The sequence below is a fragment of the Gymnoscopelus braueri genome (genome assembly GCF_963280865.1).
Source record: "Gymnoscopelus braueri genome assembly, chromosome: 15".
Taxonomy (NCBI): domain Eukaryota; kingdom Metazoa; phylum Chordata; class Actinopteri; order Myctophiformes; family Myctophidae; genus Gymnoscopelus; species Gymnoscopelus braueri.
Window position 1 is genome coordinate 43,229,621 of NC_137620.1, and position 72,089 is coordinate 43,301,709.

Below are 72,089 nucleotides of genomic sequence, written 5' to 3' on the forward strand. Positions count from 1 at the left end.
GGCTCCTCATAATATGGGTATAATAAAATTATTTCATTGCATTGTAGTGACTTGGTCTTGGACTCGAGTGGACTCGGTGGGGGTAGAGTCCCGAGTCCCTTAGTCCGAGTCCGAGTCAAGACCGAGTCAAATTATGGGCGAGACCGAGTCAAGACCGAGTCAAACTATGGGTGAGACCGAGACAAGACCGAGTAAATCAAAAAGCGGTCTCGAGACCGGTCTCGAGACCGAGACCGGTCTCGAGTACTACAGCCCTATTGATGTTGTTTCCATCACTGTCCAGCCAAGACATCTCAGGTTCAGGAAACCAGCACCCAGAATCACATCTCCAAGATAAGAGATCACCTTTTAGTTCAATTAAAGAGATCACTGGCTGAGACACAGACCCTGCAAAACACAAAGAGATTATCAATCAAACTATTTGATTATCAGACAGACAGACAGACAGGCAGACAGACAGACTGTATTACCCATTAGACTTTTCAAAAGTATTATCATTGCTTATTACTCCCTGCCAACAGTATAGTTACATTGCTTTAATTGTATTAGTTTTCCATCACAACCCCACATAATGTAACATGGTAACGTCATGATCTTCCCCCTTAGCCTTATATGCCCATATATGGAGATATCTATGTCTGTCTGTATGAGTCCCTTTTATGCCCATACATTGAGCTCCCTGATGTTATCAGTATATGCCCAAACATGAGAATACCGGTTCAGATCAGTGGTTCTGGACAACCAGTTCTCCATATAATATAATGTACAGATATTGTATATGCACATTTTATAAACTGCTGCTAAAAGATAGTCTATTGGGACCCATCTATAACAAGACCCTAACCCAGCTCTCTTTATATTACATCCAGTATTTTATCATTATTGTATATTTTTCATTCTATATTCTTAGTATTATTCTTTGTTCTTTTTTCTTTCTTTATTAAGTGTGCCTGTGTCACGGTCTGCCCCCCCACAGACCGTGTCTCCTCTTCGGCCACTCCCTCTTTCCATTCTTTCTCTCAGTCCTGGTTACACACCTGTCCCCACTCCCTCATCAGCCCAGCAGTGCCATGCCCATTACAAGCCTGTGAACACTTCTCCAATCAACCTGCTCCCTATAAAACTGGACTCATTGCACACACTCATTGTCAGTACATACTTTGTTGTTCATGTGATCTGCTGTGGAGTTTTCGTGTTCTTTGTTTTTGTGCTCCTGAAGAGTTTGAATCTGTGGACATCCTGATTACTGCTTGCAACTCCCGGCCATGAGTTTACTGGTTAGTTGTTTTGTGCTTCAGACAAGTTAGCATTTTCAGACTTGCTGTTTATTGCGTGCAACTACTGCTTTTGGTTGTAAGCTTAACTTATGCTTTAATAAATCTCTACTTCGAAACTATTCTGCTTGTGGCTCTGCATTTGGGTTCAGTCTTTCTGCAAACCGTGACAGTATGTACTGACCATAAAAATGAACCCAGCAGAGCTACAGCTTTTTAACAGAAAAATGGTTGAGTTTGAACATGTGGTGGCTCGTTTCATGTCATCTCCCCCAAACCTGCGTGCTGAACTCCAGAAGGAGATTACAGTACAGCAGCAGTGGTTTAAAGACAGGCAATGGTTTAGCCATTTTGTCCCCCACCTGGATGTTGTCTGTGGGAGGCTTAATAGCTTTGTTGAAACCAGCCCTGCACGCCGCCGCCCTGCTCGCCGCTGCCCTGTTTGCCGCTGCTCTACACGCCGCTGCCCTGCTCGCCGCCGCCCGGCACCCTGCTGCCCGGCACCCTGCTGCCCGGCACCCTGCTGCCCGGCACCCTCCTGCCCGGCACCCGGCTGCCCGGCATTCCGCCGCCCGGCACCCTGCTGCCCGGAACCCTGCTGCCCGGCACCCTGCTGCCCGGCACCCGGCTGCCCGGCACCCTGCTGCCCGGAACCCTGCTGCCCGGCACCCTGCTGCCCGGCACCCGGCTGCCCGGCACCCGGCTGCCCGGCACCCGGCTGCCTGGCACCCTGCTGCCCGGAACCCTGCTGCCCGGCACCCTGCTGCCCGGCACCCGGCTGCCCGGCACCCGGCTGCCCGGAACCCTGCTGCCCGGCACCCGGCTGCCCGGCACCCTGCTGCCCGGAACCCTGCTAACCGGCACCCTGCTGCCCGGAACCCTGCTGCCCGGCACCCTGCTGCCCGGCACCCGGCTGCCCGGCATTCCGCCGCCCTGCACCCTGCTGCCCGGCACCCGGCTGCCCGGCACCCTGCTGCCCGGAACCCTGCTGCCCGGCACCCTGCTGCCCGGCACCCGGCTGCCCGGCATTCCGCCGCCCTGCACCCTGCTGCCCGGCACCCTGCTGCCCGGCACCCTGCTGCCCGGCACCCTGCTGCCCGGCATTCCGCCGCCCTGCACCCTGCTGCCCGGCACCCTGATGCCCGGCATTCCGCCGCCCTGCACCCTGCTGCCCGGCACCCTGCTGCCCGGCACTCCGCCGCCCGGCACCGTGCTGCCCGGCACCGTGCTGCCCGTCACCGTGCTGCCCGGCACCCTGCTGCCCGGCATTCCGCCGCCCTGCACCCTGCTGCCCGGCACCCTGATGCCCGGCATTCCGCCGCCCTGCACCCTGCTGCCCGGCACCCTGCTGCCCGGCACTCCGCCGCCCGGCACCGTGCTGCCCGGCACCGTGCTGCCCGTCACCGTGCTGCCCGGCATTCCGCCGCCCGGCACCCTGCTGCCCGGCACTCCGCTGCCCGGGACCCTGCTGCCCGGCACCCCGCTGATCGGCACTCCGCTGCCCAGCACCCCGCTACTCAGCTCTCCCAGTATCTACAAGCCCTCTCCAGCTGCCTCCATTGGTGACCTGCCTGCGCCCTCTGCATCCTTGCCGGCTGTATCTGCTGCTGACCTGCCCGAGCTCTTGCAAGACATCTCCCTAGATGACCTGCCTGCGCCCTCTGCACCCTCAACAACCCTATCAGCCGATGACCTGCCAGAGCCCTTGTCAGTCATCTCCACTGGTGACCTGTGTCTGCCAGAAGTCATGGAAGCCCTGGTCCTTGGCTTTCAGCTGACAGGTGTGTCGGACGATGGCTCTCCAGCGTCTGCAGCATCTCCTGTGGCGTCGCATCCAGCATCTGCAGCCTCCGCTTTGGCATCGCCTCCAGCATCTGCAGCATCCACTGTGGCGTCGCCTCCAGCATGTGCAGCATCCACTGTGGCGTCGCCTCCAGCATCTGCGGCATCCCCTGGGGTCTCGTCTCCGAAGTCTGCAGCGTCGCCGGTGGTCCCGTCTCCGGAGTCTGCAGCGTCGCCGGTGGTCCCGTCTCCGGAGTCTGCAGCGTCGCCGGTGGTCCCGTCTCCGGAGTCTGCAGCGTCGCCGGTGGTCCCGTCTCCGGAGCCTGCAACGCCGTCTGGGGTCCCGTCGCCAGAGCCTGCAGCGCCATCTGGGGTCCCGTCTCCAGAGCCTGCAGTGCCATCTGGGGTCCTGCCTCCAGAGCCTCCAACGCCTTCTGGGGTCCCGCCTGCAGCGTCCTGTGTGGCTCCGTCTGGTCATCCTTCTCCTAAGTGGTCATGGGGTTCTCCAGGCCGTCCACCCGATGTTGCTTGTTCTGCCATATCCCAGTCTCCAGGCAGTCCGCCTGACGTTGCCTCGTCTCAGCCTCCAGGCTGTCCACCAGGCGATAACTCTGCTGCCTCGTCTCAGCATCTAGGCCGTCTGCCAGACGACAACTCTGCTGCCTCGTCTCAGCATCTAGGCCGTCTGCCAGACGACAACTCTGCTGCCTCGTCTCAGCATCTAGGCCGTCTGCCAGACGACAACTCTGCTGCCTCGTCTCAGCATCCAGGTCGTCCGCCAGACGACATCTCTGCTGCCTCGTCTCAGCATCCAGGTCGTCCGCCAGACGACACCTCTTCGACCTCGTCTCAACCGCCAGACGACACCTCTTCGACCTCGTCTCAGCATCCAGGTCGTCCGCCAGACGACACCTCTTCGACCTCGTCTCAACCGCCAGACGACACCTCTTCGACCTCGTCTCAGCATCCAGGTCGTCCGCCAGACGACATCTCTGCTGCCTCGTCTCAGCATCCAGGTCGTCCGCCAGACGACACCTCTTCGACCTCGTCTCAACCGCCAGACGACACCTCTTCGACCTCGTCTCAGCTTCCAGGTCGTCCATCAGACGACACCTCTTCGACCTCGTCTCAGCTTCCAGGTCGTCCGCCAGACGACACCTCTTCGACCTCGTCTCAGCCTCCAGGTCGTCCACCAGACGACACCTCTTCGACCTCGTCTCAGCCTCCAGGTCGTCCACCAGACGACACCTCTTCGGCCTCGCCTCAGCCTGCAGGCCGTCCACCTGATGTCACCAGCTCAGCCCCGGTCCGTCCTGGCCGTCCGCCTGACTTCACCAGCTCAGCCCCGGGCCGTCCGCCTGACCTCACCAGCTCAGCCCCAGGCCGTCCGCCTGACGTAAGCAGCTCAGCCCCGGGCCGTCCGCCTGACGTAAGCAGCTCAGCCCCGGGCCGTCCGCCTGACATAAGCAGCTCAGCCCCGGTCCATCTTGGCGTTCCACCTGATGTCCCCATTGCCTCTTCCCAGCATCCAGGCTGCCCACCTGAAGTCACCACTGCCTCTTCTCAGCGTCCAGGCCGCCCACCTGAGGTCACCTGCTCAGTCCCGGTTCAGTCTCCAGGCCGTCCGCCTGGGGTTCAGGTTTCCAGACCCCTCCTCCAGACCGGGCCAGCGTGGTGGGACGTCTGGAAGCCGTCCCTTGAGAGGGGGGTACTGTCACGGTCTGCCCCCCCACAGACCGTGTCTCCTCTTCGGCCACTCCCTCTTTCCATTCCTTCTCTCAGTCCTGGTTACACACCTGTCCCCACTCCCTCATCAGCCCAGCAGTGCCATGCCCATTACAAGCCTGTGAACACTTCTCCAATCAACCTGCTCCCTATAAAACTGGACTCATTGCACACACTCATTGTCAGTACATACTTTGTTGTTCATGTGATCTGCTGTGGAGTTTGTGTTCTTCGTTGTTGTGCTCCTGAAGAGTTTGAATCTGTGGACATCCTGATTACTGCTTGCAACTCCCGGCCATGAGTTTACTGGTTAGTTGTTTTGTGCTTCAGACAAGTTAGCATTTTCAGACTTGCTGTTTATTGCGTGCAACTACTGCTTTTGGTTGTAAGCTTAACTTATGCTTTAAAGGTTTAATGACATTCACTTTTACACCACATTCAAAGTCTTTGTCCTGGTCCTTCAAAAGTGTACAAAAGGTTTTAAGTGAAAATTCCATTCCAGTGATCCATGGGAGGTGTTTTTCTCTCACATTTCTAAAGCCTTTTCAACTGCAATGAAAAAAGAAATCTTTGCCTGCGGGTGTCGCTGGTGAGGGATTTTGCCTGTCAATCATCGCCTCTGCTCCGCCCCCCCCAAAGGAAAGGATAGGGGAGGGGAGGGGCGAGGAGGAGAGTGGGCGGGATTAATCGACTGTGACCTCACTGTCGAAGGGCCAAGCTCAGATTACTTTTCAGCCTAATTATTCAGAAAACCCCAGACCACAGAAAATCCACTGAATGTTCTAAGTTCAGGTTTTTTGGGTGTAATTGAGGTCATAAAACCCCAAATAAAACATTGAAAATAAAAAAAGTGAAAATGAATGTCATGATACCTTTAATACATCTCTACTTCGAAACTATTCTGCTTGTGGCTCTGCATTTGGGTTCAGTCTTTCTGCAAACCGTGACAGCCTGCAAACACTTATTGTAATCGTCCATACTAAAAAATATTTATTCTTTCCGCGATTTTCGCGGGAAGAATAGTAAATTCGCTCGCACGGTTGACAAACCCCCCCACAATATATACATCAAAACGTGCTTCTCATCAATCTCCCACCATGACCACCACAGGCTGAGATGAACCAATCACCTGATGTCCTTAAAACAAAACAAAATGGATTTAGAGTAGTGATATGAATTGTTCTCCAACGGTGCGTGTCCCCCCCCCCACCAAATTAACAATTCAGTTACATTTCTGCTGTGAAAATGTGTTGTTTATATAGTTTATTAAACATCTCATTCAATAACAAACTAGAAAAACTGCTCCTCGGAGCACAGATCTCCGCCAGGTCAGCTAGGTTTATGTGGGCCAGCAATGTTCGGATATTGCCAATCAGGATGGAATATGACAAATCTGAGGGATCCGTCTTGATCACTTGACTATAGAGATAATGTGTACCGATGTTTGGACGACATTTGTAGGAGTAATATAAAAACGTTTTTTTTTGCAAAAAGCGGCCTCCTGGTGGTGCTATAACAGGCCCATGTGTCCAGGGATGTCATTTTTTTTTTATTATTTACTGTTAAACAACATCTACAATTATGAATTGGAATTTAAAACACTAATTTAGTCTCCTTATTGATTACACACATCAATCAAAAGGCAATAATTTGGTGCAGGAAGCTACAAATACCAAACAATAATTCATAACAAGCCTTTACATTAAAGTGACATTAAAATGCCCGAAATGCCCCTATATATATGTTACAGTATGATTGGAGAACCAGGACGATTGAAGAAAGCGCGCTCGTTTTTACCACCCACCCAGCAATTCTGTAGAAGCAACACTAGAGGGAGCCACAAGCCAGGCTAGTGCACAAACATATATGGCCACGACCACACACACACAGTCACACACACACACACAAAAGCGCACACACACGCGCACACGCTCGTGCTTTTTTTGGTTTATTGAAAGCAGGACTGTTAAGATACTTTTATTGTGTTCTGGCTTTTGTTTTACTTTCTCCCTGACACACACACACACACACACACACACACACACACACACACACACAGTGATCCATGAAAATAACTATTCTGTCCCTATCGGTTTACAACTCGAACGGCGCTGTGTCGACTCAGCAGAGCATCGGCCGGTCAGCGCGGGCACTCGCGCCTGGAGGCGCGAGGGCGCGCCTCCTCGGCCTCAAGCTCTGCTGAGTCGGCGTGCCTCCGTCATGGACAAGCGTGTGCGTGTGAACGCGTGTTCAGCGTTCCCCTAGCGTAGCTTCCTGGTTGCTATGTGGGAGGGAACAACAAAAGACAGGTCTGCGTCGGCGTCGCATCAAAGCCCCGCCTCGTGGCGCCGCGTTCAGGACGGTTTATTACGCGAGGCTCGCGAGGAGGAGGCTCCTCCTCCTCCTCCTCGCGAGCCTCGCGTAATTAACCCCCACCTCGCAGCGCCGCGTCCTCCTTCTCCTCCTCCTCGCGCGCCTCGCTAATAAACCCTGTCTCGAAAAGCCCCGCCTCGCCCCGAAGCCCCGTGCCTAAAAACGAGCGCTCTGTCTTCAATCGTACTGGTTCTCCAATCGTACTGTGACATATACACCCGCATATCTGGTGCATGCCCCAGGCAGTGCATCTGTCTGCCTGACTATGTATCTGTGTGTTGTATGCGAAGGGTGCTAGGACCCTGGGGATGCCGCTCGCTCGCTCGCGCGCGCGTGCGCGCGTGCGCGCGTGTGTGTGTGTGTGTGCATGCTTGTGAGATTTCCTCATTTACGTGCGAGGAGAAGTGTGCGCTGTGGTGGCCGTGCCGTGGAAGAAAACGAAATATGCCCTGGCCTTTCTAAAAAGAAAATACTTTGTTCTTAAAACAAACAGTGGGAAGATAAGCTGTGTCCATGAGTGGAGATGTGTCAGAGTCTTCTGAATCTGCACCTTGTGTCAAACGGACTCTGTCTGACTCTGTAGCACCAGGTTAGAACTCCCTACAAAGCTCTGGACCAGAGTTACTGTATATCAGAGGGAGGTTTCATAACATGCTGGCGACACGAAATAAAGGTGCATCTAACATTGCTCTACCGAAAATAAGTTGCTGCATGTGAGGTTACGTTAGTATATAGCGTATAGTTAGTTAGACACGGACTGAGCTGCAACAGCATGGACTGCCAGCTGAACAGTGCAATGTTTAATGATCCAAATACTGCAAAGAAAATCCAAGGCTGCTGAGATGCTAACAGCCCCGACACTGTGCTGGATATTCTGAAAGACCTGCAGCAGGTGAGCAAGTAAATGCACCCCCCTGTGTGTGTGTGTGTGTGTGTGTGTGTGTGTGTGTGTGTGTGTGTGTGTGTGTGTGTGTGTGTGTGTGTGTGTGTGTGTGTGTGTGTGTGTGTGTGTGTGTGTGTGTGTGTGTGTGTGTGTGTGTGTGTGTGTGTGTGTGTGTGTGTGTGTGTTTGTCAGCTGATTGATGGGAAAATAGCACTGGGAAAATGGTTGGTTGAAGGATAACATTAAGTCTAATAATGATGTACAGTGCATGTTCACATCACGTATACTTTACATTACTTAATACCATTAATATAACATTATAGCCATTATAGTCAACAAAATAGCCAATTGTACATCAAAATGCCCAGATGTCCCTAGTGCCCACCTGTATCCGATTTGAACATGCTTGTTGTAGAACATTTCACATTTAAGGCCTCATTTGAACAATTGCTATAAAAGCTGTGGATGTCATTAGGGCATAAACAATAAGGTGAAGGCAGGGTACATTTTGGAGGTTCAAATCATGTACAGCCTACTTATTTCATAGCCTTTTCCAAAGCATACTTTTGTTATTTACTTTTTCACATTTTGCAAACAATTGCCAATGTCAAACTGCAAAATATACATACATACATACACAAGGGTGTATGGCTGAAGCTTGCATTTACTAGTATTTAGCACATACTGTAGCAGTGACATATGGTACTTTTTTGCCTTGAATATTCTTGAAAGGCAAAGAGTGACATGGTTTGTTTTTTTGCCTTGAAAACAATGCAATCAGACAGTATGGCATACTGTCTGATTGGGGAAATGTTTTTATTTTAATAGGACGTGTGTGTGTGTGTGTGTGTGTGTGTGTGTGTGTGTGTGTGTGTGTGTGTGTGTGTGTGTGTGTGTGTGTGTGTGTGTGTGTGTGTGTGTGTGTGTGTGTGTGTGTGTGTGTGTGTGTGTGTGTGTGAAATATGTTGTGTTATTGTGTATAAATACAGGGTGGTGTACCACTAGACACTATTAACCCATTCTATCCAGGAACACATCTGTGTCACTTTAGATTTCTTCAAGCTCATAGCGCGGCACCAAGTGCCACGCTATGAGCTTGGAGATCTGCTATTTTTGAATAGCCTAAAGTATAAAATAATGGTTATAGTTAAAAATGTAATATGACACAGTATGCAGTCCTGGTCTTAAAGGGTTAAATCTGCTCCACACACACACACACACACACACACACACACACACACACACACACACACACACACACACACACACACACACACACACACACACACACACACACACACACACACACACACACACACACACACACACACACGTGTGGAAAAAGCACTCAAATGTTTTACTTAAGTAAAAGTATCAATACTGCAATGTAGAAGTACTCTGTTATAAGTAAATGTCCAGAATTAAAAATATACTTGAGTAAAAGTACAAAAGTATTGGTATCAAAATGTACTTAAAGTACCAAAAGTAAAAGTACTAAAATGTTTGAAAATTGCAGATCTACAAGCTCACAACACGTCGCGGTGCAACACGTTGTGAGCTTGTAGATCTGCTATTTTCAAATATCCTAGGTGTAAAATAGTGGGTAGGGGTAAAAGGTCCTTGTTGAATTAATAACAGCTATCAGGAAGAAATGGTTTATTATTAGTAATATATTATCAGGAACCCTCACACTACCACAACAAAGTTAAAAGTAATAACATATCAGCTTAATGAAAACTATTTAGTCATTCTATTTTATTGTTGTTTTTCATCCATGTTTTGAACAGTAAATCTTACCAACAAGGAGCTGGATCTCACTGTAGCGTTGGTGCAGGTCTGGAACAGAACACCTGTATGTTCCCTTATCTGAGAGCTTCACCCTGGTCAGCTTCAGTGAGATGTTACCATGAGACAACTGCTCAGGAAACAGAGACGTCCTCTGTTTGTATGATGAGATCTGACGCTCAGAATTCACACGTCCATCTTGGAGAAGGTGCACGTATGATGACCACCCCCCCAGGTCAGGTCTCCACCACCTCACCGTCTCCTTCTCCATGTTGCCAGGAGGTTCAATGTGACAAGGAAGGATGACATCATCTCCCACCATGGCCATCATGGTGGGAGCTTAAAACAAAACAACATGGATTTAATGTAGAGATATTAATGTGTAATGTTTAGTTTATATTCAGATAGATGTGTGTGTGTGTGTGTGTGTGTGTGTGTGTGTGTGTGTGTGTGTGTGTGTGTGTGTGTGTGTGTGTGTGTGTGTGTGTGTGTGTGTGTGTGTGTGTGTGTGTGTGTGTGTGTGTGTGTGTTAAATATGTTGTGTTATTGTGTATAAATACAGGGTGGTGTACCACTATACACTATTAACCCATTCCATCCAGGAACACATCTGTGTCACTTTAGATTTCTTCAAGCTCATAGAGCGGCACTGTAAAATGACACAGTATGCGTTCCAGGTCTTAAAGGGTTAAATCTGCTCGCTACAGGACACACACACACACACACACACACACACACACACACACACACACACACACACACACACACACACACACACACACACACACACACACACACACACACGTGTATAACCTCATATTCACCTCTTATAATAAACGTTATCAGTCCACACTCCCCTGTATGTAACAGTGTAAATAACTTTTATTTCTAATACATCTGTCATGTTTAACTTTAAGGTCTTAAACTTCTTTACTGAATACATGTAGAAAAGTGTTTCACAACCTTTTGTCTGCCAGGGCATACCTATATCCAGTGGTGTAAGTACATTTACTCAAGTAATGTAATTAAGTAAATTGTTGAGGTATTTTTACTTTACTGGAGAATTCCCAATTTTCAGTACTTTTACTTCTACTCCACTACGTCTCAGAGGTAAATGTCATAATTTTACTCCACTACAATAATTTGAAGACTTTTTCTTTTAGTTATTAGTTACTTTGTAGATTTTGATTATTATTACAAAATATACAGTAATCACTTCAGCCCTATATACATTTCGGCAATTTGAAAATAGCCGATCTACAAGCTCACAATGTGTCGCGATGCAACACATTGTGAGCTTGTAGATCTGCTATTTTCAAAAGATTTTTTATACAGTTGAGAAACAAAGACAAATATTGTACTTTTATTGAAAATACGAGTTACTTTGTAGATTTTGATTATTATAAAAAAACATACATTTACCACTTCAGCCCTATTTAAACTTATCTATTTGAACATAGCAGATCTACAAGCTCAAAACATGTCACATCATAATGTGTCGTGAGCTTGTATATCTGTTATTTTCAAAATATTTTGTATTACATTTTACACACATGAAAACTTGTACACATAATGAGTACTTTTACTTTTGGTACTCTAAGTACATTTTGATACCAATACTTTTGTACTTTTACTCAAGTACATTTTGAATATTAGGACTTTTACTTGTAACAGAGTATAGAAGATACAAAAGTATTGGCATCAAAATGTACTTAAAGTAAAAGTACTCATTATGCAGAAGGTCCCATTTCTCAAGTTTTCTAGAGTATATAAAATGTATAAAAATCCTTTGAAAATAGCCGATCTACAAGCTCACAACGCATCGCGATGCGACGCTTGCAAGCTTGTAGATCGGCTATTTTCAAATGGACAAAGTTTAAGGACTGAAGTTGTGTGTATGTTTTGTAAGCTAAATCTACAAAGTAACTAGTAACTAAAGTGGTCAAGTAATAGTAGAAGTAAAGTAGAAGTAAAAATATTGGAATTTGGAAATACTCAAGTAAAGTGCAAATACCTCAAATGGTACGTAAGTACTGCAATTGAGTACATGTATTTAGTTACTTTGCACCACTGCAGTTAGGCTACTGCTAAGAGCAAGTGTCAACAGCCATTGATCAGCTGTGAGGAGAGAGATCTAACCTACACTGTATGTAACATTTATCTGAACAAACATCACTTACTGCACCGTTAATGTAAATACATTTGTGTTGGAGTCACATCTTGCTGGCTGGGACTTGGGGGTTGTTTTGACCCAAACCCACTTTATGTTTAGGATCCTCTCTAAAACTTTGGACCAGATTAAGTACAAGCAAAGTGTTGCTGCAGAAACCTTCTGTCTCCATGTTTACGTTATGTTCTTATTTCTTTATTACAGGTCTGTAACACTGAGAGTTTACAAATTAAATGAAACTAACATGTTCAAAGTCTGTCAGTAAAAGAAAGGTGGACACTGAAAAGGGGCAATGGACTGAACAATATGCATTCATCCTATGCCAAGAGGCATGTAGCTCTGGTGGAGAGGCAGTGAACACATTTGAACTGGAGCCAAACAAAAAGACACATTGACTCTCTGATTCCAGCAGCCAGTAGAACTTAAATACTGACTGATGATGATGATGATAAAAACCTGGGACACCAGGTGTCATGACACCCCCTGTGGAGGTGTCGTGGGCCTATCAACGAAACACCAATGAAGGAGGGTGCCCACCTGAAGACCCCAGTGAAGCGTTTACCCCTACATCTAAGGGATTGTACTATCTAGTATGAGCTCAACATGGGGCGTAGCTGCATTGGGAACTCCTTCTATGGTTATGGCTGAGTCATGGTGACATGAGTGTGATGTCAGAGGTTCTCCCTTTAGTACATTTTAATATAGGATAGGATGACAACACACACACAAACATCATTATTAATTGCAATAAACTTCATATTTACCTGAACAAATAACACCAGCATCTTCATAGTGATCACAGTTGTGCTTTCCAATCCCCCCATGGCTGCACTGTGAAAGCTGTGACTCACTGCCTGAACACCTGACATCATCCAACCAGATGTTTCCATCACCCTGTCCGAAGTTGGCTCCCCCTGGTGCTGACATAGCTGTTCCACAGCCTAACTGTCTACACACAACCTGGGCATCCTTCAGATCCCACTCATCATCACACACCGTCCCCCAGCTGCCACGGTAGTACATCTCCACTCTGCCTGAACAGGAGTCTGAACCACCGACCAGCCTCACTGAATAATCAACTGAATGAGAAGAAAAACATTAAAACATGACAATGATCATCCTGAAAGAAAGCTTACCTACATGCAGGAGTGTCCTCATGATAAAGATTTGACATGACACTTAGACTGTACAACATGTATGATGAATGATAGTGTATATATATATATATATATATATATATATATATATATATATATATATATATATATATATATATATATATATATATATATATATATATATATATATATATATATATATATATATATATATATATATATATCACATGGAAATAATACATTGGATTTAAGGGTTAAGGATCATTTCAATTTAAATACATAGCTTTTGATAAAGATTTTTGAAATTACAGTCTGTACCACGTGCTGTTTACATTTCTGACTAATAAAGTATTCAATCAATCAATCAATCAGGAAAGAGACGAGAGGAGAAAACAGTCCAAATAACTGGGGCACTGACGGACAGACGGACTCACAGGGGTGAAAACATAATCCCTCTCCTTCAGCCTGCCCTAAAATGTTGATGTCCTCACAAGTGTAGTAATACACTTCTGAGGACAGGATAATAGTGTGTGTGTGTGTGTGTGTGTGTGTGTGTGTGTGTGTGTGTGTGTGTGTGTGTGTGCGTGCGTGCGTGCGTGCGTGCGTGCGTGCGTGCGTGCGTGCGTGCGTGCGTGCGTGCGTGCGTGCGTGCGTGCGTGCGTGCGTGCGTGCGTGCGTGCGTGCGTGCGTGCGTGCGTGCGTGTGTGTGTGTGTGCATATGTTGTGTTTCTGTTATTGTCTCTACCAGGCCTGATGGCCGAGACTATGTTTTGCACCCTGTCTGTCCGTCCGTCAGTCTGTGTACAGTATGTGTCCGTCCGTCCTTCTGTCTGGATGCCAGAGCAGAACCTCTGCCGCAAATCTTTCACATGGGCCTGTTATAGCGCCACCAGGAGGCTGCTTTTTGCAACAAAAAAAATTGACAGTACTGCTAGAGAGTTTGTCCAAACATCACACAAATCGGTACACAGTGTCTCTATAGTCATTCAATGAAACGAGTCTTTCAGATTTTTCATATTCCATCCTGATTGGCTAAGATTGGCTTCCAAAGTTTGCAGGCGTGCTCCGTTTTTGACAAAATGCCTCAAATCATGAACACAGCGTGCGATTTCGGAGAAATTTTGAAGGCACATTCCCAGTAGGCCGATGAAGATATGGCACTTGAACATTTTCAAATCAGCCTCATGGTGGCGCTATAACAGGCCAATTTGTGTTTTTACCTGTAACTGCACCGATCTGTGTAAAACTTTGTATGCGCCCCAGAGGCCAAGGAAAAACCTTTCATCTGCCTTTTATAGCGCCACCAGGAGGCCCACTTACGTAAAACAAATGTTTTTTATATAACTTTTTGTTATTATTTTTTTTTATTAGAGAACTACTGATGTAGAAAGCATTACATTTGTGCTTAATGGGTTAAACATAGGTCTCTGTCAGGTGGAAACCTTGTAAGTCCAAAACTGTTATTTTACAGGAAAGTGGATCCAATGTATTTATTATTTCATCTTGTTGATACTTTTCATTGGTTCAGTGTTTATAAAACCCACAGACTCACTTAAACACTTTTCACTGAATTTATTTTTGTAAAATGGTTAAAAAAAGAAATTGCTACTTTTGTGTGACACCGTAGTTTGAGAAAGAAGGGCATTAATCTACCAAGAAACATGGAGATTTGAGGTTTCTGCCCGACAACGATATCATTTACACCATGAATATGCAAATACAGGAAAAATTATCTCTATAGTCATGTGATCAAGACGGATCCGTCCGATTTTTCATATTCCATCCTGATTGGTGAATTCAGAACATTGCTGACCCACAATAACCTGACCTGGTGGAGACCTGTGCTCAGAGGAACACTTTTTCTAGTTGTGCATTGAGGCAGGTTGGTGTCTAACTTGGCCAGTAATATATATTATGAAGTGTTTAGTTACATTCATGTATTACTTCATAACATTACATGTACATGTATGTAGACGTTTGTGTGGTAATTACACCACTGCTGTGTTTTACATAAAACTATACATGATGAAACATAATGAAGAATAAACCAATAAGAACTACACTACCTCAAACTACAGGCAAACATGCTACAATATATCAATACATTGAATCAGTGTTAATTACAATAGGATTAAACACATTATTTATAACCTCATAGTCACCTCCTATACTAAACGTGAGCAGTCCCCACTTCCCTGTCTGTAACAGTGTAAATAACTTTTAGATTTAGTAAATCTGTCATGTTTAACTTTAAAGTCTTACCTGGTACAGATGTTACAGATGTGGTGAACCAGCTGGTCCAAGTTACCAGGAAAATGAGTAAATAAATCCTCATGGTTGATTTTACACAAACTGTGACTTAGAAGGAAAAACAAGAGAGCGAGTGAGACGTATGATTTCTGCTGCGTCACTTCTGACTGAAGAACACATTAATCTGATCCAACCTGTTTAAATGTGTTTACTGAATACCATGTAGAGCTGTGTTTCACAACCTTTTGTCTGCCAGGGCACACCTTTTATAGTGGCGTAAAGTAACTAAGTACATTTACTCAAGTAATGTCATTAAGTACAATTCTTAGGTATATTTACTTCACTAGAGTATTCCCAATTTTCTGTACTTTTACTTCTACTCCACTACACGTCAGAGGCAAATATTGTACTTTTACTCCACTACAATTATTTGAAAACTTAAGTTACTAGTTACTTTGTAGATTTGGATTATTATTACAAAACTTACATTAACCACTTCAGCCCTATACACATTTCGGCCATTTGAAAATAGCAGATCTACAAGCTCACAATGTGTCGCGATGCAACGCATTGTGAGCTTGTAGATCTGCTATTTTCAAGTGATTTTTTACACATTTGAAAACTTGTGAATGCGACATTCTGCATAATGAGTACTTTGTACTTTTGGTACTTTAAGTATATTTGATACCAATTACTTTTACTCAAGTACATTTTCTCTCTCTCTCTCTCGGATACGTTTCCGTATCCGGTCTGTGACCAGAATGAAAGGTGTTTGAAGTGTTCTGTGTGAACAACACGTTCTACCACCAGTAGTGGAAAGTAACTAGTACATTTACTCAAGTTCTGTACTTAAGTACAATTTCTTCTGTACTTTTACTTTACTGAAGTATTTCCAATTTTCCATACCTTTACCACTACATTTCAAAGACAAATATTGTACTTTTACTCCACTACAATTATTTGAAAACTTTAGTTACTTTTATAGATTTGTATTATTATTACTAAGCATACATTTACCACTTCAGCACTATTTAAACTTTGTTTATTTGAAAATGGCAGATCTACAAGCTTGTAGATCTGCCATTTTCAAAAGATGTTTTAATACTTTTTACGCATATTCTAATGTCATTCTGCATAATGAGGGACTTTTATCAGGACTTTTACTTATTACAGTACAAGTACAAAAAGAAAGAGTACTTTTTCCACTAAACTAAAGTCATGTTTCTGTATTGTTTACTTTCTACCACTACACTAGAGGTCAGTGTTGGATCATATTTATGTACCTGAACCATCCACAAGTCAATCCACAGTAAATGGAGACTCAAATGTGTGTGTGTGTGTGTGTGTGTGTGTGTGTGTGTGTGTGTGTGTGTGTGTGTGTGTGTGTGTGTGTGTGTGTGTGTGTGTGTGTGTGTGTGTGTGTGTGTGTGTGTGTGTGCGCGTGTGCGCGTGTGTGCGTGTGTGTGTGTGTGTGTGTGAATAATATTTATAAAACGTTTTAGCCAGCTTACTTACATATCAGAAATAACTGAATGCATTCTACAACATCAAATGCATGATAACTAAGAGTTATAATTAAGATAATAATAATTTGTGTTAATATTATTATTATTATTATTATTATTATTATTATTATTATTATTATTATTATTATTATTATTATTATTATTATTATTATTGTAAAACACACATGAACAACTTAAGCCATATTTGATACCTTGGCTATTTAGGTATATTTTGATGCCAATACCTTTGCAATTTTACTCAAGTAAAATGTTGAGTATTTCTATATTGTGTATTGTAATATAGATATTGAGGATTGTCTTCAGACTCCACCTCAGCCTGTAGGACTTGACCTACAGACTTGAAAACAACTAAGTACATTTACTCATGCACTGTACAATTTTGAGGTATTTCCAATCTTCAATACTTTTACTTCTACTCCACTACATCTCAGAGGCAAATATTGTACTTTTTACTCCACTACAATTATTTGAAAACTTTAGTTACTAGTTACTTTGTAGATTTAGATTATTATATTATAAAACAGACATTAACAACTTTAGTCCTATTTTAAATTGTTTAAACAGGTTGTGAGCTTGTAGATCTGCTATTTTCAAACATTTTAGAACGCTACACAACAGTGTGAATGCAAAGTTGCATGGGATTATGTTTTAGGTTATGTTTCACTTTGGACACAAGGGGGCAGTGTTCACCATTCGTTTGCTTATAGCCATGCAGGATTTTAGCTGTCAATGCAAATGGGGAAATATCAGAGTAAAATATTTATTTTGAGGACACTATCAACCCTACAGAATAGTGTTTGATTAATCTCTCTGGTTAATAACAATAGAGGTCCACTGCTCTTGAAAATAACTATGGCATGAAAAGTACATCTTATTATAAATATGTTTTATTGGATCAAATTAAGCTTGTTCAAGCTCACATTCAAACTATCAAAAATACTGTATATAGTTGCTGTTATGCAGCTAACCTTTATCTCCATATTTCATCTTTATATGATTGTTTTAAAAAACATGGCAAAAAATGTAATATTTGTTTGTATAATGACACGTCCAAAATAAGGACACCAGGTTGAAATTCAGCACTATTTGTGGTGGGAAAGAGATTAATATTTGAAATTGTCACCCTATGACCGGAAAGAATAATAGACAGAAGTTTGTGTTCCTCTGGATTGATTTCCACTGTATATTAATTCATATTTCAACTAGAGCAGCAACTAGCAGCAGCAACTAGCAGCAGCAACTAGCCACCTCCCTTCCAAAACCACTCCTAGCCAGGGCTCCCTCACTAAAGTGAAAACACACACAATGTTGACTGTTGTGTAAAGTTGGACAAAAACAGGCTAATACAGGAAGTTCATTTGGGTTATGTTGAGCTTTTATTTTAATTTTAAATCACTCTCTCTTTGAGATCTGCTTCCGGGAGGCATGTGTTCTTGGAGCGTACACACATGAGAAGATGTAGTCACACAGGACTCCAGCTGATATTTGTATAGTTCCGACTGGAACTACAGTATTGTAACGATCCCAGGAAGTGGAGGCTGAGACGTAATCCACCGTTTAGGTTCCTTCTTTATTATATCTCTCATAGAGTACAATCAGGCTCAACGTAGCCACACACGTTAATCTCAAGAGGCAGAGACACACACACAACAACGTCACGTCCCTTCCTGTACTAGTCCCGGAAGGACCCTCCCATTGGCTGACAACCCTTAAAGTGCCATACACACACACACAGAGTCCGCAGCGGGCCGCTACACTACCCCCCCTTACAAAAGTCCTCGTCCCCGAGGACAGGCCCGTAAGGAAATAAAACACAGCCCACAGGCAACAAGATCAACAACCTGAGGTAGCATAGCAGCGTGAACCAACAAGAACCCCAAAAACACAATCCCCCACCCCAAATACAGTGTACATGTTTTTGTTTTTTTTTCCTTTTCCTCACAGTTTACATTGTCCATATCAGTCCTGTGCCCCAAAGGACACCACATAGTCTCTCAGGTGCCTCGGAGGCCTTGTCCGCCTCGGAGGCCGAGACCCCGTAGGGGTCGGGGGCAGGGGAACAGGGGCGGTCGGTGGGACAGAACCTGGGGAGGGGGCAGAGGGGACATGGGGCAACGGTGAACGGCCGGGGGACACGGACGTGGGGTCCCCTTGTGGTGTGAGCGGGGAACCAGGGGGGGGTTGGGCAGCCGGGGAAGGGGGAGAGGCTGCCTGTGCATCTGTGCCGGGGGCCGGAGGGCCTCCCCTGTAGGGGGCCAGTCTGTCTCTGTGGAGCGCCACCTTCCTTCCCCGGGGGGGCATCTGCACACGGTACACTACCTCTCCCATCCTCTCCAGCACCTTGCAGGGCCCCGTCCATTTGCTGTCAAGTTTGGGGCTACGCCCCTTCTTCCTGATCGGGTTGTAGACCCAGACCAACTCGCCTGGTGTGAAGTCCCGTCCCCGAGACTTCACGTCGTAGTTGCGCTTCTGCTTCACGGCGGCCTCCTGCAGCTGTTCCCGGGCGAAGTGATGGGCTGAATCCAGGCGGTCTTGCAGCTTCCTGGCATACTCCGGCCCTGCAGGGACCGCCGGGGCATCAGGTGGGCGACCGAAGATCAGCTCGGCCGGGGTGCGCAGCTCTCATCCCAGCATGAGGAGAGCCGGTGTGCACTCTGTGGATTCCTGCACCGCAGAACGACACGCCATAAGCACCAGGGGCAGGTGTTTGTCCCAGTCTCGCTGGTGCCGGGAGGTGACAATGGCCAGTTGATCTCCCATGTTCCGGTGGAACCTCTCCACTAACCCGTCACTTTGAGGGTGCAACGGGGTAGTGCAGGTCTTGTGTATGCCCAGGCGTTCGCACACGGCAGCGAACAACCGGGATTCAAAATTTGTCCCCCGGTCACTGTGGACGGATTCCATTACTCCAAACCGACTTATCATGCCCCCCACCAGGGCATCAGCGATCGTCTCCGCTTCTTGGTTTGGGATGGCATATGCCTCGGGCCACTTAGTGAAATAGTCAATAGCGGAGAGGACGTAGCAGTTGCCCCCGTCAGAGCGTGGGTACGGCCCCGTAATGTCAATCCCCACCCTCTCCATGGGGCACCCCACAGGGAACTGTTGTGCTTGCGAGCGCCCAGTGGGGCCTTTGCGAGCGACACAGAGGTCACATCGGCGACAGAAGTCTGCAACGTCCCTCTTTTGCCGCCCCCAGTAGAAACTCTGTCGCAGACGACGAAGTGTTTTGGTGACCCCAAAGTGTCCAGACCCACCCGCCCCGTGCATGGCTTTCAGCACTGCATCCTGCAGACCCTTAGGGACCACCACCTGCCACTGCTCCTCCCCGGTGGCTGCTGTCTTGAACGCCCGCTGCAGCACCCCACGGGACAGCCACAGTGAATCAAACATGGTCCACAGACCCTTTGTCGCCTTGGAGAAGGGCGCCACCACCTCCCATGGTGGACGCTGCTGGGCCTCCACCCACTGTAAGACAGGGTGTAGATCTGGATCGCTCTCTTGCTCGTGCCGCCATTCAGCGTTTGTCACTGTCTGTAGCTCCCTGCAGACGACCTCTTCGACCCGTCTGACGGCCGCGCACTCCTCCCCCTCCGCACGCCGTTCCAGCTCCCGCGCCTCTCTCCGCTCGCAATAGCGGCATCCCTTCGCCGCACACGGCCGACGCGAGAGGGCGTCTGCGTTGGAGTGGCGAGCCCCAGGCCGGTGCTCAATCTTGAACTCGTACTCCTGTAGCTCCTCCAGCCACCTGGCGACCTGCCCCTCTGGCTCCCGGAAAGTCATTAACCACTGGAGGGCTGAGTGGTCAGTCCTTGTAACGAAGGGGAGGCCGCACAGGTAGTACTTGAAGTGTCGGATAGAAAGTACTACTGCCAGGAGCTCCCGGCGGGTGACACAGTAGTTCCGTTCAGCTTTATTAAGCTTCTGGCTGAAGTATGCCACCACTCTCTCTCCCTCCGGCCACGGCTGTGAGAGAACACCCCCCACCCCCACACCACTAGCGTCAGTGTCCAGTATGAAGGGCAGTGCGGGGTCGGGCGGGGCGAGGACCGGAGCCTCGCACAAGGCTTTTTTCAGGCCGAGAAATGCCTCCTGGCACGCCTCGGACCACACATAGTCTCTGTCTTTCTCTAACAGTCGGTATAGGGGCGACGCTATGGTGGCAAAACCTCGCACATGTCTCCTGTAGTACGAGGCCAGGCCGATGAAACTCTTCAACTGACCCTGGTCACGGGGGGTGGGCCACTCCTCCACAGCCCGCACCTTCTCGTCCATGGGGCCGATACCCTCCGCGCCCAGCTCGTGCCCCAAGAAAGTCACTTTCCTCCTCAGGAAGTGACACTTCTCCGGGTGCAATGTCAGACCTGCCTCCCTCACTCTCTCCAGAACTCGCCTCAGGGACCTCAGGGCTGCCTCGAAGGAGCGGCCATGCACCAGGATGTCGTCCAGGTATACCAGGCACTCCTGGCGAGGGATACCAGCCAGCACTTTGTCCATTAGCCGGGCGAAAGTAGCGGGGGCGTTACAAAGCCCGAAGCTGAGGACCTTGAACTGCCACAGACCCCGGCCAGTGCAGAAAGCCGATTTGGGGCGGGATTCAGGGGAGATGGCCACCTGGTAGTAGCCGCTTTTAAGATCCAATGTGGTGAACCACGAGGACCCCGTGACTAAGTCCAAGGATTCGTCGATGCGAGGGAGGGGGTACGAGTCCGTCGTGGTCACGTCGTTCAGCCGTCTGTAGTCCACACAGAATCGCCAGTCTCCATTCTTCTTTGCCACCATGACCACAGGCGACACCCAGGGGCTGTCGGACGGCTCAATGAAGTCTGCCTGCAGCAGGTCATCTAAGGCCTTGTCACATGCCTGCTGACGAGCGAGAGGGACGTTTACTGCTGGGGCTGACCCACCCCAGCAGTAAACATCACAGTCTCCCCCCTTGCTGGGGGAGGGGGGGCGGGGTAGGAGGGGGGGTAACCTGGCCACATGAACGGGTGAGTAGGGACGGGGAAGGCAAGGGGAAGGTTCACCGGGGCAGCGAACCGTGGGATATGAGCAAAAGCACGGGGTCGGGGTAGGGGAAGGAGCCGTGGAGGGCGGGGACGGCGAGGGGCAGCTTCAGTGTCTGGACAGACCGGGCAGGGGGCAGAGGGCCGGTAGCTAGAGGGCCCATGGCAACTGTAGGACCCCCCGGAAAGTTAAGTGTACCCCTCCCCATGTCCAACAGGCACCCCGTGTCCTAGAGGAAGTCCAGCCCCAGGATGCAGCAGTCCTGCACGTCCGCCACCCATACCAGATGGCGAAAGCGTCTGCCCCCCACGCATAACCACAGCAGCCCCTTCCCCACCATGGGAGCCAGCTGGCCCGTGACCGTGCGGAGCTGCACCGCTGTAGGCTGCAGTGGTGTGCCGCTGGGCAGAACGTCCGGTCTCACCAGCGTCACTGATGACCCGGTGTCTACCAGGCCCACAGTAGGCACCCCCTGGACGGAGACAGCGACGTGGCAGGAGCCCCCACCACCGGAGCTCCCACGGACCCACCCCACCACGACAGGTGGAGTACCGCTGTCATCTACTTCAGGCTGATGAGGATGAGAAGGCGGCATGGTGCTGTCATCTACTTCTGGCTGATGAAGATGAGAAGGCGGCATGGTGTTGTCATATACTTCTGGCTGATGAAGATGAGAAGGCTGCATGATGCTGTCATCTACTTCTGGGGGGAATGGAGTCTCCCCCTCCCGGCTGTGCTGTCGGGCTCCCCCCGCTGGATGACGGGCCTGGACTGGCGACGTTGGGGCGGCGGTGAGAAGAGGGGTCCGCATATCCCCGTTTATGCGGACCCCGAGGTGTTTCCCTGAACCTGGCGAGCAGCAGGGCAGTTCCTGCGTATGTGCCCGGGCTGGCCGCACCCCCAGCAGACCTGCGGCCCGTATGGCTGTCCGCGTGGTCCCTGCAGAGTCACCGCCCTCAGTAGCTCGGTCATCTCTGTCGCCCACGCTGGCGCCTCCTCCCTGGCGGGGCATCCCGACGCCGACCTCACCGCATGGGGGCTCACCTCGTGTCCACCGCTGGCAGCAGCGCTCCGCAGGCTCTCCCTCTCTGTAGCTGCCTCCAACGCCTCGAGCAGTGACTTCGGGTGCTGAAGCTGCACCTGCATGCGCAGGTCAGGGGGAGAGATGGCCCCGACGAACAGGTCAGTAGACAGCTCATTCCGTGCCTCGGCAGGCATGTGACCGTATGCCCGCCGCACCTGGCTCTCAATGTCATTAGCAAGCCCTCGGAGCGACTCACCAGGCTTCCTGCATTTCCCTCTCAGCTCATTTTTCAGGAGCGCTGGCTGAGACCACGTTCCAAACCGCCTCTTAAGCGCCCCCACCAGGGCATCGTAGCATCGTCGCTGCTCAGGGTCCAGCAACAGGAGGCATGAAAGAGCATCTCCCTCCAGACACAAAGCCAACTGCAGTGCTTTGTCCCTCACTGTCCACCTTCTAGCATCTGCTAACAGTTCGAATTGGGCATGGAATGCTTCCCAATCTGAGCTCCCAGTGTATTTGGGCGTCTTCACCGAGCCAGCAGACAGTGGCGCGTCTGCGTTGCCATGGTAACCGCTGGACACGGTAAAATTGGCGGGAGACACGTCTACCCTGCCGGCCCCCGCAGCGTGTAGTTTTACTTCAGACACCAGTGTAACGATCCCAGGAAGTGGAGGCTGAGACGTAATCCACCGTTTAGGTTCCTTCTTTATTATATCTCTCATAGAGTACAATCAGGCTCAACGTAGCCACACACGTTAATCTCAAGAGGCAGAGACACACACACAACAACGTCACGTCCCTTCCTGTACTAGTCCCGGAAGGACCCTCCCATTGGCTGACAACCCTTAAAGTGCCATACACACACACACAGAGTCCGCAGCGGGCCGCTACAGTATACAGGAAACACTGTAGTCCAAGTAGTCTATAGGAGGAACTGCGGTTCACCCTGTGTCAAAGAGTAAACATTCCAAATTCAAAATAAAACCATAGAAGCACTGCAAAATCATCTTTATTTTGTCCTCGACTTCATGAAAACAGGATTTGGGTTCAAAATCAGGGAAGTGGCCATTTAAGTCTGTCTGTGATTTTCATAAATGTTTAACTGATGAAAAGCATTAAAGAGAGACTAAATAAACAAAACAAAACGATACAGCAAATGTACTTAGGACTTTTATATTCACTATTCAATATTCAATATTATTTTTAACCACTTAAACCCCAGCATCCGTATTGTGGTTACAGAAAATAGCAGATCGACAAGTTCACAACGCGTGAGCTTGTCGATCTGCTATTTTCAGCGAAAGCTTTCCCCACAATTACCCAAAACCAAAAAAGACACTAGTATTGAGCCCTGAGGGACTCTGGTTACCCTTATGGAGTTTAAGTGGTTACATGATATGCGTGTCTGCCGTAATTTTTAAATGTATTTACCAGGGAATCGGTTTCTGAAATATAATCATTAGTCTACTTTGCATGCATAATATTATGTCACATTCTGAGAAATGATGATTGAATTATCTGTAATGCGTTGTATGTCGGGCTAAATCAAGCCTCCTTGGCACGCCTGCAGCTGGTACAAAATTCTGCGGCACGCCTCCTGACAGGAACCAGTAGGCGTGAGCACATTACGCCAGTGCTGGCCTCACTCCACTGGCTACCTGTTCGCTTCAGAATTGATTTTAAAATGTTATTGTTTGTTTTTAAATCCCTGAATGGCTTGGCACCACAGTACCTCTCTGACCTCATAAAGGTCTATCTATACACAAATCCACGGAGCGCTGCACTGCGCGCAGCCATTGCTGCGGTGTCAACGCTCCGCGGACGCGACACCGCAGCAATGGCCGCCTACAGGCAGCTACAGGCAGCGCGTCTGTGGATTCGTCTATACCCCCCAAGGTCACTGCGGTCTGCCGGCCAGCTAAATCTCGAGGTCACAGTAAAGACCAACTTAAAGACCAGAGGCGACCAAGCCTTTGCTGCCATAGCCCCCACACTATGGAATGCGCTCCCCCCCCCCCCCCATGTTAAAAGGGCCCCCACCATTGAGACTTTTAAATCTCGGCTTAAGACACACCTTTATACCTTTGCATTTTAACCCCGCTTGAGAGTTTCGGTGGTCTATGTCTTATTTGTTTTCTGTGTGTTTTTTTGCTGGCGTTTTCTGTGTTTTTTAGCATGTTTTAACAGTGTATTTTGCATGATTTTCTGTACAGCACTTTGTAAACCCTGGTTGTGAAATGTGCTATGTAAATAAAGTGGATTGGATTGGATCTGTCTTTAAAAACACATTTTTTTCCCCAGATGTTTTGGTTTTGTAGGTCTAGACTTCACTGGACATAGAAAACAGGATTGGGCAGCATTTTCTTCTAGGGGGCCAAACTGACTTTGATAAAGTGAGTGAAGGGCCACACATTGGATTTTTGAATTGAAACTTGAAACACATAGTGGTGAATTATGTTAAAACTCCATGAATTTGATAGACACGATACTCATTTATAATAGGGTCAAGTATTTATTATTATTATTTTTTACAACTGTGCTGTCTGTATCACTCACTTTATCAAACTTATTCCCCATTTTGCATGGCGTCTTATGACTTATCTTATTATGATTATTTTTGGGGGTCACGGCCTGAACAGGTTGAGAACCACTGGGTTATAGATAAACAACAGCCTAATGACTGACTTAGTGACTATTAATTCTCCACTACATCTCAGAGGCAATTAAGGGGTATTTGAGTGATGGGATGAAGTTTTAAGATAGTCAAAGCTCAATGACCCCAGTACCTAGGACCCTAATGGAAACAAGACCGCAAGGACTTTTGTGGTGTTATCCTTTTAGACAAAGTGTTGTTTTTACATTTCTGTCATTTTTTTCTTTTTTAAAGGGTAAGTACTACAGTAAAGTAAAAATAACTCTGAATTGTACTTAAAGGGATACTTCACTTTCGGGCCGGGGAAACATTTAAAAAATATATTAAAAATAAATGAAAAAAGTAATGGAAAATTCATGGCCCCCTCACGCATTAGAGTGTCCTACTAATGTGTGAGGGGGCCTTTATTTTGCCATAACTTCTTTCATTTTTTTAAAATATTTTTTTTTAATGTTTATTTTATGTGAAAGTGAAGTATCCCTTTAAGTACAGTACTTGAGTACATGTACTTAGTTAGTTTACACCACTGGTCTATTGTACTATTGAGGAAGTTATGTGAACTTGAAAACTGTTGTTCTATTTTGCTGAAGAAGTTGTAATAAACTGACTGAAGAAAAGAGACAGTTCATTCACCATTGTGCAACGGGAAAAAAAGTAATAAATGATACAAAGTCCAGTTGTAATCCAAAGTTAATGAGTTATTAAACCCATGATATGTCATGTCAATGATGTCATTCATTATGAATGGAAGCCTCTGATGGAAAGTAATTACATGTATATAGAACATGTATTGAAGATTACTGGCAACATTGTTTAAGTGTACAATTAGTAAAACATAGAAAATGGATAAAAGAAAACTCAGCATTATATTTACACTATGTATAATATTTAATTATTATTATTGTTCAGTGAACAATGTAGCATAGACAAAAGTTTGACTTTTCTCACACACACACACACACACACACACACACACACACACACACTCACAATAAGACTAAAACACTGCTATAGAGGTTGCAGCCACAGTGCGCACATTTATTTTGAAGAAAAAAAAAGTCTGTGTAAATGAAGTAAAGTTAATGCAAAGAATTATGATTACCTGACAGTCTCAAACTCCTTTATATGAATTGAAACATTTTGTTCATCTTGCCAGATAAGGTGTGAGCTTGTAGATCGAATATTAAAGAAATTAGGGAAGCTTTTCCCCCTCTTTTGTCTTTAACATGAGAGGTTTTAAGTAAGTAACTGTTTGAAGGACTCCAAAGTTCCAACTGGGGACCCCCAAAATAATATTTGAACTGAGGACCACCCACCCTGACAAGCACTTGGAATTGCAGGAGTTGAGGCATTATATTTAGTTTGACTTCATAAATATTGTGAAAATAGCAGATCTAGAGCTTGTAGATCGGCTATTTTCACATTTTCTGTCTCTTTGTCAGGTAATTTTGGCCAATTTTTGACCATAATTTTATAGTATAGTTTGTTGATTACTTTTAACGCAGTAATGCCATGTTTTCGTTTTCATTTTAGACGTATATGAAATGTGCAGATACCCTGTATACACTATACATACTGTATGTTGGTTTGTTTACTGTTGAGTGAGAAAACAATGTTGCACATTAAACAAAATGTCATCATTTGGGGACCCCCTGGGGGTCCCGACCCACAGTTTGAAAACCACTACATTAAGTATAACCAATCTACACAGACTGACTGATTGATTGATTGATGTACTTTTATTTAGTAAGACATGAGAATCACAGTACATGGAAGTACAAATTCACAATACATGGTCTACTAAACTGGAAGGCTCATTAAGCACTTGGCTTGTTTAAGATGAGAACCCCATGCACACAAATCATGATGACACATAAGAGACAGACAGATATACACACTATGTCATACAATCAGCTTTCAGGTTACTGTTATGAAGAGAGAAAAAAATATATACAAAAGAAGAGAGGGCTCTGTAGTAATATCAACAAGATAACAGGGCATACTGTATAATGATTGTCTGCAGCAGGCTTATTAAAGAAATGCAATGAGCGGAACACAATGGATTGATCGATCATGATGGTGTAGTATACTGTACACATCATTCTTACACATGCTTTATCTAGAAGAGAAAATCTATAATCAAATGAAGAAAATAAAGTTTTCAACTGAATATCATCATCAGTATTCTTAACATGTCTACCATGTCTTACACAGCTCTGCTGTATCTCCAAAGCACCAAAGCATTATCCCTGGATAGAGAGATTGTGTGAACGTGGTTTGAACTGTGTGTAGGAGGGTCATTGTGTCAGAAACACTGTAGAAGGACAGAGTACCTGCCTTGTGGTCCAGGTACACCCCCAATCTGGAGGAGAGAGGCCCTGACACTTTAGTCTCAACATTGTTGTGTTTGAAACTGTAGTTTTTACCCATGCACTGTAAACGCCAGGATTTATCATTGTTTCCAAAGAGGGTTTGTCTGCTGATGTCTTTATAACAAACTGCTATATCAACCCGTCCACCACTCCACTCTACTTCCCAGTAACAACGCTCAGACAGACCCTCTGTACACAACACCTGATAGTAAGTAAATCTCTCTGCATGATGAGGGTAAGGTTGTTGATGTGTAAAAGTCACCTTCCTCTTCTCCTCTGACAGGGAGAGCATTCTGTGTATTGTGTTCATGTCCAGAGACAGAGGAGAGGAATCTGTGAGAACACACGACAAAAGAAAAATCAAACCTCATGAACCTTATTGTGTTTAGAGTTAGTCTCTCAGATCAAACTCATTAGAGCTTTAAATAACAACATATCAGAATGAAACTTCAACGTTCAGAACCTGCATCAACATGGACTCACATTGTAAAAAGTCCTTTCTGGTCTGAGGCTCCGCTGGATGTAAAACATCAACTGGAGACACAAGAAAACAGTAAAGGTCATCATGATATTGTAAAGGATTTCAATGTCAACACAAAGGGTCAAATCCAATAGACTTTACTGCTGACTTCAGGCATGTAAAACATACAGCATGAGCCTACAGGAGGTCACAACATACGACTGACGTAAAAGACAACAACAGACCTGCTTTACGGCAGTGTCATAACGTAGCTCTTTTAAAGGCACAGTCACATATATAGCATATATGACAGACATCATACTGAAGAATGGATTAAACTGAAGTTCCAAGGGTTTTGTCAAAAAGTTGAAGCTATTATAGCTTGATAGTAATTGCTATTATATAGTGTTTGTTCAGTAACAGCTGTCTCTCCAGCTCTTCAGTAAAACAGAAAATACATTTTCAGGTGGGTTACACATTTCATCCAATCAGGAGAGATAACTCATCAAGATCATTTATTAAGAACAAAATAATAATATGATAATAATGATGATAAAAATAATAAATGGTAAATGGTGCATTTATATACTGTAGCGGGTGACATGAAACACAGGTCACACTCATTTATTGCCTCCCATACTACAGGCTTTAGTAGCCTTCCCAGACATACTTCCACCTGTACAAACTGTTTCAACACTTAGAAATGTACTGTACAGTATAGGGGCCGGTTAAAACACAATAAAGACATTTAAATCTGACCCTAACCTCTCCTTTGAGAAATATTCTTGCTTAAATTCTTCAATGTTTCTGTCCAATCTGACAGACAGCCAACCTGTGTACCATCAGTCTGCTCCAGTTCAAATATCTCCAGTTGCCTTCTGACTTCATCAATCCATGTTTACTATGATGGCTGGTTAGAAAAACAAGAAACAAATTTAAATCTCACCTCTCTTTGATATCTCTGGCCAAGTTGTCTTCAGGATGTTGTCTAGTTCGTCTCTCAGACCAGACACCACATCAATCACATCTGTGAAGGACCTCACAGGACAGATGACCACACTGGGTGAGACTGGAGATCCACTGGAACTGGAGAGAGACTGGAAACTCTGGAGAGAAACAAGTAAACCAGTATAGACAGGGATAGAATATCATTAAACCAAGAAATCAATAAATTGGTACATTGACCACACAAATAATAAATAGCAGATCTATAGGCAGATCTGCTATTTTCAAATCATCAAAGATCAAAACCATCCCAACCACAGACTGTTTTAGATGGAAAACGGCCTACGCAGTCTCACTTTTTATTCTCTTTTTGCTCTTTTTGCACTCTTTCTTTAAATCTTTTTACGTTTTCTATCATTATTCTATTGTTATGACTTATGCTGCTGCATTGTCTGAAGGAAACCGAACCGGAATAAAATGTACTCTTATGTACCTGTACACAAAATGTAACAATAAAGTACAACCTTGAACCTTGATTCTAATGCTTAGATATTTAAAATTAGGTCTTATATATTTTGCTGTTTTAGATATTTGACTTGTTAGTAAGTACATTCTGTTTAGTTAGGCTTAAACTATGGTATTCTTAAATCAACTCTTTAAGTAGTAATTGTTTGTGTGTGTTTATTTCTGTATTGTGTAATGTTTGTATTGTTGTTGTTTATGTGGGGACTACTGAAATTAGCTTTTAGCTAAATCTGGCATGTTTACATGAGATCATGATTAGCTGATCATTTCACTTTCATGTATGGAATGTTCATTAATGTGCATTGTCCCGTCAAAAGAAAGAAAGAAAGAGAAAGAAAGAAAGAAAGAAAGAAAGAAAGAAAGAAAGAAACTCTTGGTTATTAGTTGTCATGTTTCTGTAGAACTTTGTGGGGAATAAATTCAGTCACAACATAAGAATTGGTGGCCATTCTAGAAGTTCCAAAATATGATGGATTCTTTACTGTCACTGTTCTTTACTGTCATTCTGGGTAATTTAGTGCAGTGGTTCCCCAGGGGGTTTCAGGGGTCCCCAGCAAAATGTGTTAATATAGCCTTAAAATTAGTTTAACCAACCATAATCCTATATACATCAGCCATTTGAAAATAGCCGTTCTACAAGTTCACAACACATCGAACAAATCACGACACGTTGTGAGCTTGTAGATCTGCTCATTACAAAAAATCTTAGGAGAATTGACATTTTGCACAACACAAATATTATGGGTTGTATTTTCAAATGGGGGTCCACAGCCAAATACATATTAACTGGGGGTCCTTGACATGAAAAGGTTTGAGAACCACTGCTTTAGTAGCCTCGATCTCCAGGCTTTTATTGCTTAGTTTTGCTAAAAAATAAAAGCCTGGCCCAACCATAGCCTGTACTGGGTATGAGGAAGTGTTTCATTTCCCAACCAACCAGAGTGCAGTGGGCGTCGCTCGTAATGTTGTGTTAACGGGGCGGGGGTTGACGGACAGATCGGTGAACCAATGGGATCAGCCGCAATCTCTCGCCGGCTCTATACACCCGCCCCTCTATACACGAAATCAGGAGCGTTGGGGCAGACTACTGCTTTAGTGCTTCTGATGACACAAGGCACTGTCTCATCACAGTAAACACAAGAACAAGAACTATTATCATAATATCAGCTCACGTTCAGGGCCTCCATGACCTGCCTCAGGTCTTTCAGCTCCTTCTTTTTCTCCTGGATCTTCTGCTGGACTTCCTCCTGAATTGTCACCAGCTCTTTCTGCAAGAAACAGGAAGAGACAGTTTGGCTTGTAAACAAAGCACATTTTCAAGTCGGGATACCAATTCTATCCAGTGGTGTAAAGTAACTAAGTACATTTACTCAAGTACTGTACTTAAGTACAATTTTGAGATGTTTTTACTTTATTTGAGTATTTCCAGTTTTCAGTACTTTTACTTCTAATCTACTACATCTCAGAGGGAAATATTGTACTTTTACTCCACTACAATTATGTGAAAACTTTAGTTCCTAGTCACTTTGTAGATTTAAGTAAAACATTTGATTACTTTTTCCACCACTGATTCTATCCAATCAGGAGAAAGAGAACTCATATAGGATACAGGGTAAAAACTAGTGAGATTTGAGACAGTTTAGTTTGGATCCAATCATCTTAAATTAACTTTGTAACTTCCTCAAAATACACTTTTGAAGGGGCAAGATTAATGGACATTAAATACCATTCATGAAAAGTTATAAATCGCCTCTGCTTTTCATTGGATCCAAAATGAGTACTAATGTACTTCATCCTTTAATACTTTTTATTACACCCTGATTTGTGCTTTTTATGTCTCTGACATGGTCATTTAGTTCTGCTTCTATCTTGAAAACATGCTCTATCTTATGATTTGTCTTCAAGTGATGGTGGTCCTACCTGTTTCTCGGCCTTCTCTGCATCACCTGACACCGTGTCATGGCCCTTATGTTCATACATGAGGCACAGATTGCAGATAGACTGGTGGTCTGTGCGGCAGAACACCTCCTTCAGCTTGCCATGACTGGAGCACATCTTCTCCTGCAGTTTGTTGGTGGCTGGGACCAGCTTGTGCTTCTTCAACACAGGAACATTGTAGTGAGGCTGGAGGTGAGTCTCACAGCAAGATACCAGACACACCAGACAAGACATGAGAGCTTTGTGAGGTCTGGTTCCGGTGCAGAAATCACAGGCCACGTCTGCTGGACCGGCGTACAGCAGAGCAGCAGAGGCAGAAGACTGCTGACCTCCTGTACTGCTCAGCTTCATCACATTCTGGAAGTAAAGAGAAAGAGGTAACACAAACAACAACACAACGACAAATTATTGGCATGAGATATACACACACACAACTATAAAACATATCAGAAATATAAACATTTATCGCTGTGTAAACACGCTCTCAATTCTTACCGTCAGTCCCTCGGCGCTCATAATGGAAAATGACAAACACAGCAATAACACCCTGGTCACAAGTAACACTGATGCATGCAGAACACACTCCTGTTCAGCAAGCATCCACTCTATTTATATGGGTTGGTCTGCCCATGTGGGTGAAACCTTCGGGTGAATCATGTGATTTGTGTATTGTCTTAAATGTGGAAACACAGGCTTTAGCACTATTCTGTAACAATGGCCACTGTACCCCAGCTCCTTATCTGACCTAATCAATCAACCCTCTCAACACCCTCATGTGACTCTCATGTGACATGTGCAAAGTCCCCTGATTTCAACACAGTAGGTCAGAGCTGTAGTTTTCAGAATTGTATATATTTGTACTTATTATTATGACTAAATATCCTTCTGAAAATATGATACAGGAAGGTGCTTGAAGGCCACATGTGCAGGTAACATGTCAATACAAACGCCACATCATAATAATAGATTATTCTACAGACACGCTGTGAACTTGTAGATCGGCTATTTACGACATGCCCAGAAAGGGGACGCTAGGGTTCATGTGGTTAATATAATGTTTCTGAGGGCAAATGTTAGACTTTCCCTTCTCCTTCCTTTTCGTCTTTCTCTTCACTTATAGATTATATGTGAAACTTCACTCAGTTCCCAATTTCTTTTCCACAAGTCAACGCACACGCACGCAGGCACACACACACACACACACACACACACAATATGAATTAATCAGATATCGGTCTTGTCCTCTCAGTCCTCAGACTGTTTTAACATCTATCTTTCGTTCGTTCGTGTAGGGCTACACAGGCAATTGGGACATCAGCCAAGAAGTGGTATCATCATCCAGTTCAATGAGGCCGCTGACTCCATGTGGTGATTTGAAGATTGGGCATTCATCGATAATATGTTCAACAGTCTGTGGTTTTCCGCATTCACAGAGATCAGTGACAGACACTCCAATCATATGCAGGTAGATTTGGGTCTTTGCTACTCCAGACCGAAGTCTGTTGAGGTTGACCCAGGCATTCCGTGGTAGGTCACACCCAGGTGGGTTGGTTGAAGGAGAGTTGATGAACTTCCTCAACGTGGATGTTGACTTGGACCATTGCTTGTTCCAGCAGTCAAGGATCCATCCAGGGTGTGGAGGGCTCGTGGTAAGGAGTCTCCTAGCTTCGGTGGAGAAGTGTTTGCGTTTGAGTCTCTGGTGGCCATATTCAGCAGGCGGGGGAATCAGGCTTGTTGGCTCATCTGCACACTTGCAGGCCAGCTTCAAGGTCAGGAAGTTTCGACGGAGCTCTGGAGGTGGAATGCCAGACAGTATGGGGAGTAACTCGACAGGGGTTGATGGTAAGGCACCACTAATTAGCCTCATGGCGGTGTTCAGCACAACATCAATAGAGGCTGTATGGCTGCTGTGACTCCATGCAGGGGCGGCATACTCAGCCGTAGAGTATGCCAGGGCAAGGGTAGAGGTGCGCAGGGTGGTGAAGTTTGCACCCCACCCAGTGCCAGCCAGTCTCTTCAGGAGGTTTACACGGGCAGCGGTCTTGGCAGCAACTTGTTGAATGTGTGGCTTGAAAGTGAGGCTACGGTCAAGTGTGACACCAAGGTATTTGGGGTTGGGGTCATGCCTGACGTTGGTGCCATCGAGTGTAATGTTCAGCATGGTATTGGCACATCTATTGGCAAGATGGAACACAGAGCATACTGTCTTGGGCAGGCTTAGCTTGAGGTGCCATTTGTGGAAGTACCCGCTCAGTAGTGAGAGATCTTTTCCTAGGGCATTCTCAACCACACTAAAAGCTTTGTCACCAAATCCAATGGCTGAGTCGTCGGCATATGTGTATTGCGAGCACTCTCCAACAGGCATGTCAGCGGTGTAGATGTTAAAAAGTGTTGGGGCAAGAACAGAGCCTTGGGGGAGCCCGTTCCTCAGTCTCTTTTTCTTACTGCGTTGGCCATTTGAAGTTTCCAGTACAAAGGTACGGTCCTGTATAAGCAGCATGATGAACTTCACGAGCTTAACATCGGGCAGAGTCTTCAGGAGCTTGAGGTAGAGGCCCCTGTGCCAGACTGTGTCATACGCCGCAGTGAGATCGATGAAGACTGATCCAAACTTTTCTTTCCTCTGGAAGGCGCTTTCGATGTCATGAACTAGCCGGGTCACTTGATCTGTTGTTGATCGACCCTTACGGAAACCAGCTTGGGTGTGGGGAAGGTTCTCTTCAATTATGTTGTTTATTCTTGATAGAATGACCCTCTCAAGCAGTTTGTAAAGATGTGACAGAAGTGATATTGGGCGGTAGTTCTTTGGTTCATCTGGTGTCTTATTTGGCTTGAGTATGGCCAGCACCTTAGCCTGCTTCCATTTGGATGGTATGGTCAGGTTTTCCAAGCAGTTGGAGAGGAAAAGTTGGACCCAGGTCAATGCCTCATGGCTCATGTTCTTGAGGAACTCTGTGTGGATGTTGTCGTTACCAGGAGCCTTATTTTCCTTAAGGGATTTCAAGGCTGCAACGATTTCTTCTGACAAAATGGGCTGGGAAAGGGGGCTGGGCTGAGGAACTGTTCTGGTGAGTTTCCTGATATCTGCAACTACTTCTCTGGTGAAGGCTTTTGCCTCAGATGAGCGGTCTTTCCATCTGCCGTTATCAGCAAGTACAGAGGCTATTGCATTTGCTGCTATGGGGCATGGTCTAGCTGGGCAGCTTCGCCCAGTTAACCGGTTGATTGTATTCCAGGCCTTACGACTAGAATGTGTGAAGTTGATGTTGTTAACTTCCTCCTCCCATCTAACCCTTCTCTTCTGCCCGAGAAGGTCCAGCAGTTGGTCACCATAGAGAGAGCGTTGGTCAATGTCGGTGGCATTCAGGTAGTCCTTGTACAGTTTCTCACAGTCTTTATCCCAGCAAGGTACATGTGGGTCCCTGCGGCCTCTTGGGATGGAGAGCTTAGCAGCCTTGTTGAGCAGGATGCAAAAGGCGTTGTAAGCTCCATTCACATTGGATGATGGGTCAGGTAGGCTTGCTGTTAATTTCCTGGTGAGTTCTGAAAACTTTGGCCAGTTAGCCTTCCTGAAATTCCATCTTCTTCTGTTGAGGCTAGAGATGGCTAACTTGATGTCACTGGAGATGATGATGGGCGAGTGACCAGATCTAGGGAACTTCTGTAGAACCATTCTGTTGCAGCGTCTGCTGATGTTGTTGGAGACAAAGGACAGATCGGGGCATGTCCAGGTGCCGTGTCTACCAGAATAAAAGGTTCTGGGGTCCTTGTTGTCGAAAAGCAGATGAAGGTTGTTACTTTCTGCCCAGTCGCTAGCAACAGAGCCATTTCTGTCAGTGTTCGAGTACCCCCATTTGATGTTTCTACAGTTAAAGTCACCGCAGACAAATGAGTTCACAGGGATGGTGGGGAGGAAGGATATATCCAACTCAGCAGGTGGTGGTTTGTAGATGTTGCAAAAGGTGGTGCCCAGAGCTTCCATGGTACACCATTCAATGGCAGAGTTGGCTGGAGATTGCTGGAGGGCTCTTGCATTTATTCCCTGTTTGGTGTAACAGGCAATGCCATGTTTGTTGTGACCTATGAAGCTGATGAGGTCGAAACCATCGATGAGTAGCTTATCTTCGGTGACACAGTGGGTCTCTTGTAGCAGCAGTATGTTCGCCTGATGTTGGTTGGCAATGTGCTGGATGAGATCACGCTTTGGCCGTGTCAGGCCCTCGACGTTCAGCTGCAGTAAACGCACTTCGGTTTTAGCCATAAGGCTCGTCTTGACAGACGCGTGACGCCTAGTGGGTACTGAACTGTTGGGAACGGAGAGCTGCTGGTGTAAATTCTGTGTAGTACTAGTATGACTGGTTTTGTTGGATTCTTCGGGATCTTCAGATCGGGATCGTCAGGGTCGTCAGAATCCGTAGCAGGGCCACCACGTGCAGGTACCAGTCTTGACCCCAATCTATCTTCTATCTTCACATCCTGTATAAAACGTCATCTAAACATGGAGACAACTTTCACAGAGAGACAGAAACAGAAACATTCTTCAAATCAGACTAAAACACACTGTTAGAGGTTGCAGACTGACATTTATTTTGAAGTCAGTGTGAATTAAAAGTTAATGAAAAAATTATGATTACCTGACTGTCTCAAACAACTATATGAATTGAAACATAATTTTGTCATTTTGCCTCATCAGTTGTGAGCTTGTCTATAGAAATTACTAAAGCTTTTCCCCCCCCTTTTGTTTTTAACATGGCTTCATAAGTGTGTAACTGTTTGAAGGACTCTTCAAACAGTTTCTATTGTATTTACAAAATGGGGTAAAAAAAAAAAAATGTGTTTTTATAAATGATTAAATCGATTCACTGTTGACACACAATACCCGATTGACACATTGAGGAGGAAGACATTACACCAGTGGTTCTCAAACTTTTCAGGCAGAGACCCAAAATACTCGTATTTGAACTGGGGACCAGCCACCCTGACAAGCACTTGGAATTGCCAGAGTTGAGGCATTACATTTAGTTTGACTTCAAAATAATATAATATATATATAATATTGTGAAAACAGCAGATCTACAAGCTCACAGTGAGCTTGTAGATCTGCTATTTTCGCAATGTCTGTCTCAATTTGTCAGGTAATATTTGGCCAATGTTTGACCATTTTCTATAGTATAGTTTGTTAATTACTTTTGACACAGTAATGTCTCATTTAAGAGGTATTCAATAGGTCTTAAAAAGTCCTTAAAGTGTCACTTTAGAAATGTGCAGATACTCTGTTTTCACTATACATACATGTATGTACTGTGTGTTTGTGTTTGTAGGTTTGTTTACTGTTGAGTGAGAAAACAATGTTGCACATTAAGCAAAATATCATTTGGGGACCCCCTGGAGGTCCAGACCCACAGTTTGAGAACCACTACATTTAGTATAACCAATCTACACAGACTGACAGAGGGCTCTGTAGTAATATCAACAAGATAACAGGGCATACTGTATAATGATTGTCTGCAGCAGGCTTATTAAAGAAATGCAATGAGCGGAACACAATGGATTGATTGATCATGATTGATTGATTGATTGATTGATTGATGTACTTTATTTAGTAAGACATGAGAACAACAGTACATGGAAGTACAAAATTCACAATACAAGGTCTACTAAACTGGAAGGCTCATAAAGCACTAAGCTTGTTTAAAATGCGATCCCCACGCACACAAATCATGATGACATATAAGAGACATAGATATACACACTACTATACATAACGTCGTACAATCAGCTTACAGGTTACTGGTATGAAAAGTAAAAAATATGTACAAGAGAAAAAAAGGAGGGGGGGGGGGTAAAAAGAAGCCGTTGAAAAACGATTCATGTGCACATTAAAACTAAATAAATTAAGCATTTAAACGAAGCTAGACAGCACAAATTATGTTTCTGTGTAACAAAAACAGTTTTGAACTGTTTTAATAACATTAAGAATGTATCTAAACGGATAAATGCTGTTCACTGGAGTGCATAGCCTTTACAAATTGGACGCTGGACAGGAGACAGCTCTTCATATCAGCACTTTTGACATACTCACACGTTCAGGGAGACCTCCTCTACCACATTACACTCTCAGCTAAGCTGGAGAGGTGTAATTATTATTTTTTTAAGTGTGGCGGGCCGTCCAGTGAGGTCAGAGGTCAGACAAGTGCCTCTGGCCAGAAACGGCTAATTATTGTTAGTCTGCAGATCTCAGCAAAAGGTTTGCATTCAATTATGGATATTACTTACTTCCAATTACAACAATCAGTTTTTGCTTACAATTGACCACTGATGCATTCAGGCTACAGTCACAATTTAACACAAAAAATGTGCCATCCCGCACAGCGAAATCTGTTGCTGTGTGGGATGGCATTTTCTTTTTAACTTCAGCTTATCTGTGAACAAAGTATTATGTTTAAGTGGTATATAAACCAGTTGACAATAAATGCCTAATAGTGTGTAGCAGCATAGAATAGCTACATTGTTTTGAGTGTTATAAAGGGTTAAATCTTAGAACTTATGCCACTTCTGAGACAAAATGCAATATTAATTTTGTATAGGTTACGTCTGGGTTGGAGTATCTGCGGCAAAATATTACGTTTCAGAATTGTCACACTATGACTTAGTGAGGCTAGTGTTTGCCGAAAGGCATAGTTTGAAACCACTGGTAAAATAGCAAAACTGCCAAAAATCGCCAAACAGAACCCTCGATGTTGCAGAATGGAAGTGGATTTTATTCACCTTCTTACATCTCAGGAAAATCATGAACAAAAATAATGACGCACAACAAACTCTATATACACACACTGGACAGATTGGCCCTGGGTCTACTCCTCAACAGTCCTTCACTGACTGCCAAGCAGTGGCAGGTCCCCCTACTTATATAGGCTAGGCCCCGCCCATTGGACCGTACCAAACCTGAATTGAATCCTCAATTTAACCAGTTAATTGTAATGTCCAGAGACATTACAATTCATATCCACACTTTAGAGTGTCACATATTACTCAAAGAATTACCCACATAATCATAATTAATATTAGAGTACCCATCTTCCCACTTTACCAATTTTAAACCAACCCACAGTTGGTATGGTTCAGCATGGGTGGAATGAGCATGCTTGATTGCATGAAATCCTCAATAGTGGTGTTTCTACCTGTGGCATATCTGATCATAACATGATCTTCTGCACCAGAAAGAAACGTAAACCTAAGACCGGTTACCACAAATCAGTCACGATCAGAGACCTCAAAAACTATAAGAGTGAGGACTTAGATCACAGGCTAGAGGAACTGGACTGGTCCGACGTACTAAACAGCACACAGGTAGACGAATCTTGGCTTGGTTTCAAAACCAAATTCATTCAAATTTTGGACAGTGTGGCTCCCATGAAAACCATCAGGGTCAAAACCCGCTCGGTAGCATGGATGAATTCGGACATCCTTACTGCCATGAAAGTCAGAAACAAAAAGTGTTCTGAGCTTCATAAAGGTAGGATCAAACTCGCCAAGTGTTTTAACAAAGGTCTCGAATCACACGTAGCTAAACTTGAAAAAGAAAGAAACAAGCTAAGAAACAAGGTTAATGGCATGCTCCTATTAGCAGAAAAAAGCTTCCTCGATGACAAAATTGAGGAAAATAAAAGCAAACCACGAGAGCTTTGGAAGCTATTCAACAACCTACTAGGCTGCAGCAAGAAATTGAAAACCAGGTTTACAAACATAAGCCTCAAGGTGAATGACACTCCAAACATGAAGTGAGTAAAATCCTCAACATATTCTTCACGACCATAACCTCAGATTTGGTTGAAAAACTACCCCCTCACTCTGGGTGCTATGGTGAAGAGTATGTTGATTCATTTTACGAAAAACAGGGTGTACGCAAAGATGATTTTAAACTCTCCCCTGTGAAAACAGAAGAGGTGTTTAAAAAATGGAGTGCTCTTCATCAACACAAAGCCACAGGCCTCGACAATATCCCCGCCAAATTTCTAAAAGACTCAGCCGCCTCCATTGCTCCAATCATTACCCACATAATAAACCTCTCCATCATACAGGGACGGGTCCCTAACGATTTAAAAAAAGCAAGGGTGACCCCTCTGTACAAAAAAGGAAACAAATTAGACCCTGGCAACTACCGCCCTATTTCTTTTCTTAGCTCCATCTCGAAAGTCATGGAAAAAATAGTCTATGAACAGGTCGATAAGTATCTTGCCGAAAAAAATCTAATCTACAAATTCCAATCTGGTTTCAGAACAAACCACTCCACTGACACATGCCTTCTCTATTTGAACGACTCTATCAAACAAGATGTCGACAAGGGCAAATATTGCGGCTTGGTCATGGTGGACCTCCAGAAGGCCTTTGACACCGTTAATCACCCAATTATGATCAATAAGCTCAAAGCAATAGGTTTTGATGATACGTCAGTCGTCAGTGAACTGGATGAGATCCTACTTGGAAGGGAGGGAGCAAGTGGTGGAAGTAAACGGCACCCAGTCCCCCCCCCCTCCCTGTGACTTGTGGTGTCCCACAAGGAAGTATACTAGGACCTTTACTGTTCCTGATATATGTGAATGACATGTCATCAGCCTGCGACTGCAAACTGTTCCTGTTCGCAGATGACTCGGCCCTGCTAGTCTCGGACAGGGACAGGCTGCAGGTTGAGAAAACTCTCAGCTCCGAACTCAACAAGATCTGCATCTGGCTCTCTGACAACAAACTTTCATTACACCTGGGTAAAACTGAATCCATCCTCTTTGGGTCCAGTCCTAACCTTAGCAAGGCAGAGAGTTTCACGATCAAAGTGGGTGATGATGTCATCAAAAGAAAGGATGAAATGACCTACATAGGCTCCATCTTGGAGGCAAACCTCTCTGGTAACAAAAACGCAGAAAAGGTGATCAAAAATGTCAACCAAACAACACGCTATTTGTGGAGGATTGATCGTCTAGTCAGTAAGAATACTCTGAAGATTCTTGCAGGGGCCCTCATTCAAGGTCATTATGATTATGCATCCACTTCATGGTATCACAACACCTCCAAGGCCTTAAAAACAAAGCTCCAAACATCCCAAAACAAACTTGTAAGGCTACTTCTTGGCCTCAATCACAAAACCCATCTAACCCCTGCTCATTTTGCTAGGATTGGATGGCTTAGGGTTGAGGACAGAGTACAGCAACTTGCTATGGGCCTGGTCTTCAAGATACACCACAACATTGGGATCCCCCTGTATTTGTCAAAATACTTCCAAAATGTTAATGAAGTCCATGATCATAACACCAGAGGAAGCTCCACAAATCATGTTCAACCCAGATTTGGCTCAACTAAGGGAATGAACTCGTTCTCATGCTATTCATCAAAAATGTGGAATGCCCTACCAAAAGGAGTAAAGGAGTGTAAAACCCTACTCACTTTCAAAACTGCCCTAAAGATTCACCTTCAGGAGGCTGCAATTCGAAAATGGCCCCTGTCTAAGTCTTAACCTACCCCCCCCCTTCATTTTCCTCTTTTGTATATATATATATATTTTTTTCTCTCTTCATACCAGTAACCTGAAAGCTGATTGTATGACATTCTGTATAGTAGTGTGTATATCTGTCTGCCTCTTATATGACATCATGATTTGTGTGCATGGGGTTCTCATCTTAAACAAGCTTAGTGCTTAATGAGAGTTCCAGTTTAGTAGACCTTGTATTGTGAATTTGTACTTCCATGTACTGTTATGTACTGTCATGTACTATTCTCATGTCTTACTAAATAAACTACATCAATCAATCAATGCTCCCTACACTGGAGTCAATGCAATCAAACAATCAACCATCAAACAATATATCAATACAATCAAACACATTATCATTCTCTGCAACTTAAACAATACAGAATAATTCAATAACACAGGAATTTACTAAAGTATGTTATATGTATCATCAGTGGCAGGGTGTCCTCTTAAAAATATGATTGCATTAGGCACAATACTGACTAACAGCTCAGAATGTCAAGCGGAAACCGGAAGGTCCCAGGTTCAACCCACAAGACGGGGTCTAACAGCATGGCTTGTCATGTCACTGTGACGCAGTGTTCATTTTGACACCAAATTTTGATTTAATTTAAATCTTTTGAATTTCTTTTAGTTTTAGTCATATTTTAGTCATCTGAAATGTTTGTTTTTGTCTAGTTTTAGTCAACTAAATATCATAAGATTTTAGTCGACTAAATCTACAGTTGATTTTACACACACACACACACACACACACACACACACACACACACACACACACACACACACACACACACACACACACACACACACACACACACACACACACACACACACACACACACACAGCACCTGGTATAGTATGACTTTCTTTCTGGTTTCTAGAGCAAATATCATAGTGTAAAATATTTAGTTTGAGGACACCAACAACCCAATAGTATAGTGTTTGATTAATCTCTTGGTTAATAACAATAGAGGTCCGCTGCTCTTGAAAAGAACTATTGCACGAGAAGTACATAATATTATGAATATGTTTTATTGGATAAAATTAGTCTTGTTCACAATTGTACAAGTGCACACACACAATTAATCAGATATTGGTCTTGTCCTCTCAGTCCTCACACTGTTCTAACATCAAAATTCAGATCCTGTGTAAAACGTCATCTAAACATGGAGACAACTTTCACAGAGACAGAAACAGAAACATTCTTCAAATCAGACTAAAACACACTGTTAGAGGTTGCAGTCTAACATTTATTTAGAAAAAAATAAGTCAGTGTAAATTAAGTAAAGTTAATGAAAATAGTATGATCACTTGACGGTCTCAAAATCCTTTATATGAATTGAAACATAATTTTGTCAGATAGGTTGTGAGCTTGCATATCGGATATTAAAGAAGTTACAGAAGCTTTTTCCCCCTCTTTTGTTTATAACATGGCAAGTTTTAAGTGTGTAACAGTAATCTCTCATTTTATTTTTCCTTTTAGAGGTATTCAATAGGTCTTAAAAGTCCTTTCACTTTAGAAATGTGCAGATACCCTGTATACACTATATATACTGTATGTTGGTTTGTTTACTGTTGAGTGAGAAAACAATGTTGCACATTAAACAAAAAATCATCATTTGGGGACCCCCTGGGGGTCCCGACCCACAGTTTGAAAACCACTACATTAAGTATAACCAATCTACACTGACTGACAGAGGGCTCTGTAGTAATATCAAAAAGATAACAGGGCATACTGTATAATGATTGTCTGCAGCAGGCTTATTAAAGAAATGCAATGAGAGGAACACAATGGATTGATTGATCACATCATTCTTACACATGCTTTATCTAGAAGGGAAAATCTGTTATCAATTGAAGAAAGCTAATTTTTCAACTGAATATCATCATCAGTATTCTTAACATGTCTACCATGTCTTAAACAGCTCTGCTGTATTGCCATTGTTCCAATAAAGCCTTATCCCTGGATAGAGAGGTTGTGTGAACGTGGTTTGAACTGTGTGTAGGAGGGTCATTGTGTCAGACTCAGAAACACTGTAGAAGGACAGAGTACCTGCCTTGTGGTCCAGGTACACCCCCACTCTGGAGGAGAGAGGCCCTGACACGTTAGTCTCAACACTGTTGTGAATGAAACTGTAGTTTTTATCAATGCACTGTAAACACCAGGATTTATCATTGGATCCAAAGAGGGTTTGTCTGCTGACGTCTTTATAACTGACTGCTATACCAACCCCTGTACCACTCCACTCTACTTCCCAGTAACAACGTTCAGACAGACCCTCTGTACACAACACCTGACAGTTGCACGTAGTAAATCTCTCTGCATGATGAGGGTAAGGTTGTTGTTGTCGTGTAAAAGTCATCTTCCTCTTCTCCTCTGACAGGGAGAGACGTGTGTTTATTGTGTTCATGTCCAGAGACAGAGGAGAGGAATCTGTGAGAACACACGACAAAAGAGAATTCAAACCTCATGAACCTTATTGTGTTTAGAGTTAGTCTCTCAGATCAAACTCATTAGAGCTTTAAATAACAACATATCAGAATGAAACTTCAACGTTCAGAACCTGCATCAACGTGGACTCACATTGTAAAAAGTCCTTTCTGGTCTGAGGCTCCGCTGGATGTAAAACATCAACTGGAGACACAAGAAAACAGTAAAGGTCATCATGACATTGTAAAGGATTTCTATGTCCACACAAAGGGTCAAATCCAATAGACTTTACTGCTGACTTCGGGCATGTAAAACATACAGCGTGAGCCCACAGGAGGTCACAACATACGGCTGACGTAAAAGACAACAACAGACCTGCTTTATGGCAGTGTCGTAACGAAGCTCTCTTAAAAGCACAATCACATATATAGCATATATGACAGACATCATACTGAAGAATGGATTAAACTGAAGTTCCAAGGGTTTTGTCAAAAGGTTCAAGCTATTATAGCTTGATAGTAATTGCTATTATATAGTGTTTGTTCAGTAACAGCTGTCTCTCCAGCTCTTCAGTAAAACAGAAAATACATTTTCAGGTGGGTTACAAATTTCATCCAATCAATATTTGAAGAAAGAAAGAAAGAAAGAAAGAAAGAAAGAAAGAAAGAAAGAAAGAAAGAAAGAAAGAAAGAAAAAAAGAAAGAAAGAAAGACAGAAACTCTTGGTTCTTAGTTGTCATGTTTCTGTAGAACTTTGTGGGGAATAATTCAGTCACAACATAAGAATTGGTGGCCTGGATTCTTTACTGTCACTGTTCTTTACTGTCATTCTGGGTACTTTAGTGCAGTGGTTCCCCAAGGGGTTCCAGGGGATCCCCAGCTAAATGTGTTAATATAGCCTTAAAATTAGTTAAACCAACCAAAATCCTATATACATCAGCTATTTGAAAATAGCCGTTCTACAAGTTCACAACACATCGAACGAATCACAACACGTTGTGAGCTTGTAGATCTGCTCATTACAAAAAAATCTTAGGAGAATTGACATTTTGCACACTTTTGCCTCCCATACTACAGGCTTTAGTAGCCTTCCCAGACATACTCCCACCTGTACAAACTGTTTCAACACTTAGAAATGTACTGTACATTATAGGGGCCGGTTAAAACACAATAAAGACATTTAAATCTAACCCTAACCTCTCCTTTGAGAAATATTATTTCTTAGATTCTTCAATGTTTCTGTCCAATCTGACAGACAGCCAACCTGTGTACCATCAGTCTGCTCCAGTTCAAATATCTCCAGTTGCCTTCTGACTTCATCAATCCATGTTTACTATGATGGCTGGTTAGAAAAACAAGAAACACATTTAAATCTCACCTCTCTTTGATATCTCTGGCCAAGTTGTCTTCAGGATGTTGTCTAGTTGGTCTCTCAGACCACTGGAACTGGAGAGAGACTGGAAACTCTGGAGAGAGACAAGTAAACCAGTATAGACAGGGATGGAAGAACATTAAACCAAGAGATCACAATTCGTGGAGGTGAGCTGATGTCCCTGTTGTTCAACCAGTGCACGCACGCACGCACACACACGCACACGCACACATGCACACACACACACACACACACACACACACACACACACACACACACACACACACACACACACACACACACACACACACACACACACACACACACACACACACACAATTTAATTTGTCTCTAATTCTCATACAAATAATTGTGATTAACAATGTGATTGTGTTTTTGGCATTGAATATATCAATACAAATATACTTTTCTGTTCCATTATACAAACACAAATTGTACAGGGCAGATATTGAATAATTTTATACTTTCAAAATATTAAATAGACAATCTACAAGCTCAGAAGCTGATCTTGTAGATCTGCTATTCTTTAAATGTATTTACAATTATTACAATTATAGAAAATAATTGTGATTATCTCAAATAATTGTGATTAGGCAATTATGTAATAATTGTGACAGGCCTAATTCTGACATTATTATTCTGGTCTGTACAACTACTGTATTCTAGAACTATATTAGTATTAGTAACTACCAACATTAATAATGTCATGTTATGTTATGTAATATACTATGATGTAATAATAAAATGACATGATGGAATGAGATGAAAGAGATGAAATATGAAGACGATTTCTCCTAAATGAGTCAAAACCAAACAGTAAAATGCCATGTGTGGAACCTGAATGAAAGTGATGATGTCATCAGTGTTGGACAGCTCCTCCAGGTCATGTCTCCTCTCCAGCTGCTCCAAGTGGTCCTCCAGCTGCCTCAGGAGAGCCTCAGAGCTCTGCTTCACACACACACACACACACACACACACACACACACACACACACACACACACACACACACACACACACACACACACACACACACACACACACACACACACACACACAGAGTGTGTTGTTAAAATGTTTCAAAAACAATCCATAATGTTGTTCAGATTTCTTTTGAAAATAGCAGATCTATAGACAGATCTGCTATTTTCAAATCATCAAAGATCAAAACCATCCCAACCACAGACTGTTTGAGATGTTGCCGCATGGAAAACACCTACGCAGTCTCACAAATATTATATGTGGGTTGCTGGCACACAAGTATTTTCAAATGGGGGTCCACAGCCAAATACATATTAATTGGGGGTCCTTGACATGAAAAGGTTTTAGAACCACTGCTTTAGTGCCTCTGATGACACAAGGCACTGTCTCATCCATATAGCATCACAGTTAACACAAGAACAAGAACTATTATCATAATATCAGCTCACGTTCAGGGCCTCCATGACCTGTCTCAGGTCTTTCAGCTCCTTCTTTTTCTCCTGGATCTTCTGCTGGACTTCCTCCTGAATTGTCACCAGCTGTTTCTGCAAGAAACAGGAAGAGACAGTTTGGCTTGTAAACAAAGCACATTTTCAAGTCGGGATACCACTTCTATCCAGTGGTGTAAAGTAACTAAGTACATTTACTCAAGTACTGTACTTAAGTACAATTTTGAGATGTTTTTACTTTATTTGAGTATTTCCAGTTTTCAGTACTTTTACTTCTAATCCACTACATCTCAGAGGCAAATATTGTACTTTTAATCCACTACAATTATGTGAAAACTTTAGTTACTAGTCACTTTGTAGATTTAAGTAAAACATTTGATTACTTTTTCCACCACTGATTCTATCCAATCAGGAGAAAGAGAACTCATAGAGGATACAGGGTAAAAACTAGTGAGATTTGAAACAGTTTAGTTTGGATCCAATCATCTTAAATCAACTTTGTAACTTCCTCAAAGTACACTTTTGCAGGGGCAAGATTAATGGACATTAAATACCATTCATGAAAAGTTATAAATCGCCTCTGTTTTTCATTGGGTCCAAAATGAGTACTAATGTACTTCATCCTTTAATACTTTTTATTACACCCTGATTTGTGCTTTTTATGTCTCTGACATGGTCATTTAGTTCTGCTTGAAAACATGCTCTATCTTATGATTTGTCTTCAAGTGATGGTGGTCCTACCTGTTTCTCGGCCTTCTCTGCATCAGCTGACACCGTGTCATGGCCCTTATGTTCATCCATGAGGCACTGATAGCAGATATACTGGTGGTCTGTGTGACAGAACACCGCCTTCAGCTTGCCATGACTGGAGCACATCTTCTCCTGCAGTTTGTTGGTGGCTGGGACCAGCTTGTGCTTCTTCAACACAGGAACATTGTAGTGAGGCTGGAGGTGAGTCTCACAGTAAGAGGCCAGACACACCAGACAAGACATGAGAGCTTTGTGAGGTCTGGCTCCGATGCAGAAATCACAGGCCACGTCTGCCGAGCACATCTTCTCCTGCAGTTTGTTGGTGGCTGGGACCAGCTTGTGCCTCTTCAACACAGGAACATTGTAGTGAGGCTGGAGGTGAGTCTCACAACAAGATACCAGACACACCAGACAAGACATGAGCGCTTTGTGAGGTCTGAAAAATTCTCCGGTGCAGAAATCACAGGCCACGTCTGCTGGACCGGCGTACAGCAGAGCAGCAGAGGCAGAAGACTGCTGACCTCCTGTACTGCTCAGCTTCATCACACCCTGGAAGTAAAGAGAAGAGGTAACACAAACAACAACACAAATTACATGAGATATACACACAACTATAAAACATATCAGAAATATATAAATGTATCGCCGTGTAAACACCCTCTCAATTCTTACCGTCACTCCCTCGGCGGTCATAATGGAAAATGACAAACACAGCAATAACACCCTGGTCACAAGTAACACTGATGCATGCAGAACACACTCCTGTTCAGCAAGCATCCACTCTATTTATATGGGTTGGTCTACCCATGTGGGTGAAACCTTCCGTTGATTAATCATGTGACTTGTGTATTGTCTTAAATGTGGAAACACAGGCTTTAGCACTATTCTATAACAATGGCCACTGTACCCCAGCTCCTTATCTGACCTAATCAATCAACCCTCTCAACACTCTCATGTGACTCTCATGTGACATGTGAAAAGTCCCCTGATTTCAACACTGTAGGTCAGAGCTGTAGTTTTTAGAATTGTATATATTTGTACTTATTATGACTAAATATCCTTCTGAAAATATGATACAGGAAGGTGCTAGAAGGCCACATGTGCAGGTAACATGTCAATACAAACGCCACCGTTACATCATAATAATAGATTATTCTACAGACACGCTGTGAACTTGTAGATCGGCTATTTACGACATGCCCATAAAAGGGACGCTAGGGTTCATGTGGTTAATATAATGTTTCTGAGGGCAAATGTTAGACTTTTCCTTCTCCTTCCTTTTTGTCTTTCTCTTCACTTATAGATTATATGTGAAGAGAAACTTCACTCAGTTCCCAATTTAATTTCCACAAGTCAACGCACACACACACACACACACACACACACACACACACACACACACACACACACACACGCACGCACTCTCTCTCACCCCCGCTCCCTCTTTCTCTCTCTCTCCCCCTCTCCCTCTTTCTGTCTCTTCCTTCATCCTCTCCCTCTCCATAATACGATGGTCTCGGACCCGGACAAGCCCTTCCCGGTGAAAAAGTCCCAGAAGTTGGTGATGGCTGAGGAGGAGGGCTTGCTCTCCTCCTCCTCCTGGGGAGCCGCCTGCCTGATCCAGATGCTGTTCTCGGCGGCGGAGCAGCCCCCGCCGCCCACCAGGGAGAAGCTCAGCGTGGAGCCCATGGGGGACCTCCCGTCCTGGGGCTGGCGCTCCGAGTCTGGGGCCCGGAGACTGGAGGAGCTGCCACTGCTGACCATTGTATACAGTATAGTTTGTTGATTACATTTGACACAGTAATGCTATGTTTTAATTTTCATTTTAGAGGTATTTAAAAGGTCTTTAAAGTCCTTAAATTGTCACTTTAAAAATGGACAGATACCCTATATACACTATACATACTGTATTGTATGTTGGTTTGTTTACTGTTGAGTGAGAAAACAATGCTGCACATTAAACATAATATCATCATTTGGGGACCTCCTGGGGATCCAGATCCACAGTTTGAGAACCACTACATTTAGTATAACCAATCTACACTGACTGACAGAGGGCTCTGTAGTAATATCAACAAGATAACAGGGCATACTGTATAATGATTGTCTGTAGCAGGCGTATTAAAGAAATGTAATGAGCGGAACACAATGGATTGATTGATCATGATGGTGTAGTATACTGTACACATCATTCTTACACATGCTTTATCTAGAAGGGAAAATCTATTATCTATTATTAATCTATTATCTATTATCTATTAACATACATAACATAATGTGTAATAAGTAACCAACATATAGTATAACTACCATCTATCAAAATAGTCAACAAGGAGTTTTGTGTATCAGAACATGTAGTTTAATGTGTGGTTGTAACTTGTAAGGTCATCTCACCTCAGCCAGCAAGGTGTTCTTCCTCAGAACAGGTCTGGGACTGAAGCTCTCTCTGCACTGGGGACAGCTGCAGACTCCAGTCTCCTCATACTGGTCCCAGTAACCCTCAATACAGCTTCTACAGTAACTGTGTCCACACTGTAGAGTCACTGGTTCCTTTAGAAGGTCCAGACAGACAGAACAACAGCAGAACTGGTCCTGGTCCAGCTCACATGTCTGTTGTTGCTGCTGCTGTTTTTGTGCCATTTCACTGACAACCACACTCACACTGAGAGAAAACAAACAACACTTTGGTTTACTCTGAAGAGAGACTGAGAGAGAAAACACACAACACTTTGGTTTACTCTGAAGAGAGACTGGGAGAGAAAACACAACACTTTGCTTTACTCTGAAGAGAGACTGGGAGAGAAAACACACAACTCTTTGGTTTACTCTGAAGAGAGACTGGGAGAGAAAACACACAACTCTTTGGTTTACTCTGAAGAGAGACTGGAAGAGAAAACACACAACACTTTGGTTTACTCTGAAGAGAGACTGGGAGAGAAAACACATAACAGCTCTGAGTTTCGTTTCTTGTGAAGGAAAGTGGGAGAGACAAAGGGAGGGACTTCCTGGATGTTTGCAGGAGGCAGTGGTTTTAAAGAGACAGTTAATGTGTAGCACAAACAGGTTCAGCTTGTGGTTGAACGTTGTACAGCTGGACTCTCACACTACACCATCAATCATCATTTCCACACAAGGTTACAAGATATTCAGGGGTATTTATTTGGGGTAGAGTATGCCAGAAAATTTGTATTTTAGTAGCTGGAGTTGGACCTGAAGTGTTTATGGAATTATTCATTGTGTGTTATTTCAGGAAACAAGATTAAGTTCCTACAGATTAAGTGAGAGAAATGCCAGCAGCATTGTCAAATTGAATGATGAATGAATTCCATTCAGTATTGTGACCTCAGTGGACAGGACAGTGGTACAGTCGACTGGACCTTTGGTTTAACAGCTTTAACTGTCAGGGGACACGTGATCTCATGGACACACATGAACATGTAACCTAGCGTTCAGTACACTTGTCATTAGAAACAAACTGGATCTAGCTCAAATTTGCTTCTGACTTGCATTTCATCCTATCAAGTGTAGCCTATAATTGATACTGTTAATGTAATCGTTGTACTTTGCACAACATTTTTCCCCAGGAATCAGTTCTTGAAATATAATCATTAGTCTAATTCACATACATAAAGTCACATTCTGAGACATTATGGTTGAATGATGGACAAAATGTGTTTTCCCCCAGATTTATTTGGTTATTTAGGTCTTGACTTCACTGTAAAAAAAAAACATCTATGACATTGTGTGCTATAAAACCTCTCCTACTGTAATTCATAGCTGTGTTATGTACACGGTCCAGATGAAAAAGCTCAGAACACACAAGTTTCAAATTATACACACTTTTAGGCATTGGCTGTTGGTTTACATGGAATAGAAAAGCATATAGGTGTAGAGACCAAATTATAGGCCTATAACCTTGTATTGTAATTAAAATACACTAGAAGGTAGACTGACAGACAGACAACTTATGATTAAGAAAAGGTCAGCATTAAAAGGGGAAATGGAATATAGTAATCTCTGTTCAACAACGGAACGGTCAACACCTCATGTTCTTTCACAGCAAAGCAACAGGCACTATGCAAGCAGGCTACTGTATTCTGGAAGGAAAACAAGGAACCATTCATTAAAAACACTCTCAGACCTCTGAATAGGACCTCATAATAATCACTAGATTTCCCTTTCCAAGCCTCACTGTGTCAATCTTTTCCAGTGAGAATTGAATGTACGTATTTGTTAAACTTGTGGAATTCTAAAAACAAAACAAAAACAAACAATACTGTGAATACAAAGTTACATTATATGAGATCCTGTTTCAGGTTATGTTTCACTTTGGACACAAGGGGGCAGCGTTCACCATTTGTTTGCTTATAGTCATGCAGGATTTTGCTGTCAAAACAAATGAAACTATTTTTTTCTTGAGCAAATATCAGAGTAAGGGCGCGCTCCCACCAAAACATGGTCGGCTAGCGTTAAACGCAGGTTGTGCGCGGCCACAGTTTTTTGCAGCCAGCGGATTCTAAAAAACGGGAGTGACGCGCCTGTCACTCACTTTCAGGACCCCCCCGTAGCCCGCACCGCCTGCTGCCTTGAGCACCATGGTGCTTCCTGAGTCTTGGGACGGTCCGCCTTCCACTCACCCGATTGGACAGAGGGGGGAAATCAGCTCCTGCCTCCAGCAGTTTTCTGCTTCAAATAGAGAAGTCGTGTAGAGCAGATAAACGCAAGGTCTGCGCGACAGGCGGAAAGATCCGCTCTTGCGTGAATCCACGCATTTACATTGACAAAGCATTGGCAGATTCTGCCCCAGAGGTAAAATAAAAGTGCGGTGGGAAAGCGCCCTAAGGGCGCGCCCCCACCAAGAGTTGGCTGGCCGCTGTTTGCAGAATCTGCCAATGCATTGTCAATGCAAATGCGTTGATTCACGCAAGAGCAGATTTTTCCGCTTGTCGTGCAGACCTTGCGTTTATCTGCTCTCCGCGACTAAGCATAAAACTGCTGGAGGCAGGCGCTGATTTTCTCCCTCTGTCCAATCGGGTGAGTCGAAGGCGGACCGTCTCAAGACTCAGGAAGCAACATGGTGCTCAAGGCAGCAGGCACAGGCGGTGCGGGCTACGGGGAGGCTCCTGAAAGTGAGTGACAGACGCGACACTCCCTTTTTTTAGAATCCGCTGGCTGCAAAAAAACTGTGGCCGCGCACAACCTGCGTTTAACAGCGGCCAGCCAACTCTTGGTGGGAGCGCGCCCTAAAGGCATAATAATGTTGTATGTACAATATTTAGTTTGAGGACACTATCAACCCAACAGAGTAGTGTTTCATTAATCTCTTGGTTAAGGTCCACTGCTCTTGAAAAGGACTATGACATGAAAAGTACAGCTTATTATATTAATGTTTTATTGGATAAACTTAGGCTTGTTAAAGCTCACATTCAAACTATCAAAAATACTGTATTGTCGCTGTTATGCAGAAAACCTTTATCTCCATATTTCCACTTTATATGATTTTTTTTCTTAAAATAATGCCCTACTTCGTGGTGTGACACTGTTGCACAAAAGTAGTGAAAATAACACATTTTGTTAAACATAGCAAAAAATAAATCATATTTTAGTTTAATGACATGGCCAAAATAGGGACAGCAGAACGGAGCGTACACACATGAGGTAGAGTATACAGGAAACACTGTAGTCCAAGTAGTCTATAGGAGGAACTGAGGTTCACCCTGTGATGTCACAGAGTAAACGTTCCAAATTCAAAATACAAAAATAGAAGCACTGCCAAATCATCTTTATTTTGTCCTCGACTTCATGAAAACAGGATTTGGGTTCAAAATCAGGGAAGTGGCCCTTTAAGTCTGTCTGTGATTTTCATAAATGTTTAACTGATGAAAAGCATTAAAGAGAGCTTGTGACTAAATTAACAAAACAAAATGATACAGCCAATGTACTTAGGACTTCTATATTCAATATTATTTTTAACCACTTAAAAACCCCAGTATCCGTATTGTGGTCACAGAAAATAGCCGATCGACAAGCTCACAACGAGTCGCGTTGCGACGCGTTGTGAGCTTTTCGATCGGCTATTTTCAGCGAAAGCTTTCCCCACGATAACCCAAAACAGAAAAGACACTAGTATTGAGCCCTGAGGGACTCTGGTTACCCATATGGGGTTTAAGTGGTTAATAAACATGGTAAGCGTCTGCCATCATTTTGAAATATGTATTTCCCAGGGAATCAGTTTCTGAAATATAATCATTAGTCTACTGTGCATGCATAATATGTCACATTCTGAGATATTATGATTGAATGATGTTTTTAGAAAAACAATAATTTCTTCCCCAGATGTTTTGGTTTTGTAGGTCTTGACTTCACTGGACATAAAAAACAGGGGTGCAAACATTTTTTCTATAGGGGGCCAAGCTGACTTTGATAAAGTGAGTGAAGGGCCACACATTGGATTTTTGAATTGAAACGTGAAACACATAGTGGTGAATTATGTTAAAACTGCATGAATTTGATAGACACGATAGACTAATTTATAATAGGGTCAAGTAAGATATTTTTGGGGGCTTTTTCTGCCTTTATTGATAGTATAGTAGGCTGACAGGAAATGGGGAGAGAGATGGGGGGATGACATACAGCAAAGGTCGTCAGGACCAGGAGTCGAACCCGCCACACGCTGTCAAGCTGGACCATCAGCATAAGTGGTATGCGCCTGGACCGCCAGGCCAGCGGACGCCCCTATCTTATTGTTATTATTTTTTTTACAGCTGTGCTGTCTGTATCACTCACTTCATCAAACATATTCCCTATTTTGCACGACGTCTTATGACTTATCTTATTTTTTATTTTGAAAACCATTTTAAAATAGCGAAAATAGCTTCACTGCAGATCAGCTACCGTATTTTGTAATGTGCAGTTTTAACGCTTTGCTAAATTAACCAATTTAAAGGCCTACAATCTTTCATTGTACAGTCTGTTACCAGTTCAATTATGATTATTTTTCGGGGTCACGGCCTGAACAGGTTGAGAACGACTGGGGGGTTATAGATAAACAACAGCCTATTGACTGACTTAGTGACTATTAATTCTCCACTACATCTCAGAGGCAGTTAAGGGGTATTTGAGTGATGGGATGTAGTTTTAAGATAGTCAAAGGGTCAATGCCCCCAGTACCTAGGACCCCAATGGAAACAAGACCGCAAGGACTTTTGTGGTGTTATCCTTTTAGACAAAGTGTTTGACTGTACTCGTGCATTTTTTACATTTTCTGTAGAGTAAATTATACCTCTGAATTGTACTTAAGTACAGTAATTGAGTACATGTACTTAGTTACTTTACACCAATGGTCTATTGTACTATTGAGGAAGTGATGTGAACTTGAAAACGTCTTCTATTTTGCTGAAGAAGTTCTAATAAACTGACAGAAGAAAAGAGACAGTTCATTCATCATTGTGCAACGGGAAAATAAGTAATAAATGATACAAAGTCCGGTTGTAATCCAAAGTTAATGAGTTATTAACCCATGATATGTCTTGTCAATGATGTCATTCATTATGAATCTATGTGTGGAAGCCTCTGATGGAAAGTAATTACATGTATATAGAACATGTATTGAAGATTACAGGCAACATTGTTTAAGTGTACAATTAGTAAAACATAGAAAGTGGATAAAAGAAAACTCAGCATTATATTTACACTATGTATAATATTTAATTATTATCATTGTGCAGGGAGCAATGTAGCATAGACACAAGTTTGACTTTTACACACATTTTTATAAATGATTAAATTGATTAACCGTTGACACAACATACCCTATTGACACATTGAGGAGTAAGACCTTACACCAGTGGTTCTCACACTTTTCAGGCAGAGACCTCCCAGAATAATCCTATTTGAACTGGGGACCCCCCAAAATTATATTTGAACTGGGGACCCCCCAAAATAATATTTGAACTGGGGACCCCCCAAAATAATATTTGAACTGGGGACCCACCAAAAATCATAATTGAACTGGAGACCCCTGAAAATAATCATATTTGAACAGAGGACCACCCACCCTGACAAGCACTTGGAATTGCAGGTGGAAGCATTACATTTAGTGTAACTCCATTGATATTGTGAAAATAGCAGATCTATAAGCTCACAAAGCCTCGCGTTGCAAGAGCATGTAGATCATTTATTTTCACTTTTTCTGTCTCTAAGTAATATTTGGCCAATGTTTGACCAGTTTTTATAGTATAGTTTGTTGATTACTTTTAACGCAGTAATGCCATGTTTTAGAGGTATTCAATAGGTCTTAAAAGTCCTTAAATTAAAGGAGCACTTCACCCCTGGAAGAAGTTCCAGGGGTGACCACAGGGGGGACCACAGGGGGGACCACAGGTATCACTGCCTATAACTTCAACTCCCAGAATGCTTTGGTGCCTTGTGGCAGGGGAGGTTCCATGTGGGTGTGATCTCCAACAATAACATCCAAACAGCATGCCAGTGTCGCCATGTCTGCTTATTATAAGCGGCTTCTTTCTAAAATGTAGTTGATATTTGGGCTTGTTTCCAAATGTTTTGATTGCTGTTTAAACCAGTGGTTCTCAAACATGTTCATGTATTTTTCCACAGACCCCCATCTGAAATTATAATTTGTGGCAGGGAGCCCCTAACAAATATGTGTCAAAAATATTCCACATTTTGAAAAGCAAATAAAAATATTTTGCAAAAAATCCACATTTTGGACTTTTTCCCCCTCAAGATCTTTTTGTAAATAGCAGATCTACAAGCTCACAATGGGTTGCGAAGCGTTGTGAGCTTGTAGATCAGCAATTTTCAAATATATAATATCCCATGTCTAGGTAAAGTGCTCTTGGCATAGTTATTTTTCTTTTGGGCTTGTTTTCATAGACCTGGCTGCTTATTTCTCTCACAATATCTGGCAACACTGGCTGTCCTCGCAAACGTTCATCTAGTTACATATTATGTCCAAGGATTCGTTAGTGATGTCATATCACTGGGACATATAAGTATCTTCATGCAGTTTCACTTCCGTGTCGCATAGTATTGACATCACTGTCACATCCTTGGTATTATGATCCTAGCCTTTCGTGACGGTGTTTGTTTACCAGCGCTGCTACTCCACGCTGTATTTTTTTTTTCAAGCTTGCGCTTATGAAACACTACACAGGATTATTATTTCATGTCAACATTCAAGTACAACTATCAGAAGATAACTCAGGTAAAGTAATGCCTCACTCTGCAAGGGCCGCTGGCCGCATATAATGGGAGTGGCCGAGTGGCGAAAGAAGGTTGAACAAAGTGTTACGGACACCCCATTGGGGCTGTCTTTTGAGATGGTCTGACTGAGACACGCCGAGACATGTAGTGCGGAAAGGAATGAGACCAATCTCTCATGATGCAAATAACGTCACGAATATTGCGAAGATTACTAGATATCTAAAAACACAGATTATTCACAAAAAAAACCCAGGATCTTGTTTCTTGACTCCTAAACTTCATTAAAAGACCGAAAACTTCTTCCAGGGGTGAAGTGCTCCTTTAAATTGTCACTTTAGAAATGTGCAGATACCCTGTATACACTATACATACTGTATGTTGGTTTGTTTATTGTTGAGTGAGAAAACAATGTTGCACATTAAGCATATCATCATCATTTGGGGACCCCCTGGGGGTCCAGACCCACAGTTTGAAAACCACTACATTTAGTATAACCAATCTACACAGACTGACAGAGGGCCCTGTAGTAATATCAACAAGATAACAGGGCATACTGTATAATGATTGTCTGCAGCAGGCTTATTAAAGAAATGCAATGAGGGGAACACAATGGATTGATTGATCACATCATTCTTACACATGCTTTATCTAGAAGGGAAAATCTATAATCAAATGAAGAAAACAAAGTTTTCAACTGAATATCATCATCAGTATTCTTAACATGTCTACCATGTCTTACACAGCTCTGCTGTATCTCCATAGTACCAAAGCATTATCCCTGGATAGAGAGGTTGTGTGAACGTGGTTCGAACTGTGTGTAGGAGGGTCATTATGTCAGAAACACTGTAGAAGGACAGAGTACCTGCCTTGTGGTCCAGGTACACCCCCACTCTGTAGGAGAGAGGCCCTGACACTTTAGTCTCAACACTGTTGTGTATGAAACTGTAGTTTTTATCAATGCACTGTAAACACCAGGATTTATCATTGTCTCCAAACCATGTTTGTCTGCTGATGTCTTTATAACAGATTGCTATACGAACCCCATCACCACTCCACTCTACTTCCCAGTAACAACGTTCAGACAGACCCTCTGTACACAACACCTGATAGTACATAGTAAATCTCTTTGCATGATGAGGGTAAGGTCGTGGATGTAGTGTAAAAGTCACCTTCCTCTTCTCCTCTGACAGGGAGAGATTTTTGTGTATTGTGTTCATGTCCAGAGACAGAGGAGAGGAATCTGTGAGAACACATGACAAAAGAAAAATCAAACCTCATGAACCTTATTGTGTTTAGAGTTAGTCTCTCAGATCAAACTCATTAGAGCTTTAAATAACAACATATCAGAATGAAACGTCAACGTTCAGAACCTGCATCAACATGGACTCACATTGTAAAAAGTCCTTTCTGGTCTGAGGCTCCGCTGGGTGGAAAACATCAACTGGAGACACAAGAAAACAGTAAAGGTCATCATGACATTGTAAATGATTTCTATGTCCACACAAAGGGTCAAATCCAATAGACTTTACTGCTGACTTCGGGCATGTAAAACATACAGCGTGAGCCCACAGGAGGTCACAACATACGGCTGACGTAAAAGACAACAACAGACCTGCTTTATGGCAGTGTCGTAACGAAGCTCTCTTAAAAGCACAATCACATATATAGCATATATGACAGACATCATACTGAAGAATGGATTAAACTGAAGTTCCAAGGGTTTTGTCAAAAAGTTCAAGCTATTATAGCTTGATAGTAATTGCTATTATATAGTGTTTGTTCAGTAACAGCTGTCTCTCCAGCTCTTCAGTAAAACAGAAAATACATTTTCAGGTGGGTTACAAATTTCATCCAATCAATATTTGAAGAAAGAAAGAAAGAAAGAAAGAAAGAAAGAAAGAAAGAAAGAAAGAAAGAAAGAAAGAAAGAAAGAAAGAAAGAAAGAAAAAAAGAAAGAAAGAAAGACAGAAACTCTTGGTTCTTAGTTGTCATGTTTCTGTAGAACTTTGTGGGGAATAATTCAGTCACAACATAAGAATTGGTGGCCTGGATTCTTTACTGTCACTGTTCTTTACTGTCATTCTGGGTACTTTAGTGCAGTGGTTCCCCAAGGGGTTCCAGGGGATCCCCAGCTAAATGTGTTAATATAGCCTTAAAATTAGTTAAACCAACCAAAATCCTATATACATCAGCTATTTGAAAATAGCCGTTCTACAAGTTCACAACACATCGAACGAATCACAACACGTTGTGAGCTTGTAGATCTGCTCATTACAAAAAAATCTTAGGAGAATTGACATTTTGCACACTTTTGCCTCCCATACTACAGGCTTTAGTAGCCTTCCCAGACATACTTCCACCTGTACTAACTGTTTCAACACTTAGAAATGTACTGTAGAGTATAGGGGCCGGTTAAAACACAATAAAGACATTTAAATCTAACCCTAACCTCTCCTTTGAGAAATATTCTTGCTTAGATTCTTCAATGTTTCTGTCAAATCTGACAGAGAGCCAACCTGTGTACCATCAGTCTGCTCCAGTTCAAATATCTCCAGTTGCCTTCTGACTTCATCAATCCATGTTTACTATGATGGCTGGTTAGAAAAACAAGAAAAACATTTAAATCTCACCTCTCTTTGATATCTCTGGCCAAGTTGTCTTCAGGATGTTGTCTAGTTGGTCTCTCAGACCACTGGAACTGTAGAGAGACTGGAAACTCTGGAGAGAGACAAGTAAACCAGTATAGACAGGGATGGAAGAACATTAAACCAAGAGATCACAATTCGGGGAGGTGAGCTGATGTCCCTGTTGTTCAACCAGTGCACGCACACACACACACACACACACACACACACACACACACACACACACACACACACACACACACACACACACACACACACACACGCAGAGTGTGTTGTTAAAATGTTTCAAAAACAATCCATAATGTTGTTCACATTTCTTTTGAAAATAGCAGATCTATAGACAGATATGCTATTTTCAAATCATCAAAGATCAAAACCATCCCAACCACAGACTGTTTGAGATGTTGCCGCATGGAAAACGCCTACACAGTCTCACAAATATTATATGTGGGTTGCTGGCACACAAGTATTTTCAAATGGGGGTCCACAGCCAAATACATATTAATTGGGGGTCCTTGACATGAAAAGGTTTTAGAACCACTGCTTTAGTGCTTCTGATGACACAAGGCACTGTCTCATCCATATAGCATCACAGTTAACACAAGAACAAGAACTATTATCATAATATAAGCTCACGTTCAGGGCCTCCATGACCTGTCTCAGGTCTTTCAGCTCCTTCTTTTTCTCCTGGATCTTCTGCTGGACTTCCTCCTGAATTGTCACCAGCTGTTTCTGCAAGAAACAGGAAGAGACAGTTTGGCTTGTAAACAAAGCACATTTTCAAGTCGGGATACCACTTCTATCCAGTGGTGTAAAGTAACTAAGTACATTTACTCAAGTACTGTACTTAAGTACAATTTTGAGATGTTTTTACTTTATTTGAGTATTTCCAGTTTTCAGTACTTTTACTTCTAATCCACTACATCTCAGAGGCAAATATTGTACTTTTACTCCACTACAATTATGTGAAAACTTTAGTTACTAGTCACTTTGTAGATTTAAGTAAAACATTTGATTACTTTTTCCACCACTGATTCTATCCAAACAGGAGAAAGATAACTCATATAGGATACAGGGTAAAAACTAGTGAGATTTGAAACAGTTTAGTTTGGATCCAATCATCTTAAATCAACTTTGTAACTTCCTCAAAATACACTTTTGCAGGGGCAAGATTAATGGACATTAAATACCATTCATGAAAAGTTATAAATCGCCTCTGTTTTTCATTGGGTCCAAAATGAGTTTACTTCATCCTTTAATACTTTTTATTACACCCTGATTTGTGCTTTTTATGTCTCTGACATGGTCATTTAGTTCTGCTTGAAAACATGCTCTATCTTATGATTTGTCTTAAGAGTGATGGTGGTTCTACCTGTTTCTCGGCCTTCTCTGCATCAGCTGACACCGTGTCATGGCCCTTATGTTCATCCATGAGGCACAGATAGCAGATATACTGGCGGTCTTTGCGACAGAACACCTCCATCAACTTGCCATGACTGGAGCACATCTTCTCCTGCAGTTTGTTGGTGGCTGGGACCAGCTTGTGCTTCTTCAACACAGGAACATTGTAGTGAGGCTGGAGGTGAGTCTCACAGTAAGAGACCAGACACACCAGACAAGACATGAGAGCTTTTTGAGGTCTGGCTCCGGTGCAGAAATCACAGGCCACGTCTGCCGAGCACATCTTCTCCTGCAGTTTGTTGGTGGCTGGGACCAGCTTGTGCCTCTTCAACACAGGAACATTGTAGTGAGGCTGGAGGTGAGTCTCACAACAAGATACCAGACACACCAGACAAGACATGAGCGCTTTGTGAGGTCTGAAAAATTCTCCGGTGCAGAAATCACAGGCCACGTCTGCTGGACCGGCGTACAGCAGAGCAGCAGAGGCAGAAGACTGCTGACCTCCTGTACTGCTCAGCTTCATCACACCCTGGAAGTAAAGAGAAGAGGTAACACAAACAACAACACAAATTACATGAGATATACACACAACTATAAAACATATCAGAAATATATAAATGTATCGCCGTGTAAACACGCTCTCAATTCTTACCGTCAGTCCCTCGGCGGTCATAATGGAAAATGACAAACACAGCAATAACACCCTGGTCACAAGTAACACTGATGCATGCAGAACACACTCCTGTTCAGCAAGCATCCACTATATTTATATGGGTTGGTCTACCCATGTGGGTGAAACCTTCCGTTGATTAATCATGTGACTTGTGTATTGTCTTAAATGTGGAAACACAGGCTTTAGCACTATTCTATAACAATGGCCACTGTACCCCAGCTCCTTATCTGACCTAATCAATCAACCCTCTCAACACTCTCATGTGACTCTCATGTGACATGTGCAAAGTCCCCTGATTTCAACACTGTAGGTCAGAGCTGTAGTTTTTAGAATTGTATATATTTGTACTTATTATTATGACTAAATATCCTTCTGAAAATAAGATACAGGAAGGCGCTAGAAGGCCACATGTGCAGGTAACATGTCAATACAAACGCCACCGTTACATCATAATAATAGATTATTCTACAGACACGCTGTGAACTTGTAGATCGGCTATTTACGACATGCCCATAAAAGGGACGCTAGGGTTCATGTGGTTAATATAATGTTTCTGAGGGCAAATGTTAGACTTTTCCTTCTCCTTCCTTTTCGTCTTTCTCTTCACTTATAGATTATATGTGAAGAGAAACTTCACTCAGTTCCCAATTTAATTTTCACAAGTCAACGCACGCACACACGCACGCACGTGCACACACACACACACACACACACACACACACGCACGCACTCTCTCTCACCCCCGCTCGCTCTTTCTCTCTCTCTCCGCCTCTCCCTCTTTCTGTCTCTTCCTTCATCCTCTCCCTCTCCATCATACGATGGTCTCGGACCCGGACAAGCCCTTCCCGGTGAAAAAGTCCCAGAAGTTGGTGATGGCGGAGGAGGAGGGCTTGCTCTCCTCCTCCTCCTGGGGCGCCGCCTGCCTGATCCAGATGCTGTTCTCGGCGGCGGAGCAGCCCCCGCCGCCCACCAGGGAGAAGCTCAGCGTGGAGCCCCTGGGGGACCTCCCGTCCTGGGGCTGGCGCTCCGAGTCTGGGGCCCGGAGACTGGAGGAGCTGCCGCTGCTGACCATTTTATACAGTATAGTTTGTTGATAGCTTTTGACACAGTATTGCTATGTTTTAATTATCATTTTAGAGGTATTTAAAAGGTCTTTAAAGTCCTTAAATTCTCACTTTAAAAATGGACAGATACCCTATATACACTATACATACTGTATTGTATGTTGGTTTGTTTACTGTTGAGTGAGAAAACAATGCTGCACATTAAACATAATATCATCATTTGGGGACCTCCTGGGGATCCAGTTCCACAGTTTGAGAACCACTACATTAAGTATAACCAATCTACACTGACTGACAGAGGGCTCTGTAGTAATATCAACAAGATAACAGGGCATACTGTATAATGATTGTCTGCAGCAGGCTTATTAAAGAAATGTAATGAGCGGAACACAATGGATTGATTGATCATGATGGTGTAGTATACTGTACACATCATTCTTACACATGCTTTATCTAGAAGGGAAAATCTATTATCTATTATTAATCTATTATCTATTATCTATTATTATAATTATGTTGGACATTATCAACATACATAACATAATGTGTAGTAAGTAGCCAACATATAGCATAACTACCATCTATCAACATAGGCAACAAGTGTAACAGAACGTGTAGTTTAATGTGTGGTTGTAACTTGTAAGGTCATCTCACCTCAGCCAGCAAGGTGTTCTTCCTCAGAACAGGTCTGGGACTGAAGCTCTCTCTGCACTGGGGACAGCTGTAGACTCCAGTCTCCTCATACTGGTCCCAGTAACCCTCAATACAGCTTCTACAGTAACTGTGTCCACACTGTAGAGTCACTGGTTCCTTTAGAAGGTCCAGACAGACAGAACAACAGCAGAACTGGTCCTGGTCCAGCTCACATGTCTGTTGTTGCTGCTGCTGTTGTGCCATTTGACTGACAACCACACTCACACTGAGAAAAAACACAACACTTTGGTTTACTCTGAAGAGAGACTGGGTTTCGTTTCCTCTGTAGAAAACTAGGAGAGGCAAAGACATCTATGAGGCAAAGGGAGGGACTTCCTGGATGTTTGCAGGAGGCAGTGGTTTTAAAGAGACAGTGAATGTGTAGCACAAACAGGTTCAGCTTGTGGTTGAACGTTGTACAGCTGGACTCTCACACTACACCATCATTTCCCATCCGTGTGGAAAAGCCTGGTGGTGGTGACACAGGGTTACCAGATAATCGGGGGTATTTATTTGGAGGCGGGAACGGCATGAAGGAGAAGGGGGGCAGTTCTGGTAGAAAATGTGTATTTTAGTGAAGTATCTCGACTTTCTCACTAGTTCCACACAGACCACTTTCGCTCCACTTCTTCCAGTGGGCACACATGGTATTGAGTAGCCTGACACTCGACCTGAATTTTCATTTAGTTTCTCTCATGGATTCAGGGAAGAGCGTTAAGAGTTTAACACTCAGGATTACCAAGACATGACCGGGCCAATCAGTGACTGCGTTTCAACTGCTGTCCGTACAACAGTGAAAAGCAGCCCCCTGATTGGCCCGCTCATTTTCTGATTTCTCATACTCTCTGCCTATGGGCCGAAGTCCAGACTGATACCGTGGAGGAACGTGTGAGTGAATCCACATCATCAGTCTGTCAATGCCAGGCTAGGTGAACCCGATCATAATGATATAATAAAAAAAACATCTGGAGGCCAATTCAGTGATGCCTTATTGCTGTTGTGTCATTGCTTGTCATCTGCATTCTCTTTTGTTTTGTCCCCTCACTTCAGGTTCAGCTGGAGTTGGACCTGAAGTGTTCATGGAATTATTCATTGTGTGTGTTATTTCAGGAAACAAGATTAAGTTCCTACTGATTAAGTGAGAGAAATGCCAGTCAAATTGAAGGATGATGAATGAATTCCATTCAGTATTGTGACCTCAGTGGACAGGACAGTGGTACAGTCGACTGGACCTTTGGTTTAACAGCTTTAACTGTCAGGGGACACATGATCTCATGGCCACACATGAACATGTAACCTATAGTTTAGTACACTTGTCAATGGAAGCAAACTGGATTTTGCATCATCAAATACTGTATTGTCGCGGTTATGCTGAAAACCTTTATCTCCATATTTACACTTTATATGATTTTTTTCTTAAAATAAATAATGCCCTACTTTGTGGTGTGACACTGTTACACAAAGGTAGTGAAAATAACAAATTTCTTTAAACATAGCAAAAAATGTATCATATTTTTGTTTAATGGCCAAAATAGGGACAGCATAACTATTTGGAGCGTACACACATGAGAAGATATAGTCACACAGGACTCCAGCTGATATTAGTTTAGATCCGACAGGAACTACAGTATACAGGAAACATTGTAGTCCAAGTAGTCTATAGGAGGAACTGAGGTTCACCCTGTGATGTCACAGAGTAAACATTCTAAATTCAAAATAAAAACATAGAAGCACTGCCAAATCATCTTTATTTTGTCCTCGACTTCATGAAAACAGGATTTGGGTTCAAAATCAGGGAAGTGGCCCTTTAAGTCTGTCTGTGATTTTCATAAATGTTTAACTGATGAAAAGCATTAAAGAGAGCTTGTGACTAAATAAACAAAACAAAATGATACAGTAAATGTACTTAGGACTTCTTTATTCAATATTATTTATAACCACTTAAAAACCCCAGCATCCGTATTGTTGTCACAGAAAATAGCAAATCGACAAGCTCACAAGGCGTCGCACTGCGACGCGTTGTGAGCTTGTCGATCGGCTATTTTCAGCGAAAGCTTTCCCCACAATAACCCAAAACAGAAAAGACACTAGTATTGAGCCCTGAGGGACTCTGGTTACCCATATGGGGTTTAAGTGGTTAATAAACAAACAGGGCCACACATTGGATTTTTTAATTGAAACTTGAAACACATAGTGGTGAATTATGTTAACTGCATGAATTTGATAGACATTATAGACTCATTTAAAATAGGGTCAAGTATTTTATTTTATTTTTAGCTGTGCTGTCTGTATCACTCACTTTATCAAACATATTCTCTATTTTGCACGACATCTTATGACTTATCTTATTTTTTATTTTGAAAACCATTTTAAAATAGCGAAAATAGCATCACCGCAGATCAGCTACCGTATTTTTAATGTGCAGTTTTAACGCTTTGCTAAATTGACCAATTTAAAGGCCTATAATCTTTCATTGTACAGTCTGTTACCAGTTCAATTATGATTATTTTTGGGGGTCACGGCCTGAACAGGTTGAGAACCACTGGGTTATAGATAAACAACAGCCTATTGACCGACTTAAGCACGACACTGTCCAGTACAGTCCAGAACCGCACCGCACCGCTTCAAAATGTCTTGCGTTTCCATTGCACAAAAGTCCCCACTCGCAAAATCCCCACCCTCCCCTCCCCTCCCGAAGGAAATCAACGCCCCTTTCTTTAACACACCAACTTAGCCTCAGGCTACAGGGTTAGCCTAAATGCTAGCGTGCTTCCTCAGAGCTAGTTTGGCTCTTAAGTTATTATTTGGCCATGTTCACCCTGACTTTAATCTTCGCTATTGTTGGGAAGACCTGTGTGGTGTCTAAACACGTTGCCATCACTTATATAAAAAACATTATTAGCGTGTATCGTCGCACATTCATTGTTGCCAGGTTTAGCAGAAAAAAACAATCAGGTCTATGAAAACAATCCCAAAAGAAGCGACTATCTACGGCTATTTGAAAATAGCAGATCTACAAACTCACAACGCGTAGCGATGCGACGCATTGTGAGTGTGTGCATCTGCTATTTAAAAAATATATATACATATAATGTTGACAAATACATATTCATTTGGGGGTCCTTGACATGAAAATGTTTAAGAACCACTGGTTTCAACAACATATGGAAACAAGCCCCAAATAATCAACTACATTTTAGAAATAAGCAGTGGTGGAAAAAGTACTCAAATGTTTTACTTACTGTAAGTAAAAGTATCAATACTGCAATGTAGAAGCACTCTACAAGTGAAAGTCTGGAATTACTTGAGTAAAAGTACAAAAACTATTGGTATCAAAATGTACTTAAGGTACCAAAAGTAAGTACTAAAATGTTTGAAAATAGCAGATCTACAATGATGCGATGCGTTGTGAGCTTGTAGATCGGATATTTTCAAATAGCCTAGGTATAAAATAGGGCTTAAGTGGTTAATGTATGTTTTATAATGTAATCATTTATATCTGAAAAGTAACTAGTAACTAGTAACTAATACGTTTTCAGATAATTGTAGTGGAGTAAAAGTACTACCAATATTTACAAGCAACTTTACAGAAAAATAAGCCCAATGTCGCTTATAATAAGTGGACATGGCAACACTGCTACCGTAGTGTTTACATTTTACAGAGACCTGAGTGGACAGACACAGCTGTGAGCCGACCAATCAGTAGCAGCAGAGCTTTAGCCCCGCTTAGCCCAGCTCAGACCTACCCAAGACTGGGTACTTTTTAGGCACCAGTTTAGTACCACTTACACACCACTCTACCCACTTCATTGTAGTGGAAACCGTCGCTGTGGTGGGCGGTGTGGGGTGGGGCTAGGTAAGTCCATGTATATGGAAAGCCGCCTTATGTGACTATTAATTCTCCACTACATCTCAGAGGAAATTAAGGGGTATTTGAGTGATGGGATGTAGTTTTAAGATAGTCAAAGGGTCAATGCCCCCAGTACCTAGGACCCCAATGGAAACAAGACCGCAAGGACTTTTGTGGTGTTATCCTTTTAGACAAAGTGTTTGACTGTACTCGTGCTGTTTTTACATTTCTGTCCAATAAAACGTTTAGTATTGAAAATGTGAAGTACTACGTTAAAGTAACAATACCTCAGAATTGCACTAGGGAATACATGGCAAAAGAGGGAGTCCACACAAGTCAAACATTTAAAGTTATATTTATTGATCTACATTAAATAAAGAATTGCAATAAACACATAAACTGGTATGAGGTGTGAGAAAGTCAGTAATCAGTCATGTCTGCAGTGTATGGATGTATGGAGTGTGCTGTGTGAGTGTTGTATAAAAAGGTGTAAGGCAACTGCTTCAAAGGGAGGACAAAGGAAGAGAGAGATCATGAGGTTGGTAGGAGAGGTAGTTATATACCTTCCCAAAACCCCTCACCCAGCTGTACTGAGTTGGTCTGACGGCCTGCTCCACTCTGCACTGATCACCACTGAGGCTGCCAGCTAGCCAACAGTGGAGGCAGAGGGGCAGGGCCGTCACACCCCCCTCCATAAAAATGGGGTTCCACCACATTATCTACAGAAACAAAAAAAACAAATTAGCAACCAACAATATACCAAATAACACACGTACCAATAAAAATTCAAATAGCCAACTCGTCAACTTATTACTTTATAACAATGCCCCTAGAGCCAAAAACATCAATTTTCAACCTCACTATAAAGATTACCAACACATAAGTGCACCTGTAGGCTATATACCCCTGAATACCTGTCACTGCACTTTGCCACACCATCCTGCCTCCAGACTCAGCAACCTTTGTACACAGGAGCGAATTAAGAGAGCCAAAGACAGGACAGTCTATAGTGGAGAAAACAACAAACATTAGGATAAACAGCAAAACAGGTCAACACAAAACCTAATGAGACAGTGCATCTGCTATCACGCTCTCAGCACCTCTGAAATGGCGAATATCCATACCATAAGGCTGCAAAAATAATGCAAACACGTCAGTGGAGTTGTGATTGTGATCTTTGTAAACCACCAGTAGAGTTAAACCAGAATTCAAATACACATCAAAGTGCTGCAAAACTAATATTGGCACCAGAACCTCCTTCTCAATGACTGAATAGTTGAGTTGATAAGAATTGACCTTTCGTGAAAAGAAAGGCACCACTCTGTCATCTGTCTGCAAAAGTGCAGCTCCAACCCCCACAGCATCTACTTATAACGAAAAGGACTCCTCCAAACGGGTAGCGGCCAGTACAGGAGTTGAACACAGAGCCTTGATATTTTCAAACGGCCAGTGAAAACTGACCACAAACCTCAAAATGTTGAAGTGCAAGAGTCAGTGCAAGTGCTTTCTATGACAGAATACAGCTGACTGGGTTTTCGACATGTTTTTCATTGACTGAGCAACTTGAATCCAATAGGCAAGCCACCATGTATCTGGAATTCAGGATCTAGGACCCAAATAATTTATGAAACATCCAAATGAACTTAGACTTAAGCCATTATGCCAGGCTTAGTCCGTGGACCAAGTGTCCTCAACTGGACTTGGAGGCACACGCCAACAAAGTGTGCTTTTTGCCAAACCAAGGCAACACACAACGGCCAAATGACAAACTGAAACTAACCCACAACGCATGCAACCTGAAAAGCACCGTTTGGGCCACCCAACGTATGCAACCTGAAAAGCACCGTTTGGGCCAATTTGTCACATTTTCCCAAATCCCTGAATTCCCCAAATGCTCACCGGTCCGGCTTTTAAGACCTATGGAAGACGTTTGTCAGCCAGCCAAATTGCATAGCCATGTTCAAGATACACTAACCCAGCCATAGAACTTGCACCACTCATAACTCCTCATTCACCATCACCCCCAGATTCTTCCATGTTAGCCTGTACAGTATAATATTCTTCAGTCATAGGTTCCTTGAGCTTTCCTGTCACCGTAATCTCGATTGTGCAGCGATTAACTGGTCCTTCGTACACTGATTTAACAACTCCACTGACTTAACACAATCTTTCACCACTAGACTCATATTGATTTGTGTGCAGATTACCAAAAAAACTAAACTCAGTGTTGGTCTGTGTAATACAAGGTGCAGATGAACTTCACAAAATAGGAACAAACCCCCCCCTGACTTATCTAATAAGACTAGCCTAACTAGCTACCTTATCCTAACAGTCGGCACCCGAGCATGAGGAATGCTCCCCTCCAGCCACCTATTGTGACCCTCGAGATCCGCCGCTATTCAAACACTAAGGTTAAATCAATTAAAGAAAAAAACAACCGGTACCCTAACTGGCTCAGGATTTGTTCCCACACTTTTGTTCTGTTCACTACCCCCCCGTAATACCCATCCCAACACCTACCTTGTACTCTGCACACCAGGGCCTAATGCTATCTCTCCCCAGCTCCTAACAAAACAAACAACCTTGTGTGAAACTCCCAACAAACAAATTCCAAAGCAATTTCAAATCAACTGATCAAATTCTAAATTTTCAAACAAACAAACTGACTTTTAAGACGAGCCCCCATTTTGTCATGCACTAGGGAATACATGGCAAAAGAGGGAGTCCACACACAAGTCAAACATTTAAAGTTATATTTATTGATCTACATTAAATAAAGAATTGCAATAATAAACACATAAACTGGTATGAGGTGTGAGAAAGTCAGTAATCAGTCATGTCTGCAGTGTATGGATGTATGGAGTGTGCTGTGTGAGTGTTGTATAAAAAGGTGTAAGGCAACTGCTTCAAAGGGAGGACAAAGGAAGAGAGAGATCATGAGGTTGGTAGGAGAGGTAGTTATATACCTTCCCAAAACCCCTCACCCAGCTGTACTGAGTTGGTCTGACGGCCTGCTCCACTCTGCACTGATCACCACTGAGGCTGCCAGCTAGCCAACAGTGGAGGCAGAGGGGCAGGGCCGTCACACTTAAGTACAGTACTTGAGTACATGTACTTAGTTAGTTACACCACTGGTCTATTGTACTATTGAGGAAGTGATGTGAACTTGAACACGTCTTCTATTTTGCTGAAGAAGTTCTAATAAAGTGACTGAAGAAAAGAGACAGTTCATTCATCATTGTGCAACGGGAAAAAAAGTAATAAATGATACAAAGTCCAGTTGTAATCCAAAGTTAATGAGTCATTAACCCATGATATGTCATGTCAATGATGTCATTCATTATGAATCTATGTGTGGAAGCCTCTGATGGAAAGTAATTACATGTATATAGAAAAAGTATTGAAGATTACTAGCAAAATTGTTTAAGTGTACAGTTAGTAAAACTAGATAAAAGCAAACATATTTACACTATGTATAATATTTAATTATTATCATTGTCTAGGGAACAATGTAGCATAGACAAAAGTTTGACTTGACACACACACACACAGACACACACACACCTCAGTCCTCAGCCTGATTTAACATCTATCTTCACATCCTGTATAAAACGTCAACTAAACATGGAGACAACATTCACAGAGAGACAGAAACAGAAAGAGAAACATTCTTCAAAATAAGACTAAAACACTCTGCTATAGGGGTTGCAGCCACAGTGCTCACATTCATTTTGAAAAAACAAGTCAGTGTAAATGAAGTAAAGTTGATGAAATGAAGAATGATTACCTGACGGTCTCAAACTCCTTTATATGAATTGAAACCTTTTGTTCATTTTGCCAGATATGTTGTGAGCTTGTAGATCGGATATTAAAGAAATTACAGAAGCTTTTCCCCCCTCTTTCGTTTTTAACATGGCAGGTTTTAAGTGTGTAAATGTTTGAAGGACTCAAACGTTCCTACTGTATTTACAAAATGGGAGATAAAATAAGAAAAAAAGGGAGGGTAAAAAAATATATACATCATATTAAAATATATTTTTATAAGCGATAAATCAATTAACTTTTGACACACAATACCCTATTGACACCATGAGGAGGAAGTATTTGGCCAATGTTTAACAATTTCTTAGTATAGTTTGTTGATTACTTTTAACGCAGTAATGCCATGTTTTAATTTTAGAGGTATTCAATAGGTCTTAAAAGTCCTTAAATTGTCACTTTAGAAATGGACAGAAACCCTGTATACATTATACATACTGTATGTTGGTTTGTTTACTGTTGAGTGAGAAAACAATGTTGCACATTAAGAAAATTATAATCATTTGGGGACCACCTGGGGGTCCAGACCCACAGTTTGAGAACCATTACATAACCATATAACCAATGTACACAGACTGAGAGAGGGCTCTGTAGTAATATCAACAAGATAACAGGGCATACTGTATAATGATTGTCTGCAGCAGGCTTATTAAAGAAATGCAATGAGCGGAACACAATGGATTGATTGATCATGATGGTGTAGTATACTGTACACATCATTCATACACAAGCTTTAGTTTTCAACTGAGTATCATCATCAGTATTCTTAACATGTCTACCATGTCTTACACAGCTCTGCTGTATCTCCATTGTAATGAAGCCATATCCCTGGATAGAGAGGTTGTGTGAACGTGGTTTGAACTGTGTGTAGGAGGGTCATTGTGTCAGAAACACTGTAGAAGGACAGAGTACCTGCCTTGTGGTCCAGGTATACCCCCACTCTGGAGGAGAGAGGACCTGACACTTTAGTCTCAACATTGTTGTGTCTGAAACTGTAGTTTTTATCATAACACTGTAAACGCCAGGATTTATCATCGTCTCCAAACCGTGTTTGTCTGCCGACGTCTTTATAACAGACTGCTATACGAACCGCTCTACCACTCCACTCTACTTCCCAGTAACAGCGCTCAGACAGACTCTCTCTGCATGATCAGGGTAAGGTTGTTGTTGTTGTGTTATAGTCACCTTCCTCTTCTCCTCTGACAGGGAGAGATCTGTGTTTATTGTGTTCATGTCCAGAGACATAGGAGAGGAATCTGTGAGAACACACGACAAAAGAAAAATCAAACCTCATGAACCTTATTGTGTTTAGAGTTAGTCTCTCAGATCAAACTCATTAGAGCTTTAAATAACAACATATCAGAATGAAACTTCAACGTTC

The 72,089-nt window shown here is 43.1% G+C and overlaps 2 protein-coding genes and 2 long non-coding RNA genes across 4 annotated transcripts in view; all 4 read right to left on the reverse strand.

The window, feature by feature from the left end:
* Positions 1 to 27,546: 27,546 nt before the first annotated feature.
* On the reverse strand, positions 27,547 to 46,092 carry LOC308101751 (cytolytic toxin-beta-like). Its single transcript, XM_080451218.1, has 4 exons — positions 45,998 to 46,092; positions 29,349 to 29,508; positions 28,426 to 28,476; positions 27,547 to 28,275 (listed from the first exon to the last, which is right to left on the reverse strand). The coding sequence occupies exon 4, from the start codon at positions 28,250 to 28,252 to the stop codon at positions 27,767 to 27,769; it is 486 nt and encodes a 161-aa protein (XP_080307344.1). The 5' UTR covers positions 28,253 to 28,275; positions 28,426 to 28,476; positions 29,349 to 29,508; positions 45,998 to 46,092; the 3' UTR covers positions 27,547 to 27,766.
* On the reverse strand, positions 43,611 to 45,207 carry LOC308101754. Its single transcript, XR_013934555.1, has 3 exons — positions 45,146 to 45,207; positions 43,922 to 43,972; positions 43,611 to 43,771 (listed from the first exon to the last, which is right to left on the reverse strand). It is a non-coding gene; the product is annotated as an uncharacterized lncRNA (long non-coding RNA).
* Positions 46,093 to 57,660: 11,568 nt separating the features above from the next.
* LOC308101755 lies at positions 57,661 to 59,251 on the reverse strand. The gene is made up of 3 exons (XR_013934556.1): positions 59,194 to 59,251; positions 57,954 to 58,004; positions 57,661 to 57,803 (listed from the first exon to the last, which is right to left on the reverse strand). It is a non-coding gene; the product is annotated as an uncharacterized lncRNA (long non-coding RNA).
* A 12,201-nt stretch (positions 59,252 to 71,452) lies between these two features.
* Positions 71,453 to 72,089, reverse strand: part of LOC308101750 (tripartite motif-containing protein 16-like) — a 5,829-nt gene continuing 5,192 nt past the window's right edge. The window contains exons 7-8 of the mRNA XM_080451217.1: positions 71,831 to 71,964; positions 71,453 to 71,649 (exon numbers count right to left, since the gene is read on the reverse strand). Of these exons, the coding sequence (XP_080307343.1) occupies positions 71,593 to 71,649; positions 71,831 to 71,964 (191 nt within the window). The 3' untranslated portion in view covers positions 71,453 to 71,592. The remainder of the gene's footprint in view (positions 71,650 to 71,830; positions 71,965 to 72,089) is intronic.

Excerpts from the sequence above, each read along its gene's own strand:
- LOC308101751 (XM_080451218.1), bottom strand. The coding sequence starts at position 28,252 with ATGAACACAATACACAGAATGCTCTCCCTGTCAGAGGAGAAGAGGAAG.